Raw genomic sequence first — 61,862 nt, 5'->3', positions numbered from 1 at the left:
ACGTGTCCAAAGAATTTTCTGTTGAAATGCTGTGAAAATAGTTAATAGAGAAAAGAACAAGTGAAGACCCGTGGAAGGCAGTTAGTCCTCAAGTTCTGACTGAGCATGTTATCCACAATCTTTCACTATATGAGCCAGTGAGTTGAGGTGTCTCTAGCTAGGGGTTATCCACAATCTTTCACTATATGAGCCAGTGAGTTGAGGTGTCTCTAGCTAGGTGTTATCCACAATCTTTCACTATATGAGCCAGTGAGTTGAGGTGTCTCTAGCTAGGTGTTATCCACAATCTTTGACTATATGAGCCAGTGAGTTGAGGTGTCTCTAGCTAGGTGTTATCCACAATCTTTCACTATATGAGCCAGTGAGTTGAGGTGTCTCTAGCTAGGTGTTATCCACAATCTTTCACTATATGAGCCAGTGAGTTGAGGTGTCTCTAGCTAGGTGTTATCCACAATCTTTCACTATATGAGCCAGTGAGTTGAGGTGTCTCTAGCCTGGTGTTATCCACAATCTTTCACTATATGAGCCAGTGAGTTGAGGTGTCTTTAGCTAGGTGTTTTTTTTGGCTGCAAGCGTGTAATGGTTACACATGAGTGAGTGTGTATTTGTGCGGTGCACATGTTGTCCTAGCCAGCTAAAGGGTGTTCTTTTGGAAGTATTGACGTCAGTGATAGTATCTTTTTTTTATTGTGCGTACCATCCAGGAGGACGTGACCTCTCTTTGTCGAGTCCTCTCTCAGGTTGTGGCTCGGCCCCCCCCTCCTCCTCTCCTCCTCTCCTCCGCAATGAGGAGGATAGTGTTTTGAAAACACGGCGGATCTATTTCACTCGGTGGCGTTTTTATCGACTGTCGTCTGGAGCCACTGTTTGAATAAGCACACGGCTCGGTCACTCTCCGGTCTTGGGGCAGATTCGGAGGCAGACGCGTGGAGATAGCTACCTGAGAGAGGGCGAGAGAGAGAGAGAAGGAGAAGCAGCACAGTGCTGTAATCCTCCAGGGAAACATGTTTTTGGGCTGAGCAGATTGCATGGTCCTGAGACTGTAATGCAGCATGTTTATCTGAGAATAACTAATGTGTGCAAATGGAATGTAAAGTAGGGGGGTAATTCTATTATGCCTCTAGCCGGATTTTTCCATTCCAGTAATGGCCCTCTTTCTTCCGATCTTTCAGATTTTAAGCACAAACATTTTCGTTTATGGAACATGAAGTAGAGACTCACTGAACAGTAAAATGACTAAAATGGCTACACTTCAGCTCTAAGTGAAGTAACATTTTTTTTCATACTCAACCACCAGCACCAGGAATGTAAGATGTTTAATTCTCAAGATGGCCATCACAGATGTCAGGAACTTAGTAACAGTAACACAAAAATGTAGCTGCCGGTAAAGTTTCAACCTGTCTTTGCCTGAATGCTAGCACTCATTTTCATAAATGTTGTCATTATGGCTTTTTTTTTTAAGGCTGGGTAGGACTCGCATGAGAACAGCCTAATCCCAATAAACCTAGTCTGTTTTGGTCTGTCTTAGATTTCATCTAGAAAATTCCTTAAAGTTAGATGGCATGTTGTACAGTATAGCTTGTTAGGGCCAAACAAGATTCAGCAAGCTTAAATGCTCGAATCACTTCACCTCAGTGCTACTTTTAATTTCCTTGAGAGCTTTTCTAGTGACTGCGTCCTCCCCAAACATCACCAAACACATGCTGATTGCTCCCCAGCCTCAGGTTACTAATTTTGGTATTTAGTGACGTTGCCATAGAAATATGGGAACAATTGCAGAATGCGGCAGCGCTCTCCCAGAGGGGTTCTCTCGGGTTCGTTGGGAAAGAGACGTCTTTGACAGAGCCGTGCCTCAGTTGTGCTTCTGCGCTCTCCGCAGTGAACATCCATTGTGTAGCCAGTGGGTCCCCTGAGCACGTACAGATTTTACAAAAAAAAAAAGTGGGCTTCCTTCGAATGGAGTGTGGCTAAATTTGTACATAAATAAACGCAGAAAAAGGGCCTGACCATTGTAACGACAAATAAAGACTAGTGTTGTCATTTCCCATTATCAGCAGTGGAAATACTATACAGGGGTGGCACCACTTCAGATGGGAGGGAGGGAGAAAGAGAGACCACCATTGATTCGGATCTTGGCCAAATATTTTCTTTTCATAATGGTCTATTTGTTTTACTTGATCATCTATGCCAAGAGTAAATAGAGACATTCATTAAAAAAGAGGGCAGCATGAATATGTGTATATATACTAGACGTTTTACACACGAACACACGAACACACAGACCTTCAAACACACACACACACACACACACACACACACACACACACACACACACAGCCTTATGAACTGTGGAGGAAAAACAACATTCGGCCATTGGGGTTATTTTCCTGTGTTTGCTCAACATATTACTGGCTTCCTATGTTATTGTGCTCCCAACTGTCAGTCAATTAGCCGCGACCCTTGAGAAAATGTGTCAGAATGCGGTGGCATTGTTCTGCCGGCGCACACCCACCGCTGGGAACCGTACGCGGCGCGGAGATGAGCTCAGGGGTCGGCCCAGGGTTCACAAGTTCAGATGGATAGGATAGCACATGTCTCCTGTCATCTCTGCATGTCGTCGTTCTTTCTTTCTTTCTGTCTTTCTTTCTTTCTTTCTTTCTGTATTTCTTTCTTTCTGTATTTCTTTCTTTCTTTCTTTCTTTCTTTCTCTCTTTTTTTCCGTTCTTCTCTAAAGGTCCCCCGGGCTTTTATCTGATGTAGCGTCACATGAAGGATTTGGTGGTCGTGTGGGGGAGCCAGTCTGGGCTCGGGGAGGGGGGTTGATTTGGGGAAGTTAGGGGTCGAGGGGCACAGTATACGTTGTTGTGTTTCAGTGGTGGTAGTTTGGGGGATGGGGGGGGGTTTGTATAACTCATGATCTGTCACCTGTTTCCTCCTCTCCTGGCTCCCTCATCCCCTCTCCTCACTGTCCAGCCTGCTGACGCTCTTTCTTAGGGTCCCATATGGCTATCCCATCATAGCTGCTGCTGCTGCCGCTGCTTTATGACTATCTCAGAGTTTGACTTTTATTGGACCTACAAAGAGTATGTAAAATATTCCTGCAGTATCCTCTGGCCAAAAAGCCCAGCTTAGGCTCCTTAGAGGTAACCCGATCAGACCGGGGATAGTGCTGGAATAATATGATGATGGTTTCATCTCATCAGGAAAGAAATTAGCTTGTTAGACAGGAAGAAATGTGAGCTTTTTGGACATTAGCAGGCCTTCTAGGCTGCACATAGTTCACTGAGTGCAGACGGTTATTGGTGGCCCCTTGAGCTCACCGGAGGTGAAAACGTACAGTCATGGGAAGTTATACGCGAACACCCCATTAGCCCGACTATGGGGCTTTGTAAGACCATGGTGAGTTAGATTAGATTTACTGAAGTGTGCCTGCACCTGCAGTTTTGCTGTCTGTCTTCATGGGAAGGTGTGCCACTTCTACTGTTAGCATTGGATTATACAGCGCTAACCTTATCGATCCATCACCGTTAGGGGCAGGGTCCAGCTCACAAATTACCTCATTGCTGTCCCGCTATGCATTTATATGTCGCTTAATTTATTTGTTATTTTCCTGTTTTGTTTTTCGTGGCTCGAAGATTTGGATAAGATTTAGACTCTGTGAGGCCGACGTTTCGAGGAAATGGCATTACTGGGTAGCTGCCCCTCGATTTTATTACCGCCTTTTCCAAGTAATGATCCCGAGCCCTGCCTCGCACATTTCCTGCGCGGCCACATCTGGTGCGCTGCCGAGCGCCGACCAATATGGCCTCTGGTCCGTCCTTTAACGCTCAAATCTCTTTTAGAGCTGTTTGGGTTGAGGCCTGGCCAGCTGCTTCTGTTTGTGTTTCAGCTTTTTCTGGGGTTCGACAGTCCGGTCCCAACGGTGAATACTTTCTCCTTTTAGTCATAGGGACAAATATAGTGCTTTTTCTGGTTAAGGTTGGGTCTTTCTTTCCTGCGCTCTCTTTCTCTCTCCCTCACACACACACACACACACACACACACACACACACACACACACACACACACACACACACACACGCACACACGCACAAACACGTACGCACACACGCACAAACACGTACGCACACACACACACACACATACACACATCTCAGCCATCTGTTCTAGGCGAAGGCCTGGAGACGGTACCCCCCTGACCATTTAAGGGCAGGATAGCAAACGGGATCTATGAAAAGAAAATGGGCCCCTGAATGAAAAATGAGAAAAACATGGCGAGAACATGGAGTATTATTATTCCTAAACAGACATTTCTGTCTGTGTGTGTGTGTGTATTTCTGGTGAGAGGAAGTAAGAATGTGTGTGTGTGTGTGTGTGTGTGTGTGTGTGTGTGTGTGTGTGTGTGTGTGTGTGTGTGTGTGTGTGTGTGTGTGTGTGTGTGTGTGTGTGTGTGTGTGTGTGTGTGTGTGTCTGTGTGTTTGTGCGGGTAGCAAGTCATCAGCGACTGAGGTGATGTCACCAATTGAAGCTAGCATAAAGAGAGTGTGTGGGGTGGGGGCTGTGATGGACAGGCAGATGGACAGAGAAGAGGGGAGAGGGAGGGAGGAGAGGGGAGGAGGGGACAGAGAAGAGAGGGGAGAGGGAGGGAGAGGGGAGAGGGAGGAGAGGGCTGTGCACCAGTAAGCCACAGATCCTGATGCAGTAATGTGGTAATAATAGCAGCTGTGCCACTGCCCATCTCCTTTTCTCATCACTCTCTCCTATCCTCCCTTCCGGCGTCTCCCTAAACACCCCCCACCACACACACACAAGCACACACACAGGCACACACACACATACAAACTGTTTAGAAGAATGATAGGTGGCTTATCTTAGTGGGGCAAAGGGGACTTTCTTGTGAGATTGTGTCTGCTTTCACACACTTCTGCCTGTGCTCCCAAACCAACCCAAGCACCTACCACCAATAAATGGCATCAAAAGGCAAATTGCGATTTCATATTTTGGGTTTTACCCTTAAATGGCAATTTGCATCACAGCGTGTGTATTTGCGGCTAACAATAGGTTCTCAACCAGCCGGTGTTTTTTCTGCATGTCACCAGACCCGTACAGTTCTTTTGTGTGGACCACTAGTTGCCCATTACACAGCATTTAGTCCATTGCTGTGTGTTCATATTTTAATAATTTATTATTTCACTCGTGCTAATCTGCATTAAGAGGCACAGATTTGTATTTTGATGTTTATCACTGGAATTAAGAATGTGTTTTAGACGAGGTATCACTGATCTGAAACGTGAAAATAAAACCATAAAAGGTAATGTGCTCGTTTCAGATACTCTCCCGACCTCCAATCATGCCCATTCTTGCGGGAGATGTTTTTTTTTGCTTCACTGACATCCCTGTGCATGTGCTAATACTCTTATGGGAACAGTCACAGTGTTGCCCAACTTCATTTTTTTGCTCACACATTTTTGAACGATCATTAGAAGACTAGTCCCTCTCTGCTTACCTTGACAATGCTCACTTTTTTTTTGTGAGTATTAAAGTACCAAATGTCATAGATTGTTGATCATTTTCCCTTCAAAATAAAAATGGATGCCTCTTTACAGTGGTACTGTGGGTAAAAAAAACGTAGCAGGGCTGCTAAGTAACTCGTAGCGCGGCCCTCCCAGGTTGATGGATCATGATGAGGTATTCATCCCCTTGATCCAGGCAAGGGGGTTTTCTCTCCTTTCAAGCCTGTTTTGTGAAGGCTCAGTGTTCACAAAGAATTCCAGTAAATTGATGGATTGGTCTATTCAGCAAAGAGCAGCCCATAATTATTTGTGCATTGTGACAACGCATTGAGAAGAAGGGTGTTCAATTTCAGTGGGTGGCTTTCAAGTGAAAATGTGGCGTTTAGGTTTGTGTGTGATGCTTGTGTGTGTTTGTGTGTAAGGCACTCCATTAACGTTTTTTTTTTTTGTGTTGTGTGTGTGTGTGTGTGTGTGTTTCAGATGGGTCCAGAACAGATAGTGTTGCTTCTGGAGCTGCTGCTGGAGGAGGAGAAGATGAGTGCAGGTGTGCTGCAGACCCTGGAGAGAACCTACAGCCTGAGGATGCAGGACGCTGAGGTAGCCTACGTCTCCTCTATAGACTATATTATATTATAGAATATTATAGATTATATGGATACCATTCAGTTCGGATGTTTATTATATCTATGGCATCTCTATAGGTCCAGTTCAACCCTCTTAGCACATACACCTTATGCCCATACAGTCGGCCTCTTACAGCTATGGGATGATTGTATAGGAATTTGGGTTTGGGTAGAAATTTAAATATCCTCTCCATGCGTTTCTATTTATATAGCTACCCTATATCCCATAATATGCTCACCACACAGACCTCTCCTCTCTCAGGCCTTTTTTGACAGTTTTCTGTAACGGGACGCTGATTATCACAGTGTGGCAGAAAGGTTTCCATAGTTATCAAACAGCAACAAAGTATACAGACAGGCTGTCTGTAATTTAAACTTGTGAGCACATGTCTTCAAAATCACAAAAGCCTGGCAAATGGGCTTATGGCTGAGGCCATTCAGGTTTGAGGCAGACGCTGTGGTGGTTGGGGATTTCCAACTCTCCCAAATCCCAATAGATTTGTATGTGTGCTTTGTATACGCTTACTTGATAGTGCTTGGCCGTTGATGGCAATTATTTGCATTGTTTGGTGTTGTGTTTTTGCCCCTGTGACAACAACAGTCCCTCAGCCGTTCCAGTGGAAGAGAGAGAGAGAGAGAGAGAGAGAGGGACACACACACACACACACACACACACACACACAGGGCTGTTTTGTAGACGATAAAGGATGCTACTGTATCTGATCAGGTCTAGCTTCAGTGAGTGCCCTCTGTGCCTGTGTGGTCCTGGACGTCCCCCTGGGCCTCGGCCAAAGGGAGTGAGGTAGCAGAGAGCCACAGGGGTGCCCAGGCCCCCCACAGAAGAGAAGAGATCCAGTATTCACTTTAAGAGGGTGTATAGGGGAAAACCGAAATTCTAGAGCACATTGTTGTCATGGAGTGGAAGGTCATGATTGTTACTGGAGTCACCAAAGACAGGGAGAGAGAGGAGGAGGAGGAGGAGGAGGAGGAGGAGGAGGAGGAGATCAACCCCCTGGGCCAAATGTAGAGGCTGGTTTTCATAGTGGGCAGTGCCAGAGTAACAGGACTCTGGTGTTTGGGAGTAGTGTGTGGTATTCATACAGGTGGATGCTGTAATACTCTTAAGTCTGAGAGCTAGATGGTATGTTATATGGAACATATGTCCCTCTAATGAAAATCAAGTGTTTTAACCTTGTTAACATGCCCATATGGTGTTTTATATATATGATAACGAAATGATCATTAAGCACCATGGCTGAGTATTTCCACCTTGGAACTGCGGTGTACCAATGACAAACACAAATCACACGGCCTGGGTCTCACCCGACACATACCTAACAAAACGAAATACTTCTAAATATGTCATTTTGAGGAACAGGGATGAGTTTTAGTGGTTTCGTCAATGGCAGGAGAGTAATTGTACAGTATGTCTTCTTTTAATCTTAGTTTTGTACCTGTTGGTGTATGCCGTGCATTACGCAAATGACAGGGAGGTTTCTCTTTATCTTGGCTCTGAACTGGGTTGATGTGGGCAGGTGATGACAGAAAGATTTAGAGAAAGGATTTGCATACATTCCACCCCGAAGCTAAGCAAGCGCGTCGGCATCCCCAGTCCTGGCACGGTCTTCTTCATTTGTTTCAAAGGGAAGAGGAGGTCAGGAAGAGGAGCAAGAAGATTGTGTGGCTGGGAGCCAAAGACGGGGACGCTCCCCGGTGTCTCGATCTAACACGGGGGATAATAAGGAACCGGAGGCGCAGTGATTGAATGTAGAAGGAGAGTGAGGAGTGGTGGAGTCGGTTATCCGCTTGTAATCAGACGGGGGAGATTATTGACTTTGTTCTCAATTGGTCCAGCAATGGTGGAGGTGCACTTCAATTAGATGTTGGATAGATATACTTCCAGTGCGCCCAGTTCAGGGAGCAGAATGGCTAATAAAACTGGGATTCCCTGGATGGGAAACAGCAGAGCCACAGATTCCCACGAGAAGGCTTTCATAGAGGGTATTTCAGATGTTGTCCGGCTCACCGTGTAATGTTCAAAGTTGTTAGTAATACAACTGATAGAATACGTTGATTTGCTGTCGGTCATGTATATAAAGATATACATCGCTCGCATTGAGTTAGAGCTTATGAAGGAACGCTATGGAATTGATTTCACGCTTAGCCCGCATCAAGCAAAGAGCTATGAATAGTGAATGGTTAAATTTTGCTTTTTTTCTCTGCAACTCCTCATGCCAGAGGCTGTGTGAGGTATGCATAAGAGTAATCTATACCATCTCCCCCCCCCCCTCTCCTCATCTTGCCCTGTAGTTTACATGGCTACAGGCCACAGCTTCAGGTTTGCCTCCGTCAGATGTGAATAAAGAGTCTCCGCTCTGGGGGCGCGAAAGTGGCGGTTAGCGTAGCGTGCGAGAGTGGTGGTTAGCATAGCGTGCGAGCTACAAGCCTCTTTCATGTGAGGTCTCGTGTGACCTAGCAGGCAGCCAGGACACCATTTGTTAGTCAAACACACAGGCCACATTGTACCACCGGCGTATTTTTTCTATAGAGAAAAAGAAAAAAGAAGGGAAAAAAAAAACCACCCCCATCGCAAGTTCACGCTACCGATTGGAGCAGAAAAGAGCCCACAGGAAGGAAAGCATGGAGCTATTTGGAAGAGTTCTGGACAGAGGGGACCCTATATGTGTTGCTGAAGGTGGGAAGAAGAGGAGGAGAGATGATGGAATGGAGAAGGAGGGGACTGATTGGGTGGATGTGTTGGCCTTTGTGTCTTCTTCCTTGTGTGTCTATGGGTGTATTAGGGCTGTGCCCAAAGACGTTACTCGGGAAAGCACAAATAAGGTGATGGAGACAGATATTTCTTCTACCCAAAGTTGCGTGTTACTTTTCAGGAAAGACAGTTCATAAAACTTAGTTTAGTTATTATATATATATATATATATATATATAAAAAAGAGAGATGGAAAAACACAGTATGAGGATGTGGAGGAATTGCCCCGATTTGACATGACTTCTGGTACAAACCACACCCACTTCCAGCCACTGTCCCTTTTTCATACAAATGGTGTGGCCCAGTTTAGCCCACTCACTAAACACAGCCTGGATTTGTATTTTCATACATCTGCATCTACTCCCTTGAGGGTGTGTCTTTAAGTGAAGGATAAAGGCTGTCGAGGTGTCTCCACATTCACAAATATTCAACGAACTGGAGGCAAAGAACTGAACTGCACCACGAACAGCCTTTCCTCCATGTACCCCCCAGTTGGCATACATATATAACAGTATGTATGACATTAGCCCACAAAGGAAACATTTGGCTAAAATATACATACATTATAATAATATAAACAGTGGAATTCGTCAAGTTTATACCACTTGTCACGATGATAGGATATGTTTATTTTCTTAATTCAATGTCCACTTATTAAACACACTCACTGTGGTAGAAATGTTTGCTGTTTAATGTCATTGTTATAGATACTATTCAAACTTTCCAGGTTAAACAGATCTGCCTCATACATGTCTTGATATACAGAAATACAGACACAGTATGGCAAGTGCTGGATAAAGACAATCACTAAAGAGATTATCTTCAACGTCAGACCTGCTCAGGAGAGGGTCCCAAATGAGCGTGGCATGGCACAGTCTGGCGTTAGCAACTTGCTAATTGGCTCTGCATGGTCCGGCTCAGTGCAGCTAAAAGTGCCATTGAAAACCGCCAAATGTTGTTGGTTATACAGATACAGATACAGATAATGACGTCTATACACCTGCCTACAGTATGATTCTGTGTGTGTGTGTGTGTGTCTGCATATGAGTGTATGTGTCTGTTTCACTGTGTGTGTGTGTGATGTACAGATGAGTGTGTGTGTGTGTGTGTTCATATCTGTCCATGTAAGTGCCCTTTCAGCTCCCTCTCCCTTTATTGGACCCAGCAGCTGCATTCCTGGGGAGAGCCCCGAGGGTTGACAGCTGCAGGTCCACTCTCCTTCTCTCTTTATCCTTCTCTCGCTCTCCTCTCTCTCTCTTCTCTTTCTCTTGCTCCTCTCTCTCTCCTTCTCTCCTTCTCTCTCTCTTTTCTATCTCTCTCAAAGGGGAGATACCTTAATTATACGGGACATTCCACAATGTATTACACCATATGCCCTCACTTAGATACACGCATATACAGCACATGTTGGCACATGCAACGCCTGGGACGGCAAACTTTACTATGTAATGAATTAATCTTTAATTGGAAAGGATCGACGCTACCTTCGTCTATAACTATAGGTCTAACTCCTGACGAGTATCAAGTGTAATTAAAGTGTGACCCTAGCGGAATTTGTATACTAATTGTTCACAAACAAAAGTATTTAAAAGTATATATGATACTTATAATTACAAATAAATCACCTGAGATGAAGGCTACCCAATTAATATTTATGTCCACTAACACTGCTCTCTCTATCATTGAATGTTGAATCAACGCGATTTGGGGAACTAGATTTTTTTGGTCATCTTCAAATTCATTTTGATGGTATAAGGTCATATGAAGGACAGATAAACACACCTGCCGTTTCCACTTGCCCATGCACAATGCAGTTCTTGGTCGAAGAAAAAATTAACAAACGTGACATTGCCAGCCACCCTATATTGCCAAAAGACACCAGTTAGCATGCGATCAGTGCCAACACGGCTTTCGTTGGTCTTTACAAGGTTTTGCCTTTTAGGTAGTTACCAGCTTTAGGCAAAAACCCCTTAGCGCTGTTTTAATAGAGCTGTGTTTGTTCTGTGAATATTTTAAACCTAGACTGAAATGACAACTTGTTGTGGTGTAATTATAATGTTCAAATCTGGAGAATAGGATACCTAAGTACCCCACCTAGGTGCCTAACTTACTGCTGAGTTGTGCATAAACTGTGTCTGGTACAAACCTGCACTATGCCCATCTTCTCTGTCAACAAGATGAGATTTGCTCCCCCGCAACCTGAGACATTCTCCTCTTTCAAATGCCCCCAATTTATTTCTTTATTCCACTGTCTCATTGAGTAATTATGTGTGTGTGTGTGTGTGTGTATGAGTGTGGTGTGTGTGTGTAAGGGGAAGGCGGGGGTAGTGTGGGATGTCCTTAGTTGCCCCCTTTCATTCTCGGTGCCACCCCGGGTAAAAACAGCAACATGTGTGATTGGTCTCGACGCTGCCTGTGTGTGGCAACCTAACTTGTTTTTGTTTCATCTTGTTCCATCAGTGAGTATTATACACCAGGGTGTCTGCCAAGGGCCCGTGTACCCTGTGTTTCCCCATGAGGCCTGAGGCTTGAGTGGGAAGAATGTAAGTGTGGGTGGGAAGGAGAGGAGGAGAGGAGAGGAGAGGAAGGGTAGTTAGCAAAAACACAACAATCTAGGATGAGGAGGATCAGAAGGAGAGCAGGGGAGGAGAACTTAAGAGACCTCTTCAGACACGTAATCCTGTCAAGGAAGGAAGGAAGGACTGCTCACATATAAATAATAGTTATGTTTTGTTTTTTGTACCCCCCCCCCCCCCCCACTCCTCCTCCTCCTCCTCCTCGTGTTTCTTTTGTGTGGTTAGCACTCGGAAATTTTGGTGCAATTTAAAAGCTGGAGAAAATCCCACAAAACACGAATGATGGTTTGCCCGAACAAGACATGAGAAAACTTTCCTGAACTCAATTCCTTTGAATGTGATTGTGATTGATGGCTAAGCTCTTCCAGTAAACAGTTGGATGTCCTCTGTGGCTACAGTTAGCAAATCTGCTGTTTTTCCCTGTGGAAGAACTGATGTTTTGAGTTACATGTGGTTTGTTACACATGTCCTCAGAATTATGGCTAAAATGGACGGTGTCTGTCTGTCTGTCTGTCTGTCTGTCTGGGTGCAGTGTTTACAAAATTATTTCCTACATTTTGTTCTCTTTTTGCATCATTGCAGCGCTATCAGATAACAAATCTGTTTGAAAAACAAACATCACAGTTAAATGTCCAAATCTCCAGGCTTCATACATACATTTCTTAAACTCAAACTCCACCAACTGCAAGATAGCACCCCTTCGAAGACTACGTCCAAACAGCATTAGCGCACGAGGTGAAGACGCCATCAACACCCTCCCCAAGCAGCAGCGTTTGCCGTATCCCCCACATCCTCGTCCCTGCAGCGAGGACCTCGGCTCACGTCACCTTCAAGCTCTGTTTTCTGGCTCTCTGAAGTCTCCCCCCTTGGGCCAGAGCGCGATTCTTGAAGAGTTCATCCAAGGCCCAGCGCACTAATGTTTATTTATGCGGGAGTAAATAAGCCATGCAGACGGCTTGTATCAGCGGAACATTGCAGAGAAATTGCTCTCGCCATCAGAGAATTAATGGAGAGGAACAAACACGCCCTCTCTCTCTCTTCGTTAGCGCTCCGGTGCTGGACCCTAAAGCCATTAAGAGACAAATATAGAGAGACGCTGATTGCGAAGGAGCAGGAAACCAGCTATGACAAATGTACAGAATACACATACTGCTGACCTGAGGCATTTTGTGTGTAAAAAATGACATTAGTCCTGAGGCTGTGGAAATGTAGAGCTGTGGAAACAATAAAATATTTTTTTGTCTAAAGCGAGTCACAAGTGAAGTGGAAAACAAAACAAGCCAAGGGGTTCGACAAAGGAGTCAACTTTCAAGTAGCATTGGGCCAAGTTTCTTTTTTTTTGGCCGTAAATGTGAGATAGGAGGTTGGAGAACACTCTTGACTTTTGGCTAACTTTTGAGGTGAATTCAGATCAGACATTGAGGCGATTGTGGAAGTTTAGTCTCGTAGCGTTTCTGTCGAGGGGCTATCTAAATCAGTCGAAGTTTGGTAACTCATTTCGCAACTATTGAGACAGTGGCACTCAGTGATGGTTACAAGGTATAATAGATGGGATGGAGCATTCATCTGGGTGAGGGAGTCATTAGGAGTGGAGACGCAGTATCAAGGAGTTGAGCTTGATAGGAATCTACATGGAGCCAGTGGAGATACTGTAGATGAGAGATGTAACACCCCTTCCCCTTCCCCTGTTGTGTTTTATGTGAGACAAAAATGCACCATTGGGTTCAGAATTATCTCCAGAGCCTTGACAAAACATGCTGGCAGACTGGTGGCTGTCACGGAGGGTCACAGAAGCTCCAGCTTCCATGTAACTTGAATGAATGAGTTTAGATGCTAGCAGCAACGAGGCCATAGGGTCAAAATGATTGAAAATGCATTTAGACCGGCATGGTTTTGATTGCGGGCAGACTGGCAAGGTTTTGGTGTAAAAAGAATATAAAAGTCTGACACAGCTTTCCATCCCTCTTTTCTAAATTGCGTTTGGGTTCAGACGGAACTGCGTACAACAAAACACTGTCAGATTTCACTTCATCTGGAATTGGTTTGTGGTAGCGCCCCCCCCCCCCCCCCCCCCCCCCCCCCCCCCCGCCCCCCCAAGCACCCCTGCATTTCTCGGAGGTCAGTTGGAATGTAATGGCTATGCTGACAATGGCCCAGACAATAGAGAAAGAGAGAGCGAGAGAGAGAGAGAGAGAGAGAGAGAGAGAGGGATGGAGGTCTGAGGAGCGTGGGTGGGGTCAGGGCAGAGGCAGTCTCTGATGTTCCCTGGACCACTAGCACTAACAGTGCCCTCATTGATGCCCGCACACAGCCAGCGGCGTCATCTGACCGGTCAGCCCACCAGTGGCCCAGCTCACGGTGCCTTTCTAGGACTCACACACGAACATTGTTTGAACCGCCTTTTTTTTTTTAGTTGCCCTGATGCGTTCTGTCCCGCTTTGCCTGTTCTTAAGTCAAAAGAAGAAGAACGATGGAGTGAAGCGGTTCGTTTTGTGACGCTGTGCGTTTGTTTTGTTTTTTGTTTGCTCGTCAGGTGAAGCATCGCTGGTGTGAGCTGGTGGTCAAGCACAAGCACAGCGCAGCCTACAAGGATGTGGAGGACTTCCTGATTGACAACCAGGTAAACATGCAGACAAACACACACACACACACACACAGTCTCTCTCTCTCTCTCTCGTTCAGACACACACTCGGCTTCAAACATTAATCCAAAATATTTCATCATATGAAAATATAACCAAAGTATAGATGTCAGTCTGAAAACCCTGAATACACAACTCCAAGTATCATATTTGATTTAAAAAATATGAAGCAAACACAAGCACAGGTTTTGTCAGGGTAGTTGTGTGTATTCGCAAACATTTTAATTCCCTTAAGAAAAAGCATACCAGCTTTTTGGACGGGAAACCAGACTATTGAGCAATGTTTTCTCGTTGCTACGTTCAGACTTCAGGAAGCCACCTATGAAGTTGTAGAAGGAATCAAGAACGGTGCCAGTACTTCCCACACACAGCACTCCCTCAATAGATGCCACTGCCTGAATGCGAGCAGTTGGATACCTTAACACACTCCAGAGACTGGAATGTTTCTCTGACACATAAATTAATGTGTTCAATAGAAAAGAGAGGACTGGTCTGTAAGGTAACAGTCGGCTGTTGATAATCTTACAGAAAGGTGGTTTTATTTTAAATAACGAAATACTGGCATGCCCCATGCAAATATGAAAGTATTTTCGAGGGAATTGCTGGGATTTGCTTCAGTGTGGATTTTGCAACCCCTTAATTCTTCAAAACAATAAATGAACTCAAGTAACTGCTTTGGTATAGGCTACGGAGATGTAATGTGTGAATATTAATCCTCTTTAATGGAATAAGGAGGCTAAATGTGTCCTTACGAAATACACGCTAAGTACACGATAAACCCAAACAACACTGGAATTATTTTATAATCTTTTAATCTCTTAAAATTTTAAGACAGTTCTGCATAGTTCACATTAGCCTCTATATGAAATACAACTTCTACTTCATATTCTGCACCTAAGTATTTTTAAGTATGATTTGAAATCATATCTGTGTTTGTCTATTTGATTGTGTAAAAGTATTTCTGAGACATAATTGTAATTATGTGTGAAGATCTCTGTGTGTGGTGTGGGCCACATATGTGTGTATATATACAGTATATTTTTGTATGGTAATATGATTTTCTTGGAGATATATGTGTGTGTATATTATTATATAAATATATCTGTGTGTGTGTGTGTGTGTGTGTGTGTGTGTGTGTGTGTGTGTGTGTGTGTGTGTGTGTGTGTGTGTGTAGGCCATGGGTGTATACCTGTACGGGGAGCTGATGGTGCACGAGGACAGCCGTCAGCAGGCTCTAGCCCGGCGCTGCTTCTCTCTGACCCAGGAGCATATGGACCCAGCCGCCCTCTCGGTGGTGTCGGAGATGATCCTGTGACCTTCGACCTCAGACAGGGCCCCCTCGCCCCTCACACTCCACCACAGGTGCTATTTTTGAATTGGGGAAAAAAATGGCTTGATAGCGGGATACAGGTTGTCTTAGCATGGGGACAAAGAAGAGTGTATTGACAGTAAACAGATGCTGTTCTTAATACCCACAGAGTATCTCTTCATCTTCTCCTCGTTTTAATCCACAGTCAAGTTCAGGCTAAAGTTTACTATTCAGTTTGGTTGAGGGTACATACAGTACACTGGAATTCAGGGGTGCCTTGATCACACATCCATCTCTGTGTTATTCACAATCCACTTTGCCACTTTTTAATGCTTTAAAAGCTGTAAGAGAGAAAAGGGAAGCTGAATAAAAAAAGAAAAAAAAGAAAGAAAAGAAAGCATGAAAGAAAAGAACAGAACAGAAATACAGTGGACGTAGTAGTTTTCCTCCTGAGCCTCGGTGAAATATCCTGTAGATCACTCCACTGTCGCTTCTCCCCGGTCCAACAGATCTCGGCAAGAACGCTGCGCTCCCGTAGCTTTGAGCCGGGCCTCAGCCGGGGCCTTTTGTTGATCTGAGAGGCTGTCCTGTTGTGCCCAGGGCCAAAGGGCTACAGGAATAATCTGCTGTTCTTCCTGCTGTCACTTTATGTAAGAGGAATCGGGATCAACATCAGACCGGTCGAGTTGAGAAAACCTAAAGACAGGGCCGATATGCCACAGCTGAGACTGTGTTTGTGTAGTCTGGAGGCTGGAGTAGTTAGTCAGAGTATTGTGTAAACATGGGCTTAAGATGATGGGGAATTATTCGGGGGTTTTTTCTATTAAAAAATATTCTGAACTGAAATGTTTACATGTATTTTTCATTAAGAAAGAGTTATAGATAGATAGAGAGAGAGAGCGAGAGATAGGATGAGAGAGAGAGGATGAGAGAGAGAGACAGAGCTTTCCTGCCAATGCACCAGAAAAGCTGTCATGATTTGTTTGTAAGAAGAGGATTTCAGGAATGTGCTTTCTCAAACAAAATGATGATTACGTATGTAGCTGTGGTTCTATGAATTTCGGATGACCGCCAGAGACGGTGCTTTTAGCACCTGGACATCCATCACGTGTACGCACATCTCGAGTGTTTGTATCAACAAAGTCACCTGTGCCCTGGGTGGCATACGCCCCATGCCCTGGTAGGAAAGGCATGTTTATCCAGGAAGTGACCTCAGACAAACAGTCAATCTGACTGCCGGAATTCCGCAGTCATTCGAAAAATGCGAGTGCTCGTACTGGGCACAGCAAGTATGCACTTCACCCCTCATTCTCCTGAGTTGGGTTTTTTTTTTCCTTCATAAACAGCCACCTCGATTCCAATCTCTCCAGAGGTTCAAATGGAGGCTGACACAGTGCCTTTATTAGGACAGGCAAGTCCCAAGAGGACACTGTGTTTTTGACGAGGATGACTCAGTCGCTAAGAAAGCGGGACCCAAGAGTATGGGTTCCGACAGTCACACCATCTATCCAATTGTGATGGCAGCTATAATTACTTTAATGGTCCATCAAGGCGAGACAGACAGGAGAACACTGAAGATTACCGGTATGGAACAGCATGTTGGTTCCTGCTTTTGTGCTTGGCACCACTCATAAAGAAAATATTCCATCTGTTAGCATAGAGCGCATTGGTGGAAGGTGCCCGGGAGTTACAGATGATCCACACAACTGCTGGATCACATGACCCTAACAATGGCTCTGGTCCTTCAGAGACCAGATCCAAAGCTGCAGCCGACATGGGTTCAGGTGCCAGATTTGACCCCCCAGCTGTGAGAGGAGGCACCACAGTGAAGCACCAAGGCTCCCTGGCTAGCAATCTGTGTAATATTGGGAACCACAGCCTCCCCGGCCATTTGGGGGCAGAGTGGACAGCAGCCGAGTTCACCACTCATGGGCCAGTGCATCTCGGCCCAAGGGGCTTGTTGTTTCATCCACCTATAACAGCCGCCTCTGCACTACTGTATTTGTGCCAGATCACTTGCACAACTTCGGGATGCAGCTTCCGTTTCCTAGGATGGGGGTGTTCCCGAGGATAGGAAATCTGCAGCCGTGTTTTGGTTTTGCGTGCATTGCCCTCAGACTCAACCGGTGAGCATGGACCCACAACAACTGTTGAGCTAGCCTCAGGGATGGTTTGGAACTGGTGCTCCCCTGGTGGTTAGTATGTCTATTCTTATCAGGACATGTTTTCCTACCAGAACTGGGAGGAAATGTTTGAGGGTGAGCAGAACAGCCTGTAGCTTGGTGACATGGGAGATCACCGATACTGATTCTCTGATGGTATCTACCTTTGACTGGGAAGAGATCAGCCAGTCATTTAGGTAGGGGATAATGTGCATCCCTCTGGCCTGCAGTGAAGACAGAGTCGCTGCCACACACCAAGACCCTTGGTGCCAAGACCCTTGGTGCCAGCGCGATCCTAAATGGTAGCACACAAAACTGTTAAGCCTTTCCCTCGAAAGTGAAATGGAGGAACTGCCTGTGCTGAGGTACGATAGGAACGTGAGTGTGCATCTATCAGATGGATGGTTGTAAACACGTCTTTCTGACGGATGCCTTGCAGCACATCCACTGTACGCAACATGTGGAACTTGAAAACCTTGAGGTAAGAGTTTAGAAGTCTTAAATCCAGTTGCAGTGGCGGTCTGCAATCCTTCTCTGGAATAATGAAAGGGGAATACAATCCACTGTTTTGTGAACAACTGTCTAATGGCTCAATGGCACCTTTCAGAGCATTGAAAATTGGTCATCTTCACCCCATGGAACCTCTGGGTTCAACGTCTGAATTGAATGCTTGAACCCTGTGGCAGGGTTGACATACCCCAGGGGTCTGACATAAGCTTTTCCCAGCACCTGTCCTGCTAGTCGGTGAAGTGCCCGACCGCAGGTGTGGTCCAATCATTGTCAGTACAGCTACCTCGCTTCTTCTGATTCTTGGGTTAGGGTTAGGGTTGGCCTCCCTGTGCCAGTCGAGTGGACTGCGTGCATCAGGCCTAAGTGCTGCATCAGGCGACAGCACCAGGACGGCAACAGCCAGCTCTTTATTTGGCATATGGTCGAGGCCATGGTCGGATGCATCCCGCATGTTAGCCAACGCTACAGTCCCTTGGGAGATGAGAGAAACATCTGGGGTCTGCCCAGCATTTCTGCAGCACCTCAATATATGGAACACAGACTGAGAGGTCTTCTTGACAAGAGCACGCTGAGGAGTCACCTGGACAGGTGCTGCATCCAACCCCAGACCCAGACCCAAAGTCATTTTTACAGCAGGCAAGAACTTAGAAGGAGAGTCTTAATCTCTGCAAACTCAGAGGCCAAAATGTCCACCTAATGTTCACCTAGCTAGGGAATCTACTTGTTTGAGTTTGCCCTAACCAGGTAAATCAGTCCTGTTGCACTTGTGAGAACCATGAGACATGGCGCTGTCCCTCTGCGCAGCGGGCGGTTGAGAGTTTATCTTGCCCTCTAGCTGTGCCATGCAGCTACAATTCACACATGCCAGCTCAGTCAGTCCCTGCCTTAGGTGCTCAACACCAGGGCAAGAGGGGCATCCATCATGGCCATCCTCAGGGTCAAAAGGGGCCCTGCAATCATTGCACATCATAAACATGTCCTATCTGCTGCTTTACTAGGCTGAGAGAGATTAGATAGCAGTGATCGTTACACATGACTCTTAGTGTGTGAACACTTTACCAGGTGATGGCAGTAAAATATGTATTATGTGCAGTATTTTTATATGGTCATATAATACTGAGATAATGTTACTAGGAGGCAATTTATATGGTGCAGTCAAGAGCGTTCAAACTTCCTCGCACCGTAACAAATAATTGAGTAAAGGATGCACAAACTAAATCACGGGGAAGAAATCACCCATCTCAGTCAAGCCAATTGTCAGGGTGCATTGCATTAATTAGCGTACCCTGCAGACAACCCGTCAATTCTACGATATAAACAAAATCTCTTGTATTTTTAAATGAATGAATCCAGGCGAGTATACAATGATCGCAATAAACAGAAAAGCAGGGAGTTTCCACCTAACTATCTAAACAAAGGCTTTTTATGCTAACATAAATCACAAGGGATAAATACTCTTTAGTTTAATTGAATTTAATGCATTAAGGCGAGAATACAACTTGCATCCTGTAACAGAAAGCTACGGGAAGGGATCCCAGCCCGACACTTAAATTAGTTACACTCGAGATCAGTGTTAAGGCGAGTAGCCAATCGCTGAATTAGAGGGAACCCACTCATAACCGGTGTAGCTAGCAAATGAAATTGACTTACCTTTTGCCAAATAATACACCATCCAAAGCTTACTCAAGAAAACACTGACAGTAAATACTTGTTGAAAGGTGAAAAATGGTCTTTTTTTCTCGTCTTTGGAGGACGAGAGTTGGTAGCTCCAACCCGTTTCGGGTTGCAAGACTGCCAGCGATGTCTATACATTCCTGAAACCTGCTTACCGATGCGAGAAGATGGCAAGAGGTCACTTCCTGGGCGAACATGCTTTTACCGCTGGGGCAAATGGCATACATCACCCAGGTCACAGGTGACTTTGTTGATACAAACCCTCAACCTGCACTTACACGTGATGGACATCCAGGTGCTAAAAGCACCGACTCTGCCTGTCAGTAGAAATGAAATAGAACCCATTTAGGAATGTGTTCCTCAAATACTTAAGCCTGCTCCCCCTAAAAGAGGTATTTGAAACCAACAAAACAACCACTCCAACCATGCATTTCTACTAAGGCTCCTTTTGTTTACTCTACCTACTCCAAGGGCCAAAAGCAATCAGAGTTGAGTGATGGCCTTTTTTGGTTCCTGTGGCCACCATGAAGGACTGATATGTTGTATGGTGTGTCGAGGGGAGGAGCGGGGAGGGAAACATGCGGTATCTCTTTCATGCTCACAGACCGCCATCCCTAATTCAGCACCATTCTTTCCACACATAAAATGTGTGTGTGGAGGGAGGAGAGCGGGTGCTTGTGTGTGTGTGTGTGTGTGTGTGTGTGTGTGTGTGTGTGTGTGTGTGTGTGTGGGTGGGGTGGTGGCAAACAGGATTGTATTTGTGGGAAACCTATTAAATGGCTGTCACCGTCAGAGCTGTGCAGGACATATGGCCACCGCTGGGCCAGTGCGATAAATCCATTAAAATGCCGCTGTGACAAAGCTTTGTTGAGGACTGACCGGGCCCCGCTTTTATCCACAGACAAGACAGCTTTATGTGTGCGGCAAGGACAGGAGGGGAGGGGAGGGAGGTGGCAGGCTGATGTTCTTGGCCAGAATGCTTCCTCTGTCTACTCAGGGGCTGATAAATCACTTCACCCCCTCCCCCCCCATCAAACCAACCCCAACCCACACACACACCCACCCACACACCCCACCACCACCACCATCACTGACGGACCATTTGTGCTTTCACGTGGTGCTTTATTTTCCAACGTGTCTGGACACCATCACGGATGTTTGTTCTCGGTGGCACAGGCTTTAAATTGTCACCGTGGCGTGATACTGATTAAAAATAAGAGCAGCCAAGCATGCGCTGCGTCAATATCTCAGCCTGCTAGCACCAACATGGTCCTCCACCTTACAGCCACAAACCCCAGTAGTTTGTCAGAATGCTGTTTAAGTCTTGGCTTTTACTTGTGGCTTCAGTGCTACAAGTATCAGTAAACTATTACCCTATAAGGCATGGGATAGGTTTGTGTCTTTTTTTTTTCTCGTCCATTCTTTCTTTCTTTCTTTCTTTTTTCTTTCCCTTCCTTCCTTCTTTTTCTACACATGCCTCTAGAATCCCTCCTGATCTCCTTAATGAGGGAAATATCCCCGGTGTAGCAGAGCGTGGTGAATCGGAGGAGAGGCCCAGGGAGGGACGGGACGGGGTGGAGGTGGGGGGGGGGGGGGTGGAGGTGGGCGGTGAGAGGATCCGCAGGTTTGCCTTTCATGTCGGAGCTGTGCGGGTTCCTGGCGTGATGATTTGTGACTTAAGATAAAAATCACATTGCCAGGGATTACCACACAACCACGGCCCTGCCGGTTGTCATGGAAACCAGGGGGTACCATCGCAGGGGGGGGGGGGGGGGGGGGCTGTGTGTGTGGGTGGGTGGGTGAAAGATGGGAAGATCTCTGTGGGACTTTTCCACTGGGGGTTTTGTAGAAGGAACAAGAAGAAAATGGATGTATATGGTAGATGCTTTAGTTTGGTGTGAAATGGATGACAGATACACACACACACACACACACACAGATAGAGAGAGAGAGAGAGAGACGGATGGAGAGAAAAATAGAGAGAGGGAAAAAACTCCAAGCAGGTGCAGAGCTTAGCTGATTGGTGAACAGTGATTTAGTTCCTCTTTGTTCACAGTGGCTAAGTTCTGCCTCTGAGGAGGACGATAAACTCATGAGGGCTCATCACACGAGGGAAACAAACTCATTCCTTCCACACGGTCCTGAAAGGTGTTACTTAAGGGGTTCAAGTTAAGTCGTACTTTAGATGCAACACTCTAAAACAAGTCTAGATGACTATTAATAGGGCCTTGCTAAAGTTTAGAAAAACTCTTGAAAACAGAACATATTAAACCACAAATGATTTATTTGGCTGCAGATCCTTTCAAGGGTGAACTTGATCCCCCCACGAATAAAACAGTACGTAGTTTTCTGTGTTCATACGATTTCCCTTAGCCTGTAAGTGTCATAAACCTAAGTTGTCAAGCATACACAAAGACACCATGTCTAACAAAAAAAAAAAAAAACTCCACTTAACTGCACCTCTTCCAGGATTGTCAGGTAGCATTGTGGAGCAGCCAGGTGAGACACAGCAGGCCCTGTGGTATGTGTCAGGGGAGATCTATCTCAAGCCTCCTGACAAGGCCAATTAGTCTGCCTCACATAGCGAAGCATGAGGCCTGTCACTTCCATTCAGGGCGACAATGCTCGCTGCGATTATTATTTAAGGTCTGTGGAGGCCTCCAGAGGTGTAGGTGTGTGCATGTGTGAGGGTATGTGTTTGTGTGTGTGTGTGTGTGAGTGTGCGTTCGTGTGTGAGGGTGTGTGTGTGTGTGTGAGGGTGTGTGTGTGTTTGTGTGAGGGTGTGTGCATGCGTGCGTGAGTGTGTGTGTGTGTGTGAGGGTTTGTGTGCGTGTGAGGGTGTGTGTGTGAGGGTGTTTGTGTGCGTGTGTGTGTGTGTGAGGGTGTTTGTGTGTGTGTGTGAGGGTTTGTGTGTGTGTGAGTGTGAGGGTGTGTGTGAATAGGCTAGGCTGGCTGTTAACACTGCTGCATGACTACCATTCAGTGCATTATTCACTCCCTCTTCATTATCTCCTGTCTTCTCCTAATCCGTTTGTCTCAGCCCGTTTGCCCATGAAACACCTGCTGCACAATTTCACAATGTGTGTCTCATCGTGTCTGACGGTTACCCGACATGCACTTCCACTGGCGGAGGAGGCCTTCCTCTGCATACCAGAGCCCTCATGCATCGAGACACAAACCTCAGACAGCTCCGAGACGGACACTGTGCATTCTCATGGTTTTTCAATAGGGTTCCCTCGCCGCTCGATTACAGTTCATTTCCACAGGACTTTAAGTGTCAACGTAGGGAGTTCAAAGTGCCTCGTAGACATGAGTCAATAACAAATCAAATTGAAGATAATGAATAGAAGTTTAGCTGATGAAATGTAAGAATGCCATTGGGTATGCCTGTGTGTTGTGTTGTGTTGTGCTGTAATGGACTTGTGACTTGCAGAGGGGCGTGGAGAGTGGCGGCGCCGAAGGACTGGGTCTCCTGTGCCTACTGAGCTGATTACAGTTCTGCCCAAACCACTGGCTCAGTTCAGCAGGAACAGGAGCCTCGCCCCCAAACACCGGCCGCCGAGCCATCCATCCCTGCTCACCGCGGACAAGCGAACGAGCTGTCTCTGTCTCACGAGGAGAAAAGCTGCCGCTGTAACCGTACAGTCCTACAACTGTTGGTGTGCTTTGGCAAACTGATGGCTGGATGCAGTGAATTACAGACAAATAAGTACTTGAAGGGTGAAGAATGAGGTCTGGGTAAAGTCAGGTGTGTGTGTGTGTGTGTGTGAGTGTGAGTGTGTGTGTGAGTGTGTGTGTGAGTGTGAGAGTGTAAGTGGGCCAGTGGTTGCTGCCAGCAGGGCAGATTTGTCCGTGCTGGGAAAGCCCTGGTGGAGGAGCCGCTGATGGCAGCCCTGGCACGGGCTCCGGTCTGATTTATGTGTCCCCCTCTCCTCTCTTAACAGATGGGCCTCCAGAGATCCTCGCGGGGCAGGACCACGGAGATGAAGCAACTTCTGTTGAACAACGGAGCTTCATCCGACACACAGAGTCGCATTTGTTCGGCGAGCTCAACAGCGGGGGAAAGAAATCATACTCACTGTGACAAGGACTCAATTTCGAGATTTATTTTTATAGCACTGTGACACAAAAACACTGTCTGAATAAATACATTTTCTACAAAAACAAAAATGGCTTCAATTGGAATTCTTTTTTTTTTTTTTAAACCTCACTCATACCCGGACGCTACACAAAGCCCCTATAGAATACTCCACATTCCACGACCCACTTCACACAACATGCACAGCGTGAAAACACACATCACCTGACGCCGTAACGAGCAGATGGTTCGGCTCCTTAAACCCATCTCGTTTTACTAGCGACGAATATTTCACAACGCCACTCTACCCCCATCAGGAATCTCACGCCGTAATAAATTATTCTCCCTTTCCGGGGGCACGGGCATGTTTACGCCCTGCATGCTCGCTCGCTCGCTCACTCACTCACTCACTCACACACACACACACACAATGCATTCCAGAGAGTGTTCTCGAGTGTCCTCAACCTCGCCTGAACCCTGGCACTCGCCGAAGTGTCGCTATTTTGACTGCGCTCCGCTGCGGCAGCCAGGAGACACTCAGCCTCCCGTCTCAGGCACTCCTCCTCCTCCTTCTCCTCCTCCTTCTCTGACATCTGCAATGGAAAGCAAACAGGCCGCTTCAGAGAAACGGTTGCTTTTGAAAAGGGCCCAACGCCCAGAATAAGAGCTACATGACATCTTCGTACACCCTGTAGTTATAACATGGTAACAACATCGGTAATTATGACTTGTGCACGCCACGTTTGATGCCGTAACTTCCCTTGTGTGTGTGTGTCTGTGTTGTGTGTGTGTGTGTGTGTGTGTGTGTGTGTGTGTGTGTGTTTGTGTTACAAAATTCAGCTCACAGTTGGTGGTAACAGGAAATATTATGGCAACAACAAAGATGCTAAGTAAGAGTTATTGTGAGATACAGGTTTTTGAGTCTTGTCAGGTACACAAGCCAAACTAATATATACAATTTGACCTCTGGCTGAAAAAGATCTGAAATGCAGTTCAGAAAATGACACAGAATAGGTGGATGATCCATAACCACTGACTTCCATTTATTTTAGCTTCCTTTGGTGCATAAAGCAACTTCCAACATAGACAATATTTTCATTGTAGGCATCTGGTGGAACTCATACTGTTGGTACATTCTCCAGGGACGACACTTTCTATGAAGTTAAAGTATTTATAGCTTCAGAATTTGTGGCGTTGTTGTTTTTAAAATGAATTGATGTGGTCAAGGTTTCATTTTTCATGAATTTTTTTCGTATATGTAACTCCCTTCTGAAGTGTATTAACTTTCAAAACACAACACTGTGAACTCTTAAAAGCACACTTCTGTGTTGGCTTTTGTGGTCTGGCGGTCAGTCGAGTTACTTCCTCGAGGTCCGTTCACTGATAAGTCCTATGAAAATGTTTTAAATCCTGGTTTCGCACATTGTTTTACCACTGACTTGAAGGTGCAAGTCAACATGTTTGTCTGTCACTATCGTGAAATACCGATCAGAAAGTTGATCCTTCTCAACCTTTCAACAGTGAGGTGATTTCCTCTTCCTGTTTTTGTGACTGTGGCACAGGATTCTGCTACACAGAACAATTGGACCGTTCAGTCGATTTTCATCAATGGCAGGACATTTCATAGATCAAGAAGAGTCCCATTTCCTCTATTTTCATCCTTTATTTCTATATAACTGATTGACATCCTTATTGAATTACACTTAGATATGTAATAACCACTACTATGTGCATCTAAGTGCATATTATATAATAATAATATATGTTATATTATTATTACATTACTACCCTTGCTGTTATGTCCCTTCTTTACATTTATATACATTTGCTGATTGAGCAGATACTTTTATTCAATGTGACTTACAGTACAACGCAGACATACATGTTCATCAGTACATGTGTTAGCTGGGAACCGAACCCATGACCTTAGTGTTGTGAGCACCTTGCTCTACCAGTTGAGCCACCGGAATATCCGTCAATGAAGGTTTAGAAACAGTGCCAGCGCTCTTACCTTTCCAATGAGCTGTAAGGCAGCGGTGTGACACGGTGCCGGGGAGAAGATGGCGAGGTTGAGGAGGAGACACAGGACCAGCCTGGAGGAGCGGAGAGACTTGGCCACGGCCTGCAGAGGAGGAGGAGGAGGAGGAGGAGGAGGAGGAGGAGGCACTGGACCTAGACACAGACTCCTCAGGTCACCCCAGAACTGCTGCATGTGTTCCTGAAACACACACACACACACACACACACACACACACACACACACACACACACACAGATGACCAGATCAATTATTAATCAATTCAAACAGCAAACAACTGGTTTACATAAGCAGATCTATTCCAAGCTGGGCAAACATATTGTCACAATCCAATGTAAAGTCTGACACCTGAAAAAAAACTATGCAAAAAATGTAAGTCACAAACATAGACAAACCACAATAAAGTAAATAACCTGTTGATAAAAGTTGTTGTGGTTTGTTATGTCTGTGAGATGGACAAACTGTGGTTGATTTAGCTAGGGAGCTGACCAAAGCTGAGCCCAAACGTGCTTTTTATCAGGAACTTGCATTTTAATCAGGACCTGGCATTTGCCATGTTGCCCTCTGAAAGTAAGACGTGCCCCGTGAGCATACCAGAGCCCGTCGCACTTGGCCTGGGGTCAGCGTACACATCCTGCACTCCAGCTCCCAAAAGGACACACACACACACACACACACACAGATACACACACACACACACACACACACACACACACACACACACACACACACACACACACACACACACACACACACACACACACACACACACAGATACACACAGATACACACAGATACACACAGATACACACACACACACTGCGGCTGGAACTGCCCGACAGACACACCTGCTGCTCCTATCAGCCATATCAGATATTTGCTGCAAAGTTAAAAACATCTGAACTTTTGATGACCCTCTTTGTAATGCGCAGCAAATGATTGGTCTTAAGAGGCTTCGCACACACACACACACATTCTCACTGTCTCTCCCAGACCCTACCCACTGCTGTGTCCTCTGGTGCCCTCTGTTGGTGGGGTGGTAGAAGAACGTCAGGAGCCAGAGCAGGGCCTGCGGCTGGGAGGAAGAGGAGGTGGAGGAGGAGGAGGAGGAGGAGGGCTGAGCTGAGGCCAGCAGCTGAGCAGCCACATCCACCCAGCCTCCACCCTGCAGCAGCAGGAACCACACCTCAAACACGGAGCCACTACACCGACAGGAGAGATGGATTAGCCTACACACACACACACACACAAGTGTACTAAATGTACACAACACTGAGACCATGACATGCACACGGTGGAGGCCCATATGAGGTCACAGAGGTGGATGAGGGCATAGAGAAAAGAACGGACGTAGCCCGGTTTGGGATGGACAGAGAGAGAGAGAGAGAGACGGAGAGAGAGAGTGAGAGAGAGAAAACCTCCAAAGTGTCTGGCATCCTGTCAGTAAGGTTTAAGCGGCTGCCCTCAACTAAACACTGACAGCTGGGACCCAGCTCTTGTGACTTCACCCTCCAAAACCCTTCAATTAAGCCGTGTAGATTTAGAAAAGAATGAAAGAAAGAAAGAAAGAAAGAAAGAAAGAAAGGAAAGAAAATCACAAGCCAAGTTAAATGCGCCTTGGGATTCTTCTTCTCTTTTTGTCACTCTTGCCTCTCTCTCTCTCTCTCTCTCTCTCTCTCTCTGCTCATCCCCCTTTCTCTCACTCGCCCATACATCTACTCTTTCCCCCCTCTCTGTAATGAAGGCCTCACACAAACATCTCGGGCCGGTCGGTGAGCAGCTCTGAGGTAATCCTGCTGATTGAGGGCTTCTGGAGGGAAGTAATCCAGCCAGACAAACAGGGAGGACAGGCCCCTGCAGCTGTTTGTTTTGGTGAAGACTTTTGAAGTCAGCCTTTTCACAGAGCCTCCCTGACCCACCGCATTCTGGCTGACCTCAGCAGCCGCACATGGAAGGGAGAGAAGCCACCGTGCGTGTGAGAGTGTGTGTGAGTGTGTGTGTGTGTGTGTGTGTGTGTGAGTGAGTGAGTGCGTGTGTTGTGTGAGACTAAGAGAGTGAGTGAAGGAGAGAGAGGGAGAGGCCTCAGGAGATTTGGCCATGTGGAATCAATGTATGCCATGTAACGTTAGCATTAGCGACAGATAGTGTGAGAAAAACGAAAGGGTGTCACGGGGCGCCCCGGCTCTTGCCTGGTGTCGCCGTCTCTGTCCTCGGCCTCTGCGGTGGCGAGCTGGAGCCTGTGACTGATCCCGGTCAGGTGCTCGAGCCACACGTCCTGGGGAACCTCTGAGGATCAGAGCAGATCAGAGCAGATCAGATGAGATCAGGTCAGACCAGGTGAGGAGACCATGCAACGCCCAGTGAGGCCCCCCGGCTTTCAGTCACAATCAACCAGAAAAACAAGCAGAAATAAGTGAGGCAGGTGGAAATGATCAACGAGATGCACAAGTAGGTGACTCAGTGAGGGATGTGCAAGGCCTGTGGTGATGTCTAGCTTAATCAGTCTATCAACAAAGCAGGGCTTTCATATGTTTATGTTCTTATAAAATTTATAGAATTTATAAAACACGCTGCCTCAGAAAAGCCCACAGTATCCTCAGAGACTCAACACACCCTGGTTACCACCTATTTGAACTGTTGCCCTCAGGGAGACGCTTTAGGACCATCATAGCAAAAACAGACAGGCTGAGAAACAGCTTCTATCCCAGAGCCATCATAGCACTTAACAATGCACAAAACTGACCTGTATTTGTCTCTCTGTTGTGTTATATGTCTTGTGTTTTTATAGTGTAAATATGTATATATATATGTTCAATCTATATTTTTATTGTTTTTGTGTCTGAGAGCTGCTACCTCAATTTCGTTGTACTTGTGCAATGACAAATAAATATATTCTATTCTATTAGTGAGTGCATCTAAACTATTTATTCTCTAACCATCCGTTTCAAATCCTGTGGACAAAGAAGGTACAGGGGCGGGTTTGAGATTCTGCACTTTCCTTTTGCATCCACATGAATTTGACCGACACTTTTATCCAAAGCAACATACGAGCGAGGTAGTTTATAATCCACGAAAGATAGAATACCAACCCACCTGAAGGTAAAGTGAGCAGGGGCATTAGGAGGCTCGAAGGTACCAGAGGAAAGAAGCTCTTCAGAGACAGTCTCTCCTGAAACACACATACATTCACCATTACCGTTGCACAGCACTCAGAGCGGGTCCCCAGATACCTCAACATAACGCTAAAACCATCGCAAAATAACACGAACCAACTCCCATAATCTATCGAGCGCGAGTGAGAAGGGATGTTTCCTTTTAAAGGACTATCCAGGAGCTGCAGCGCTCAAAAGCCAATTCAGTGGGTGACGTGACAGTGACGTGGTAATAGCCATCTCTGTCAATCAGGGGTTTAGGGGCCAGTTGTGTCAACTCGTGTCTCGTGTGTCTATTTGGAGTTTACGATGTGTCCTCGACTTAGTCTTCAGACACACTCACTTCCTGAACGAAGAGTAAATGTCTCCGGACAGTAAGTGCCATTTGAGGAGTGTGTTTCCTGTCCCTCAGTAGCGTGGTGCACTCCCAGAGAATGACACACCAACATGGCCTTTAACATGAGTCTGTCTTTCATGGTTCATGAAATACTAGCCAGCTGAGTTGAGTGTGTTATTGAAGCACCTGTCAAGGTATCCCTTATACAAGGTGAAATATACTATTGGGTACTTTTACCTGTTGTATTTGATGTCTTATGGTTTATTACTGTCCGTTAAAATCAGTCATACTGTCACAAACATAACTTTCTAAACTTGTGTGTGACTGTGCAGAAGTTTTAGGCACTTAAGTTGTTTCACAAAACATTTGTCTTAGACAGTCATTTCTATCCGTACAAGCATTAGTGTGCCAATAGGAAATATCATATTTTATATTTTTAAACTCTTTTAGAAAATATGCTGTTAAAGTAAGTAAGTAACAAAGTATGCATGAAGAGACAGAAAGAATCAAGCCTAAATCCACTGGAGTACAGTGGCAAGCTCTCTGAAATACTTGAAACATCCTACCTGCCTTTTTTCATGCTGTTTTAAGTGAGGTCGCACCAGATATTGATTTGCATCATGTCATTGTTTTTGAAAGCATCCTCACACAAGTGCCTAAAACCTTTGCACAGTCAGTCCTGTATGTCACTGAAATGTTCAGGATATCATTTGAAGACTTGGAATACACAGCCGAGCTTTCTGTTTGGTTTATACTCTCCCTATTTTAATCAGAAATATACAGAATTACTCCTTGTCCCGTTAACATTTTGGTCTGATTCTTGTCCCTTGTTGTGCCACTGCTGTCTTTGAGGAACATCGACCTAGTTGGATTCATCAGCAAGGCGAGACTGAAATCTGGCCATATGACATCTGTGCTGTCGGGAGTGACCCAACTTTGACCTCTCTTGTGGTCGTTGCTAACCGCACAAAAAAAAAGAAAAAAAAAAAGACTTTGCCATAAATGATCCCTAGTAAATCTTGTTGTGATAGTCTTTATTTGTTGATGAACATGAAGCCGAATGATCATGAGCACCCCAGCACCTACCCTCTCACAGCGGACGTCTAGAGGTACGGACGTGTAGCCCATGACCACCCTCTCACAGCGGACGTCTAGAGGTACGGACGTGTAGCCCATGTAGCCCGTGTAGCCCATGACTACCCTCTCACAGTGGACGTCCAGCAAGAAACCTCGGGGTCATTATTGATGACCAACTGACCTTCACGGCCCACATCGCCTCTGTCTCCAGGTCGTGCCGCTTTGCGCTATACAACATCCGCAAAATCAGGCCGTACCTAACCCAGTATGCCACCCAGCTGCTGGTGCAAACCTTGGTGAGCTCCCGCCTTGACTACTGCAACGCCCTCCTAACGGGCCTGCCGGCTTGCGTGGTGAAACCACTACAGATGATCCAGAACGCGGCGGCGCGTCTGGTGTTCAACCAACCGAAAAGGGCACACGTCACCCCGCTACTCATCGAGCTCCACTGGCTGCCAGTAGCTGCTCGCATTAAGTTCAAGTCACTCATGCTTGCCTACAGAGTGCTTACTGGTTCTGCTCCCACCTACCTAAATGCTCTTGTAAGGGCAAATGTTACACCCAGGACGCTGCGCTCGTCTAGTGAGCGTCGTTTGGCACTGCCGTCCGTGCAAGCACGGCAATCCAGACTATTTTCATTTATAGTTCCACGTTGGTGGAACGAACTGCCTAGTACTACCAGAGCAGGGGCGTCCCTCTCTACCTTCAAGAAGCTTTTGAAGACCCAACTCTTCAGAGAGCACCTCCCCTCCTAACTGGCACCTGACTAGCGCTTAACTTGCACTTCAGCAGTTACATTCCTGCACTTCTTTTTCCTCTTTTCTAGGTTGTTGTTTTTCTAATTCTCATGTAAAGTAGTATTTATTGTTACACCATGCTTTTTTATTGCTCTTAGCTTGACTGTTCTCTCCCTTGTACGTCGCTTTGGACAAAAGCGTCTGCTAAATGACTAAATGTAAATGTAAATGTAAATGTCTAAAGATACGGACGTGTAGCCCATGACTACCCTCTCACAGCGGACGTCTAGAGATACGGACGTGTAGCCCATGACTACCCTCTCACAGTGGACGTCTAGAGATACGGACGTGTAGCCCATGACTACCCTCTCACAGTGGACGTCTAGAGATACGGCTGTGTAGCCCATGACAGGACTGTGACGTACCTCTGGGTCCTGGGCTGCCAGTGCTTTGAGGAAGCGGCGTGTGAAAGACTGGAATAGCATTCTGAGCACCGAGTTCTCCTCCATCTCTAGCAATGTGGATCTGCAGTGAAACAAAATGGGATCATTTTCTCTGGTTAAAATAATGCTGTATGACATAGACCAAAGTATGCTAGATGTAGCATTAAACAATCAACAAACAAACCAATCAACAAAGCACAAAGGTACATCCTTTCTCTGCTTGCAGTCATGTGGTGCTGTTGACATTCTATGTCACCCATGTTTGGTGAAAAGAGCGTGTTTGCTTATGACATGCAGTCAAGAGTATCTAGGGTCTGTTGGCAGTGCACCCAACAGCTTCTTCCCAACTGATTATGTAATAGCTCCTTGAAAACAGCTGAGGGGGAAACCATTGGGTAACCTATTCCCAAACTCACCTGAAGATGTCGTTCACTACGAGAAACACAGGACAATGCTGCGCACAGGCTTGAGGCTGCGAAAGACAAAAGCACCCATATGAGAACACAGGTCAAGGGGTGTGTTTTCCCCTCTGCCCACCACTAGAGGTCACTGTTGCCTCAATCATCAGCGCACCAAATGGTTGCAATTTGGCCCCCGTTTACCTCAGCTGCATGCCCACAAAAGGTTCATCAGTTGGAGCTCCTATCAAAACAATGCACCAGGGCTCCGTTATAAAAACGATATCATCTGTTTCACATTTGGCACGTTTGAGAAAAGGTGCCGGGAAAAAAGGGAGCGCAGCTGTACTGTACTAGTTGGCACGTCGGCATTCCCACCCCCAAGACTGACGGGAAGAACGCGACGCTCCGAGAGAGTGAGAGAGGGGGGAAAAAAGAAAAGAAAAAGAAGGTATTTACTCCCTCTTTCCACCAGTCAAATGAGATAAGAATGCAATTAAAGCCTTCCCACACCCACAAAGTGCCCAAATAAAAGTCCCACATGTGCTGGCGTGCCTTGCATTGTGTGAGAGAGAAAGAATGAGAGAGGGGGGGGGGGGGATACACACACACACACACACACACACAGAGAGAGACACGCATATAGTGAGAAGTGAAAACAGAGAGGGAGTGTACGCGAAAGAGTGTGTGCGAGGGAGGGAACAAAAAAAGAGAGAGGAAGGGAGAAGTAGAAAGATGGGCAGAGATAATAAGGGATGGAGAGTGAAAAAGGAGGTAAAGAGACTCATAGAGACAAGACGCACAGAAGAAAGAAAGAAAGAAAGAAAGAAAGAATGAATGAAACAATGAAAGAAAGAAAGAAAGGCAAAAAGAAAGAGAAAAAAAGCAAGTAAAAGAAAGAGAGAGACAGACACGGAAACAAAAGAAAAACAAAACAACGGAAAAAGGCGCAGCAGTAACTGTGCCGCCTGCTCGACTGGCGGGCAGGGTGGGTGGAAGGGGGCCCCTGTGATCACCACATCCTCGGAGCGGAGCAGTTAAGTGGGCAGCGGGCTCCACCCTGAGGCCCAGCGCAGCGCAGCGAGGCCCCGGCCCCGGCCCCGGCCCCCGGCCCGCTACAAACACAGCATCAAGCATCGCAAATATTCCCCCCTCACCCTCATGGCATCCTAGTTATTTACCACTCGCCTAAAGATGCCAGCGAAAAAAGACCAGGGGGGAAAGGGAAATGTAAATGTAGGGATTAATGTAAAGGCGTCCAAACACAAGTCCGTCCTCAGAGGGGACATAAATGTCTAGGCAGCAATGGAGCATGGAGAGAGAGAGAGAGAGAGAGAGAGAGAGAGAGAGGGGGGGGGGGGGGGGGGTGCTGGGGTATGAGGGGTCCTCCAGAGAGACCACAGTGGAAGGCTATGGAGTAAAAGCTGTTATATAATGACAAAATACTGGAGCGTATGATGACATCTTATTGACCTGTTTGATTTACTGAGAAAAACAATAGGGAGTCTGATGAATTGTACAAATGGGGCGTAGTGCCACCTGGTGGCAGCCATGATGCACTGCGGGAATCGAACACGTCCCCCTCCCTGGGCCACCACCCTGTGTAAAACACTAGGAAATATGACAGCCGTCTTTTAAATGTGTCTATTGTTTCTAGTGCTAAGCCAGATAATCAGATGCAATAAACCCGAAAGCCACGAGGCATATTTTGTATTGTTTGAAGGCTTTTGTCTGTGTGCCTGTGTGTCTGTGTGTGTGTGTGTGTGTGTCTGTGTGTGTGTGTCTCTTGCCCCTAATGAAAACAGATGGTCTCACAGCATAATCCTCCCATACCTTACTCTCTCATCCACTTCAGGGAGGGTCAATTACTCTATCCCCAAAACATCCTGTTTTTTTCCTCTCCTCTCCTCTCCTCTCCTCTCTCCCTTTCTTTCTTTGGCAGAGAGGCCCCTTGGAAGTTGCTGTTTATTATTATTGGATCAGACCCGTCAGTGAAGGGAGGTTTGAAGTGAAAACAAGAATGTGAAACTAATTACTTGCTTCCCTGTTTTTTGAACGCCGCGTAAAAAGCACTGTTTTGTGAATCAAAGGTTCCTCGGCGCCATAAAAAGAGTAAGTGGGCCGAGAGTCCCCAAGTGTCGGTCAGATGGGTCTGTGGGAAAGCTACTAAATAACCGAAATAAATACATACACAAACAAATACTTGTCTTGTCTATATACAGTATATTATTAGGCTACAGTTATTTTCAATTGCGGTATGTGACAGCTTGGTATAGGAATCCCAAGACCCCACCAACACAAAGACACACACGCAACATTATAAGCTGGAACTGTCTTGTAGTGCTGTGTGCAGAACTTACCAGGAGAGAGGCGTTCACCTGCTCGTCCAGCCTCTGTAGGTCTACTCTTGGGCCTGAGAGTGCACAGCGCAACAAACTCAACACTGCCCTCTCCAGGCTGGTCAGGCTATGACACCAGAGGGCCACAGCCGACTGCACATCAAGGTGCAGCTTCTTACTGCAAGAAGATGGGAGAAAAAAAAGCTCCACATCAAAGCTAATGTAGTGATGAGAAAGGATAGTAAATATTAATGCAACAGTCAATGCATACACTTATAGCAACATCTTGACATGTTAAACCTTTTCAAATAATCGTTGGATAAGGAGAAGCAAATGTTTATCACATAATGGGGGATATACATGAAGATGTGACCTGAACCATGACCTCTACTCCAGTGTTGCAACCTTATAAGATTTCACTGATTTCAGCACCGGTGATTAAACTTACTCGAGAAAGCTGGTGCAAACTGCCTCCACAAACTCCTCGCTTAGCTGGGCGCGGTCACATGTCACGGGCCTCCTCAGGAGCGCACCAATCAGAGGGGCCGCTTCAGGCCGTGTGACCACAGACACACACGTCAGCGACAGACTGTGCATGCCATCACAGCGGCACCTTCACAGACAGTATTGGTTTAGTGTCAGGAGCTAACTAGCTAATATAGAAAATATCATTTATGAGCAGTAATGTTCATAAAATGTGTATTATTTGTACAATTTGTAACACACATACACCCCCCAAAACACACAAACACACGTTCTTCCATCTTGTACAAACATGTCTATGATAATAGATGCATTTGTGATTGAGTATTATACAAGATAACTAAAATAATCTACACTTCTTAACAGGTGCATTCAGTATGATCGGCTGTCAACGCAAGGCTGGTTCCAGAGCATGGCGATGAGACAGCACCTCTCTGATGGATTCTTGAGACCGCTGCAGCCTCTGTCCACAGCCTCAGTCAGAAGGGACACCATCTACACACACAAAAAAAAGCATCAAGCATCTTATGATCAGCGAGGTATCATGTGACAATAATGAAAAACAGCAAAACCCAGAGCTCTCTCCACTCTCTGCCATTAAAAACATACAGGCAGGTGTACGCAGACATCACTGCAGATTGTTAACAATTTACAGGATTAGAGGATAATTAACACCATTAATAGTGGCATATGGAGAAATGACTTAACTAAATGTATTATTCTAATTGAAAATGCCATCTCTGGGCAAGGAAACTAATGAAATGATAGCTTCTTCTGTAACTGAGCATTAACAAGGCACACAGTATTTTTTTTTTTTCAAACAATAAATTATGTACCTTTTTGAGAGAGTTGACGTTGTACTCTTTTGAGGGCAGTCCTACATGTTTCATTATAGAACACCCATCTTCGTCGTCCGTTACTAAATGACACATTGTTTTCTGCAGAAGAAAAAGAACACTTCACTTTCCAGCAGCAGTCAACAGTCAATTCGGGGGTAAATTTGTACTTGCATGCTGAAGCAATTAAATGCCAGTGATGGTGTGGAGGAATCGGGCTTGTGCGTGGAAATTAATCTGCTTTCACTAAAACAGACCAGCGAACAGGACTCCAAACAACCAGAAAATGGCCTTATGAGACGCAGAATGCTTAATCCCGAGGTCTTGGAAAAAATCAATTCCAACTGAAATTGAGTCTGATATCCTAAAACGGTCCAGAGAAATTAGGGTTGCATCTGGAACGGTATGGAAATTAGTCTGTTTCCACTCAAATGCCACAGTTCTGCACATTAACAGCACTTTTGACACTTAATCCACAATCTTGAACTCGTTAACTCGTACGTTCAGAATGCCGTCTTCGCACAATGAGCTCTGTGCAACAATTTGAGTTAATTACACCTCGAAGTATAACGCATGTAAATTACCTAAGGAAATCAACAGGCCACTTTATTTCTCTGTACCTCATTGGTTGAGACACTGCCTACTCTGTTGATGCTGTTGCTTGCCCACTTCACTATTGGATACACGGAACTAAAACAACCAAAATCTCCTGGCAGCTTTTTTATTCAGTGAGTTCACCTGAGTATGGTTGTATGTTTTTTTTTTTTTTTTTAAACTCCCTCAACAACATTTGACCTTGAACATTGACCTTTGTACACCGTAGATCAAGGCAAACTTCTCATCGCTCGAAATGTAACAAGTTACACCGAATTATTTAATTATCAGAAGCTAAAAGCACATCAGTTATCCTGCTCTGAAAATGGTCCTCTGTGGCATGGCACCAGTCTGATGATCGCCTAGTCGAAAGTAACGACCAACGAGACCATTGTACCACGTGGGCATCACTCCTGAGCACCTCTCTATGGAGTGTATTGGAGTTGCGCTTATCTGCACAATAGGATGAATGTTGCTTTCTTTGAGTTGTGAATGAAGAGCACTGAATAAAACATAATGGATGAACGTTGCTAGGCTAATAACTTGGTCAGAAAAACACAAAGTAACTTTACATCAACATAATCAGTAGTATTAATTAGTGTTTTTTGGTTGTGTCCTCCAAAATAATCGTTGTCTTAATTTTCACGAGTATCTTGAAATCGGATGAGCTCTGATTGCCCTGATTAAGATCTGACTCTCAGAGATTGTGGGACGCATCCACAAATTCAAACAATTTTCCTTTAACCACGATCGTGTATGTATGTGATGGCACACGTTTCTCTCTGATAATCAGGCCAAATCTGGATGCACTCAGCTTTAAACTGTATGGTGACAAAGCCTGTGTAAGGGCTATAAGTATCCCTCATTGGCAAAGCAAGATTAAAGCCATTAAAAAGACACAGAGTGCAGAGGCCCTATGGGTTGAGCAAATTCTGAAACCCAACCTCAACTTTAAAAGCCTTTTGCCCTCAAGATTCTTGGAAAGACTTGCTTGATCCCCGAAAATCAATAATCATGGAGCTGACTGTGTGTGTGGTAAAAGCACCAAACCCCCTACAAATAATTTCATAAGCGAAAACAGATGGTTTTATTAGAATGTCATCTTGATCTGTGTAATCGCATGATAACGTGATTAGTGTGACGGGTCTCTCCGGGTTGCCTTTGAACTGCGGTGCTAGACCCGGGCTGAAAACAAGGAGACGTTGCTCCATCAGATACTGGAAAACAAAGCAAATGCGGGGTGGCTGTTACTCGTTGACCTTAAACGGAGTTAAGGCCGTAGGTTATAAGTCTGGAGCGTGACAAATTCCGTAACCAGTCACATCAAAACAAACCAAAAAAAAAACCCCGAGCAGAACTGTACATTTAAATTCCTAATTGAAAGCTTGTCTTTTTACAGACTTTAAAAAAAAAAGGGAAAAGAGAACACCCAATTGTGCTTACGGTGCAGAGAGAATGGGCACGCTTCCTCGAAGAATTAGGGTTGAAAAGCAGAGAGGAGGAGAGGAAAGGAGAGGAGCCTGATGGAAAACACTGCTCCCTGTGGTCGGGCCGTGCGGTGTGGGTTGGGTTAGAGCATGTTAGGATGTCCTCCACAGAACCAACCCAGGCTCAATTACTACCATCTGAGCAGCAAAAACACAGTAACTCACACTTAAAGCCCTTTTCTAAGTGTGTGTGTGCGTGCGTAAGTGTGTGTGTGTGTGTGTGTGTGTGTGTGTGTGTGTGTGTGTGTGTGTGTGTGTGTGTGTGTGTGTGTGTGTGTGTGTGTGTGTGTGTGTGTGTGTGTGTGCGTGCGTGCGTGTGTGTGAGTAGAATGGAATGATGGGGTTGGGGGTGGGATGGGGATTGGTGGTGGTGGTGGGGTGGTGGGGCTATACCACATTGCCTTAAACATGGCAATTAGGCGAGCTCGAAGACATATGGATGCGGTGCTTGAATCAAAAAATATCCCCCTTGGCGAATGCAGAAAGTGCATACGACAAAAAAAAAAGAGAGAGAGAGTTCAGAGAGTTTGGAGATCGGACTAGTTTGCGTTAAGCACTCTGTTACCAGCTGCAAGTGGGCATGGTTGGGAGAGGAAGGCCTCGGCTTGGAAAACAAACTGGAAACTAAAACGAGACTATGGAAGTAATTGTGTTTGTGTGTGTACGTACATGTTCGTATGTTTTTATATGAAACTGAGAGACACACAAACACACACAGAGAGAGAAGAGAGAGAGAGAGAGAGAGAGAGAGAGAGAGAGAGACTGTGAGGAAGAGAGCACAAGAACACTGCCAGATACAGAAACTGTGTGTCCAAGAGCGAACGAGAGGGAAGAAAAATATGCCCACTTCGCCAGTAATACCTCATCTTTCAAAAAAAAAAAAAAAAAAAAAAGAGAAAAAAAAACACAGAGTCTGACAGAGAGCGAGCTGGGGGTGGAACGTCAGGAGTGGTGAAAGATGTAGAGCACACATAGTCATTACGGATCGTCTCGGAACACTCTTCATCTGCTGGGAATTCACGGACAGGGACCACACAGGCTGGGAAGTGGAACGCTTCCAGCGCCGCTGAGCAACATGTGTTAGCAGAGCGAGAGAGAGAGACAGAGAAAGAGACAGAGAGAGAGAGAGAGAGAGAAAGAGAGAGAGGAGCCATCAAGCACTGGGCTGCAAGACAACAGAGAGTGAAAAACAGGCTCAAAGAGAGAGAGAGAGGAGAGAAAGAGCGAGAGAGGGGAAAAAAAGGGGGAAACATATGCCTGTTTTGCTTCTGATGGCTAAACTTGAGGGAGTTCCATGTGTTCTGCGAAACCTATGAATTCACACTGCCGATATAATACTGTGGTACAAACTAAGTAGGTCGATTAGCCGAGCAACCAGGATCGCACAAACACCAGTATGACAAGTGTCAATTACACATCCAGTTCTGTTAAAGATTGTATGAAAAATGAAAAAGATTCAATCCTTTAATCCGAAACCAAAGCAATACACTTTAAGATAGTGCTCCCTCTTGACTATTTTGAGTTCTACGAAATACCTTCAGCCTTTCTTCCTATCGACGTCTCAACTGTTCCGTATGAACGTGAAAAAAAAGTGTGAGTTTGTGGCTACGCTAACACGCATATGGTGATAAAACAGCGTGAGGCTTTCTCGTGGCTTCTTGAATGGCACACTGGAAAATAAATTATTAACGTTCTAAACAAATGGAAAGCATAACACACATGTGCTATTTACATTCTGGGGAAAGCCACAGTGAAGCGTTTCGAAAAACACAGTGTGAGTTTTTTTTTTTTTTGTGAGAAAAACTACATTACAGCTCTTCTCGTGAGAGACAAGGGTACAGCTCAAAAGTGAAAACATCAGAATTTACCAGATCCGTTTCAGGTCAGGTCGTTGTACATTATTTAGGCCACTTCATTATCCATTATAACACGTACTCATAGGCCACAGTTCATTTCCATCCATAGCTCCCACACATTATAATGCAATGGGCAGAATGTACTTACTCGGTCAAACCACTACATCAGAAAGTGTATAGAAGGCCATGTCTATCTTCATTCATATTAATGCAAGAAACATGTTTAGAGGTAGGGTAGATTTGAGTATGGAGCTATGAGCATCGGAAATGGTCTCTTCTCAGTCATTGAAACGGCTTGTTTCATACCCAATTAACAACAAAAATCAGCAGCATCGCAAACAACGCCACAACTGCAACACTGGGCAAACACACACCCGTGCCCTTGCCAGGGTAGGGAGCACAGGGCACGAGGTCTGCCAGGCCTGTAAAATTCCACCGAGTAGTAGCGCCAAATCTAACGCCTTGAGAGAGACACGCAGGGAAATAAAGAGAGGGAGTCTGCGTATAGCATCTAATTTCCCCACACATTCATTCTTCTAATCACTGCACCCCCAGCCACACACCACCCACCCAACTCCCCTGAGGATATTGATACAGTATGCAACGATGAAAAAAATAAAAACATCACCAGAATCTGGTCCTTTATAGTGATCCAACACCTCCCGCCAAGCCATGCTTCCTCTCTTCTATAGGTCACCACACATCTGGCAAATTAAGTTTACTTTAAAGTTTACTTTAAAGCCTGGCTTTAATTATGCAAGTCTTTCATAATATGAAAGTGGGGGAGAAAAAACTAATAAAAATACACACACATTTAATCTTGCAAATATGTGCGGGGGTTACTGTTTGTTTATGGTAAACCACCTATGTGAAGGCCATTAAAAAAGCTCAAGGTTGTGTGAGAACTGCTCGACATTAAAAAAACATGAAGATGTTAATTTTTTTTTTTATGTTGGTCATCATTAGTCTGATTACTGTACTACTGAATGCTTTGTCATGTCCGTTTTAATGGTCCACTCAAGGGGCCGTCAAAATATAGACCAAGGACAAACACATCGCAAGGACATGCACAAGGCTTTCTAAACATTCTGCACATAAGTAAGGGATAATGTATAGAACGCCGGTCATTATCGGGAAAATAAGCCCCGACAGGGCGAACAGCACCCCGACGCGAAGCGGAGGGGTGTTGCTTCGCCCTGAAGGGGCTTATTTTCCCGATAATGACCGGCGTTCTATACATTATCCCGCTTATTACACGGCTACTTGCCAAAACGAAAAAATAACTTAACACAGTGTGTCTTTTTATAATATTATTTTAATTACAATTTATTTGTTACCATTCGTGGTGTTAAAAAGCAGAGAAATAGTTCGCCAAAGACGTTGAACTTCAAAGACGTTGAACATTCTTTAGAACACAGCTGCTCAACTGTCAGCTGAGACTCCATTGAGCTGGTGTCACCCTAAGATTTTATTTGTTCATGTTGAACTGTACATTGCCATTAATTGTAAAATGAGATAAGGAGAATGGGGCTTCTTTCGGAATATTGAAAGAGATATTCCTGTCTTCATTCCGGATTTCTTGGGGGGGGGAGCTGCCATGGACACACAGAAAAACGATAGCATGTTAGCCAGAACATGTTTGACATTTCAAATCGTTTATGTTAGGCTATGTAGCTATAACTCACCAGATCTGCTGATGCCGGGATGAGAGGACATGACTCTGCTCCACTTTTCCCTGTCTGTCAGGGATGGAGCAGCAACAACTCAGCCTTTAACCAAGTCTCAAAATTTCCCAAAAATAATAAAGTGAATCGGAAACTCATCCATAGTTGCCTGGTATGTAGGCTACGTTTTTTTCCGGTAGGCTTCAGATCAGCTGACGTCGCTAAGCAACGGAATACGCTGAGGTTGATAAATTACCGGACTACTTGCGGAGTGCTACGAAAGACGTGAATCCGAGGCAAAAAGGCCACTTCCCTTGACAGCGGTCAATTATGCATAGCAATGGTCAAATATGGAAAAATAGTTGACCACAGAACGTTGGGAAGCCCCATTCAAGTGAATGGAGCATTCTACAGCATTAAGAAGAGCCGTGTAATAAGGGTAAATAATGCAGTTATCAATGCAGTGTTCTGACACTTCATGTGTACTAAGATACTAACTCATCACTACTAATGTACTGCCCTTGAACACTTCATGTGTACTAAGATACTAACTCATCACTACTAATGTACTGCCCTTGAACACTTCATGTGTACTAAGATACTAACTCGTACCATCACTACTAATGTACTGCCCTTGAACACTTCATGTGTACTAAGATACTAACTCATCACTACTAATGTACTGCCCTTGAACACTTCATGTGTACTAAGATACTAACTCATAGCATCACTACTAATGTACTGCCCTTGAACACTTCATGTGTACTAAGATACTAACTCATACCATCACTACTAATGTACTGCCCTTGAACACTTCATGTGTACTAAGATACTAACTCATCACTACTAATGTACTGCCCTTGAACACTTCATGTGTACTAAGATACTAACTCGTACCATCACTACTAATGTACTGCCCTTGAACACTTCATGTGTACTAAGATACTAACTCATCACTACTAATGTACTGCCCTTGAACACTTCATGTGTACTAAGATACTAACTCATCACTACTAATGTACTGCCCTTGAACACTTCATGTGTACTAAGATACTAACTCATCACTACTAATGTACTACCCTTGAACACTTCATGTGTACTAAGATACTAACTCATAGCATCACTACTAATTTACTGCCCTTGAACACTTCATGTGTACTAAGATACTAACTCATACCATCACTACTAATGTACTGCCCTTGAACACTTCATGTGTACTAAGATACTAACTCATACCATCACTACTAATGTACTGCCCTTGAACACTTCATGTGTACTAAGATACTAACTCATACCATCACTACTAATGTACTGCCCTTGAACACTTCATGTGTACTAAGATACTAACTCGTACCATCACTACTAATGTACTGCCCTTGAACACTTCATGTGTACTAAGATACTAACTCATACCATCACTACTAATGTACTGCCCTTGAACACTTCATGTGTACTAAGATACTAACTCGTACCATCACTACTAATGTACTGCCCTTGAACACTTCATGTGTACTAAGATACTAACTCGTACCATCACTACTAATTTACTGCCCTTGAACACTTCATGTGTACTAAGATACTACATTACATTTACATTTAGTCATTTAGCAGACGCTTTTGTCCAAAGCGACGTACAAGGGAGAGAATAGTCAAGCTACGAGCAATAACTAGTCAAGCTACGAGCAATAACTAGCTAACTCGTACCATCACTACTAATTTACTGCCCTTGAACTATGATTACTGGTAGAATAACAACCTCACAGGACGAGGCAAGGTTTAGGTTTTCCGCTCTATGTGTTTAGCGTGGATGGTGTGTGGACCATGTGTTTCACTCCGATGTCACATACTTGGTGCGGGGCCCGCGATTCTGGCAAAATCCGCTACTCATGACAAACATGTGTACCTCCGTTTCCCCAGGAGAAATGGCATGCCATGCTTTTAAGAAGGCCTCCCTACCTGGATCCATTCGTTAGCCTTCAGCTCAATGGCAGTCTGTGGGGATGGGCTGAACAAACTCCACAGGCACTGCAAGAGAAGGGCCACGCTCTCCTCTAAGGAAACACAACAAAAAGACACTCAGAGCACAGAGAGGAACTGAGGAACACTAAAATGGTGCCGACTCCAAGCACTTTTCAAATCCAAACTCTGGAAGGATACACAGAAAAATGAATGATCAAAAATGTGTCTGTGTGCGACGGTGTTAGTATCATTGATCAAGGGGGCTATCATATAAGACAGTGTAAGTAGACTCTCATTGAGGCAAACTGAAATATTAGTATACAATGAAATTACTCTTACAGTACTGTTTATTGTGCAGGTGCAGAGGTGTAAAAACATATGGAAAGGAAAATAAATGGGGAGGGAGGGGGAAAGAGGGAGAGAAAGAGAGAGAAAGAGAGAGCGAGAGAGAGAGAGAGAGAGAGAGAGAGAGAGAGGAAGGCGTGGGGGGAAACAATCGATGCCTTGAGGCTCATCAGAGCTCTTTGGGGGTTTATAGGTAGAGCAGTGTCCAAAAGCACCGCATCCCCTGCAGAAAGGGTTCCTCTCCTCTGCCAAATGGGGAAACACACCCTTCACGTGGAGCCGTCGGTAAACTCACCATCCGCCGTAACACACCGGATCCAGCAGAGCCTCCCCAGCAACTGGCCGACAAAGGGAAGCCTCGCCAGCGCCTCCGCCGCGGATCTCTGCAACACATCATCGCACCTGGAGTTCATGAACGGCCAGCTCCATCCAAAACAGCATCAACTCAATGAGAAGGGCATTTAATCTCATCACACAATTTAGGCGAACGCACTGTGAGGCAGAGCGGCTTTAATAGGGCTTATTCACAAAATGTCCTCCTCTGTGATTTAAGGTCTGGAGTCCTGACTTCAAACGTATGTGCACGGCACTGAAGTAGCAGACATGCAGAATGACTACACGCTAAAATATGGTATTAATCAATTGATAAACATTATGAAAGTTGGGTTTTAGTACCAGTCTTCATGTGCAAAACACTTGCAGATGGCAAGCGGGTGGCAAACGCGCTACAGGAAAAAAAGATTCAACTTCAAACTCAAAACTGCACTTATTTGCTTCCATGGAGCAAGACTACAATTTGAGGGCGAACACAGCTGGTTTGTAATTTATTTTTGCTATTTTTTTTCTTCTTTTTTTCCTTTTTGTGCTTGTGGTGAGTGGACTCATTTGACCTCTTCTTCTCTGTCAAGAGTGCCACCCACCGTTACTTTTGGTCACCTCTCGGTGGTGCAGTCTTTGTGACGGGGTGCGTGCAGAAACGTTAGGCCCGAGCTTTTTACACTGAGAATGGAGGTAAACGGCCAGCAAAGAGCGCCGTAAAAAAAAAACGAGAGCAGGAGAGAGAGAGTGAGAAAGAGAGAGAGAGAGAGGAAGAGTACGGAAGAGAATCGAGCCCCATTCCGTGTGACAGACCACGAATAAAGACCTTCTTTCAAGGTGAACGCTGTTGGTGGGAAGCCTGATGTTTTCTTTTTTTTCCCTCCCCCTCCTTTTTACACTGAAGCTTCAGAGAAAGCCCTCCGTCCAGCCCCCCCCCCTTCAGACTTGTCCAAATTCGCAACACTTGGGGCATGGATACATTAGGTTAGCGCTGCCTGTCCCTGGGCGGCTATTAGCCCTGGTAACTCAACACTGTTGCCAATGTGTCCTGCTTTTTCCACTGCACAGAACGGCTACTGTTAAGCGGACGGCAGGCTTGGAGCATTTTATCCCGAGGAGATTCAGGCTACAGAATTCTCACCAAATCGTGTGTGCGCATGCACGCACACACACGCACACACACGCAACAACCTAGTGCAAACAGTTCCCAGAGAAAATGTGGGAATGTGATTTCTAAGGAAACCTCTGAGTAATTATTCTTTTTCAGAGATGCAAGGGCCACACTCCAGACCAACTGTGTATGAACAGCAATGAATAAGCAAGACAGAAAATCTACCATACCCATGTAGTTGGAAAAATAAGGCAGGAAGATGTCATTCTTTAGTCAGAATACTAACATTCATTTAACATTTCATTTTCGGACGACAGATGATATGGGGAGACAACTCCCCCTGCTTTGGTTATTGTGGTCCATCCATGTCTCAAACAACTCAGAGACATTTCGTATTATATGAGCAAACTTAAAGCAAAGCATAGCCTACTATGCTCTATGATCCTGGCCTACATGCACTGGAGGTCATAGGATTCCTTAGCCACATTCACAATGCATTCTGTGCAAGCTGTCAAAGTCCTGAAGATGATGAAAAAGTACTAGAACATTCAACACCTCCACCAGGAAATGAGTTGCACAAACTAAAAAAAATAAGTAAATCAATTAACCAATCAACCAACCAATTAACTAATCAATCACTCAACCATGCAGGATAAAGCGTTGTATTCAAAGGGGTTTTCTTTATGGTAGAAATGGCTGCCTGGTAGCATATTTTCAGTCATGGTGTTGTGGTAATGTCTTGACATTGCTGTTTATGGTAGTTTGCAACATATGCGGCAGGTAGATCCTACCTTGAACAAATTAGGAATTCCCCTTTAACTGTTACTCCCCTTTAACTGTTACTCACCAAAAGTAGCCCATTATGAGAGTTTCTGTTTAAAAATACATTGTCAGCTGAAACATAATGCAGCATCTAGGTCTGGCTGGTTGAAAAGTTTTTTCTGCCCATGCTGTTATGAGATATAATAGAGTGCACAGTTAGAACTCCAGGGGCAGTGTCATACAGCGGCTTCACTTGCTGTTTTACCGTGGCCCAGCACATCTGATAACGCCAAGCTGCATGTCAGGTGTGCAAGCTCTCGTGACGAACCTTGGGCACACTGAGATCCACTCTCAATACTCACACACTGAAAGTGATCTGACTCACAGTTTAGTTGTGGACATATATCTGGCCTCAAACTGATATTGCAAGAAATATTATTCATTCATCAACTCTCATTGACTTGTATCCAATTGCATTTCCAGAGGCTATTTCTCTTGTTATGACCACCACTGTTCCACTGCTGTTTGTCAAAGGTTTTTTCCCCCCTCCAGTCCCCCCCCCCCCCCCCCCACACACACACACTTAACTGATTTTTGGCCGACGATATCATATACTTAGACTTCACCAATCCACATGAAACTTTGCATGATTGTAGCCTCACATGGTTGACATGAAAACTAAGGTTTTTGTTCCTGGGTGGGCGTGTCCCTTCGTGCTAACGCCCCCTGAATTGGGGTAGGCTCAAAGCACTTTTTGGGCAATAGCGCGTCAACCGTTTCTTCAAAAAATACAGAATTGTTATGGCAGGCTGGCCTCTAGGAGGTGCGTGACCCTAGCTCTTAATGACTCATTTGTGGAGTAGCGCGACCTAGCGAATAATGTTCAATGCAAAAATATAGCCAAGGTCATGTAGAAGTGCAAAGTCCACACAATTTGATACACTTTGATTCACATTCTTTGGATTATTTGGGCCAGTTTGCACATTGTGCTTGATGCCCGATTATTGCTGCAGTAACTGCAGAGTACTTTCCAACTAGTATTCACGGGGACTTCAGGGAATGAAGAGATTTGGCTTAACCATTACATCTGAAGGTTGGAGTATTTTTCAATTCTTGGGATTTTGCCAATACAGCGGACTGACCCTTAGCAGTTCATATTGGGGTCAGCCTGTATGGCATGTTTGTTTGACTTAACCCTATAATGCCTGTTGTATCATATTTGCTACATGTATTATTGAAACGTCATCATGATCAATACTCTCCTAAAAAACCTGCTGATACAATTTCTGGATTATCCATGCACTGTAGGTAGACTGTAGGCAGTAGTGGGCCTTTGAATGCTGTATCCAAAATGGCTGCCATCATGTAGTAACATGAAGTAAAGTTTTGGGCAGGAAAGTCTTTGGCAATTTTGAAAAAGTGACTAAGAATAAAATGTTTATTGTTATTGTATTTCAATATAGAAATGTACTGTATTGAAGCAACCTGTACCTATACTTTACAACCTATACCAAATATTTCAAACTATTTTACAGTAAAATCTTGTTGAAATGTATGTATAAAATAGGATACAGCAAGTATTTAAGGTAAATATATCAAGTATGAAATATGATACAGCAAGTATAAGTTGTGGTAATTTATCTTTAAATCCTTCCATTCTCTTTGTATTGCAATTCATCATAACTCAGAAAAACAGAATCCCTTCCTGAGGTTTTCCTACAGAAATCATCATACTCATCACATGACCACTGGGGGGCACTGTAATAAGGGGAAAAAAATGTACAAAAGCACAAAAAAAAAGAACCAACCCATAAGAAATACTCCAAAATGTTCCAAATGCAATTAACTATATTTTTGTTTGTCTCTGAAATAAATTAAAAAAGTGAATTGCCATAAAGGCCTGATGTATCAAATATGATACAAAAAACTCATATATGTAAATTATTACATTTTCTGTTTAGTTTTTTTTTGTCAAAAGGCTCAATAAACACTTCAACTTAAAGTGCAGGTGTATATAGCAATCTGTCTTTTTATATATTTTTCAACACAGTTTTTATTCCCTAGTTACACTTCAATTCTTGCTTATTCTCTCACTTAATGTGGCGGTCATATTACACACCACTATGCAGTACGTTCAGTTTAAAGGTGTGTTCGGCAGCCATATTTTGTGTTTCCTTGCCTTGGTAGCCGTCCCTTCATTCACTGTGCATGCCTTCTTTGCTCTTTTTCCTCTTCTGTTGTCTTTGAACTCTGTGCTACTCTTTTCCTTTCTTGAGAAGGTCTAAGCTATGTTGTGCTCTCCCCAGGGACAGCCACCTGTTCCACTGTGATCTGCAGGTCTAGCTGTGAGTTTCACTGCTAAAGAGATACAAGAATAGAGGCCTTCACTTGCGATCTGTGCAGTTCTTCTCTAATCAATCGTAAAATTACAAAATACCATTTTTGTCTGCTTTGTCCCATTTGTTTGGACCTACAGTGCCAGTGTCAACAGATATATGATCATGAGATACGATTTGACTTTTCCAATAACTGAAGTGAAACTAAAAAGACAGGTGTAATGAAAACCTTCTTTTTTTGACACAGATGTAATGGGAAAAAAAAGCTCTATTTTTTTTTCAGCTGCTAATGATCATTGAGCACAATGGAGAAAGAGAGAGAGGAGACAAGGGGCAATGAAACAGCACATGAAAGAAAAGAGAACAATAAGGGTTCAAGGTGATCAGGACACAACAGAGGAGGATAGAAGGATGTAATGGCCGCTGAGGGAACAGACAGAAACTAAAAATGAACCTAACATATAATTCATGGTAGGAAATAATGATGGGGAGATGCAGGTATGAGTTGACTTAGATTGATGAGGACTCAGATGAGGACAGCCAGAGAGAAAGATGGATGAACTCTGCCCCAGGATAAAGAGTAAGGAACATGTTAAAAAGTGGGCAACACCTTTTACCTGACTAGGAAAATGTACTGTTGTCCTTAAGTCCATTCAACCACAATTAACTGCAATCCAACTATGGGACAGATGACTAAAGACGTCAGCAGACATTTATTAGAAGCAAGAAGATTAATGTCCAGATGTAAATCCTCCCTCGTTAAATCCCCATGTACATAAACGCTGTATGACACCAGTTGCCAGTCTTACTGCCTTACTGCATCTTGCGTGCTAAATGCTTACCAAATGGAAAGGATTGGCAGGGAGAGACAGAAAGTGAACCCAGAGGAAGATGTAATGGGGAGCTGAAAGAAAAGAGAGAAAACGTGGATGATGTTCAAGACAACAAGGACAAGATGGAGGAGGAGATGAAGGACGCAACAGCTGCGGAGTAGAAAGATTGGTAAGACGTCAGGGAGAGAGCAAAACTGAACGATGGGGTGGGGAAAGAGAGGGTGGAAAAATGGAGGGAGGTAAGCATGCGATGGCTGCGAGTTCTGAAGACAATGATGAAGAAGAGGAGGAGCGAGGAATGGAAGCTAGGTGAGTGAGGTCACATAAGATATCTTCACATAAGATAGGCAGCACTTTCCTTCGCTGCAGACAGCAATGACTGCAGATTTGCATGGATTTATCTCAAGAAATAATAATTGTATGTCCATTCGAAAATTCAAAAAACACAAGAGAAATATCAGGAAATAACACCAGAAAGACCATAAGGAGGGGAAAAGGGACTAAAGAAAGTCAGGGATGATGTGAGGGATGCCTAGGAAAAAGTCGCTAAATTTAAAAATATAGATATAGATAAAAACATTTATAACAGAGATGTTTTTCCTTCCAAGCACCTGCAACCCACTGATGTGTGTTCCGTTCAAAAGGACTGTGGACTGTGCTACAAAAAAGAATGGTAATCTAATGATCACTGACCACGGATTTACAGCCTGTGTGTGCAGTGCACATATTATTAATCAGGACACAACAGCCTGGGCAGAAAGGAGTTTCAGCCTGTGTGTATACATATTACTAATCAGGACAAACCATCCTGGGCAGAAAGGAGTTTCAGCCTGGAAAGAGAACTGCTGTTTGTGTGAAGTGACAGGGAGGAGAAGCAAGAGTGCAGGTCACTAGGATGAGACACTGAAGCAATGAAGACGTTCTGGAGAAATCTGCAGACATTTTCTGCAGCCATGTTGAGACAGGGTTCCTAATAGTGATAATAACTCATTCTGTTTAGGATCATGTTCTTCATCTCTAACTGTATGAGGCCATACAGACATACATGTAACTTTAAATTGCTAAATACCCGTCCTTTACCTTTAAATTATGCGATCCACAAGTTAATGTTTAATGAATGCCATTGAAAGCACAGTTAGGGTAATCAAATTCTGTTTAGGCAGATTACCCAACATGTTTTCCTATCCTACAAATGTTTTAGGCCACCCAAGGAATCAGTGTTTCACTTTGATTTATCAAAGCATAAAGTGTTTATTCGAGCATACAAAAACATTACACAACATTAAAACAAGCACAAATAAAGACTAATACAATAAAAAACGAGCAAGAACGTCTTTTTAAAACAAGCCAACGGGTTGTGTGGCCTCCCTCTGAATGCAAAACTAAAGCTGTTCCTGTTGGTCTAGCGTGGAGTAATTCTTTCAAGTAGACATGTGGTAAATTCTTCCACATCCATTTTTCTCTCACTCTCTCCCTCTCTCTCTCTCTTTCTACTTGGCTGATTTTTGTTCCTCTCCCCATCCAAGTGATCCCACACAGCTTCAATTATGTTGAGGTCGGCGCTCTGAGGTGGCCAGTCTAATACTGTAAATGCCCCATGCCTCTGAGGTCTTCTGCTCCGAGTAGGTTGTGAATGCATTTGTGGAGTGTTTGAGGTTGCTGTGCTTGCCGTTACTGCCAATCCGTTTTTCTAAATGATAATCTGTGTACATTACAAAATCTGTATTTTTCAATACTGGTCACTATGGCACACGTAAGGACTAAAACCCTCTACCCTACCAAAATGGTTGAAACGTCACCCCAGACTATAACAGCAATCTTCTACCTATCTCACAAGGCAGTAGTACTTTGAAGCATGTGAAGAATATCTTGTTACCTTTTGTTGTTGTATAGCATTTTAGAATCAAATACAACATTTCTACATAGTTTGCATATAGTATGACTGAGGGATGGGCGCCACAGTAACTTGTCTACTTAGCACCCACACAGCCTCCCCCAAGGCCTAGAGGGCAAACACTACACCTGATGGTGCACAGTAAGACACACATGTGTCAGCCAGGCATACAGAAGACTTGTTAAAGACGACGCCATGGTTTGTTCACATCGGGGGTTGTTCTTCTCTCTAAAGCTTGAAACAAACCTATACGACCCTGATCTTACTATGAGCCTCCTTCTTTCTTCATACTTTCTACTCTTTATCTGGGCCTGTGTTCACCTGATAACAACCCTTCTGTACAGGTAGCTCTTCCTGCCTAGCTTCAGTACAGTGCGAGACATGTTCAGAGCCTTCTTCACTGTAGCTTCACTGTAGCTACCATGGGAAGATGCTAATGTCTTGAGCTGCTGACACTCCAAATTGAACACACGAGTAGCCTTTGAAATCAGATGATTCCTTCTCAACCAACAATCCCTCCACCTTCATCCTTTTATTGCTTTGTCTGCATCATTCATAGGATTGTTTACTGATTCGAATTCCTGATTCGAATTCCAGTGGTATGTATTCCATGCAATACAAGCAAATAAACTGTGCAATAGAAGGAAAGGAAATCCTTCTAACAGAAGAAACCTTGATCAGAACCTGGCACAGATTTCACGGTTTCAATAAAAGAACACTTACCTGCCTTTTTTGGTACACAACAAAAAGTTTGTTTGAATACCATATGGTATGAACTGATATGGTATGAACATGAGTATTCTGTGTTTCAGGACTTCACTTTTTAATTCAGCCTCTAAAATGATCTTGGAGCATGACATCACCCCGTCAACCTTAACTTTAAGATTTAGAGAGTATTGAAGTATGTGTCACTTATGCAAAGAGTTTCTTTGCTCTTCAATTATAAACAATCCACTAGCACTGCTTTAAAGTGAACTTAATTTACCTCAGATATGACCATGTTTGTAAAACAAATGCCAATGGGGCCCGGCACCCTACAAAATGAACTGTTGGAAGATGGAAACAGTCCAATCAAAGACTGAGCTTGATCAAAAATCATTTGGTCATTTCTCAACCCCACTCCACCCCACATATACATGTCATGATTTGAATAACAATCAACTGTAATGACTAAATTCAGATTGCTCTGTTCAACAGGTCTTTTTACATTAAAGGTCAGTGTGAGGCTCTTCAACAGGTCTCTGTACATTAAAGGTCAGTGTGAGACTCTTCAACAGGTCTCTTTACATTAAAGGTCAGTGTGAGGCTAAGTGTTCAACAGGTCTCTTTACATTAAAGGTAAGTGTGAGACTCTTCAACAGGTCTCTGTACATTAAAGGTCAGTGTGAGGCTCTTCAACAGGTCTCTGTACATTAAAGGTCAGTGTGAGACTCTTCAACAGGTCTCTGTACATTAAAGGTCAGTGTGAGGCTCTTCAACAGGTCTCTGTACATTAAAGGTCAGTGTGAGACTCTTCAACAGGTCTCTTTACATTAAAGGTCAGTGTGAGGCTAAGTGTTCAACAGGTCTCTGTACATTAAAGGTCAGTGTGAGGCTCTTCAACAGGTCTCTGTACATTAAAGGTCAGTGTGAGGCTCTTCAACAGGTCTCTGTACATTAAAGGTCAGTGTGAGGCTAAGTGTTCAACAGGTCTCTGTACATTAAAGGTCAGTGTGAGGCTAAGTGTTCAACAGGTCTCTGTACATTAAAGGTCAGTGTGAGGCTAAGTGTTCAACAGGTCTCTGTACATTAAAGGTCAGTGTGAGGCTCTTCAACAGGTCTCTGTACATTAAAGGTCAGTGTGAGGCTCTTCAACAGGTCTCTTTACATTAAAGGTCAGTGTGAGGCTAAGTGAAAGTACCGCTAGCTGCAGCGCTCCAAGGACCTCCTGCAGAAAGTCCCTCAGCTTCTCCAGGTGTCTACAGGCATCTAGCTGGGCTGAGGGGGTGGTGGCCTCGCCCCATTCAGACACTTTGCCCATCCAGAACTGGACTCGGGGCTTCGAGAGGGGCTCCAGCCTGTCACATGATGCCATCCGTTCAACCTATAGCAAAGGACACAGGACAGAGGAACATGCAGTTAGGCTAACGCGTGAGAAAGACCCACCGAACTACGAACACTAGCTCATGTTACCAATACGTTCCCATCTCGTCTAATTATCATAAAGATGCAGAGTTCTCAACACTGTTTCCCATGAAGCCCCTTCGTGTGCAGCGACTAATAACAACAACGGATATTGATGTAAAAGGGAAAGAAATGCTGGGATGTCGTCATAAGTCATCTCGCAGCGAACCCTCTCGCAAGGAGTCCATCTCCCGAAACTAAACAGCGAGTCCGGCAAGAAGAGCCCAACAATGAATTGTGCGGAGACTCCAAAGTGACAGGGGCCATAATCAAAGAAATTGCTCTTGGCCCAAGCAGGCCTCTAAATTTGTCATCGCCCCGCATTTTTATTAGAGGCACTGTAAAACAGAAGCAGGCCATTTGTGTAGAGCGATGCAGGCAGGCACTGCAGCAACGCCGGCCTGGACCTCACGCTGAACTGCTGGCAACCCTGGTGACGTACAGCCCCAAAGTATTCCCGACAATTTAACAGCCCTGGAGAGGGTGATGATGGCATTGAACAACAAACTACCCCCCACATCTGATTTTGGGGGGTTGGGGGGGGGTGGTTATCCTACCGGGAAGCAAATGGTTTTCTTCCATCTCCACCTAATGAATGACAGTCAGTCAGGGCCCCCCCACCAAAACCCAGCTGAGGACAGACATGAGGGCTCAGGAGTGGGAGTCGAGGGCTAATTGCTCTTCTGCCTCTAATGACATGTCTGTGAGCAACACAACAGGCCTGTGTTTTTTATAATCACCTCGTAATGCGCCAAGTTGTTTAATGTCTTGCCATGTCCCCTACTGGAACAACGCTGTGGGTCATGCGGTGTAAATCTATAATTACCGTAAGCTTGTCTGTCTTTCTTTATTTATCTTTAACCAAGCTAAATGATTACCAAATGCACATTATTAGCCATTAAAAGGTGGAAGTTAGGTTAAGGTTGCTTGTGTACAGAACTCGGCAGACGAGGTTCAAGGACTGGGCTTGGACGATTAAAACAATTCAGTCTCTTATGGCTACTATTTGGGATTCTTAAAGACAGCCATAAAGAAATAGTTTAAGCATAACAGTAGCATAAGCAAACGCAGGCTATATTAAACATAACAGAATGATGAATAACCTAGCGACGTAACCCTAGAAAACTTCTTCTCTTCTTTCAGACAATCTTTGAAATACACAACTACAGGCTTCGGGTTTCAGGAACATAGCTCGAACAGGATTTTTAAAGCCGTCTGTTGTGAGTCCATTATTGTTCTGTCACAAAGTCATTCTGAATAGAATGGATCCGTTTCACAGTTTGACAGTTTTCACAGTGGCCAGTTTCACAATTTAGCCTTATTTGGCAAAGATGGTCTAAAAGCAATGCAAACAACTGACACAAGATTTAAAAAAAGATAACTATATGTTAAATATGGAATAATACATATCTAAGAATGCCTGGCAGGTATTGCCTGTGCATATAAGCCTACTCTAAATAATTGTATGTGTAAATTGATGAAAGGCATAATTCCATCACTGCCTTTCTTAATGCAATTCATCACCCACAGCAGTAACAGCATTAGGCCTACATTATAGGTATAGATAGGACGTTATGGCGAACTCATACATTTTAGACACTGCCCAAATCATTTTCATGGTCACGGTGAATGTCTAAATCTAAATGGCATATTTTGTCAATTGGGTTATCATTTGTTGTACCACAAGAGACCACATACATCGACCAGTAGGTGTCGACACTGAATTTTGTGATGATCACTTAGTTTCTTGCCTAATCTTAGGCTGTGGCAAATGAATAATGACTGCTAGAATTTAACAGGAAGGATTCCGACAGCCACCGTAAACTGTTCGAAAAGGGCTAAAGATGTTATGTTTCAGGTCATTAAGTTTCTTCATTTAGCTAGGGGCAGACAGTCCCGTTGTGTTTCTCTGTCAGTCCAGCACAGGTTAGCATTCTGTAGCTAACGGCCAGCTAACTGAGTTGGTAGCACAGCCAGGCAACACAGTGCAACTTTAGCTGTTGAGCTAAGTTTAGTCTACTTTAGCTGGCAGGCTAGGCATGTTTTCAAAGTTGTATGATCCCGAAAAAAAACGTACCATTGTAAGCAATATGACATCGAAATATTTTCTACCTAATCGTGAACACAACTCACACTGTACCATTACTTCAGTTCAGACTCTTTCATAACACAATGAAACACTAACTGCTATGGGCGATTTCAACAGTGAAATTTTCCCTCACCACACGGAAGACGGATGTTGTTTTACTCTCTCAGCTCTCTGTTGGTTGTGATCACAGTGGGAGGAGCAGGAGTAGGTTGCGTGCCTCTTTCCATTACTGTCTTTGGGGCTCAGCCTACATTCAACTAGTTTAGAGCAAATAAAAAAAATCCACAGGTTTGTTACATTAAGTTACAAAAATATAGACTCTTGATCTGATATATAGACACTGATTGTTGATGTGGCCTAGTCTACGTCAAAGAAATTGTATAAGCCTGAAAAATATTATCTTAAAAGAGAGGAAAATGCCTCGATATAGTTATGTCCATCAGTCACACAAGTGGTGGAGAATCACTTGAAATCTCTCTCTCTCTGAACATGGCATTGCCTTTTATCATATAGTCTACCCATAAGCAACAAGAGTATACCTGCATCTGACACCAACCAAGATAAACAAATCTGGTTAATTTACAGAGGGTCTGTATGTATTTGTTTGTTACTTGTTTCCTCAGGTTTCCCCCTGTTGTTATAAAGTCTCTTTTCAGTCATTGTAGAAGTGATCATATAACTGAATTAATTGATAAGGGTGTGAGACCATGCTTCATATTGCGATGTTCCATACTGCAATAGCAAGCATTATAAAATAACAAAGACAATCATTGTTAAGCGGGAATTAGTAAGTAAAGTCTGGGATGATTGCAGAGGTGTTTTATGCAAGTCATTTATTGTAGAATTCTTTTGAAGATCATATGGCATCCTTAACCCACAGCTAGGTGTGTGTGGAGCATGTAAATTATGTCCAATGCTGAATGCTGTCCAATGCTGTCCGATGATTCTAATGGTCAACATTTAGGCCCTAAAACAAAAGATCACAGCTTACTCCAATTGTTGCTGCTACTGCTGTTCTTGTCAGTGGCTGTCTCAGGAACGTCTGCATGTGTTTCAGTGTTCCCGTGTTTCATTGCACTTTTCTGTGGAGTTTGCGTTTGCCAAAAGCACTACTCATCCCCTGGTTAATTTATTGTTTATTTCATGTAAATTCTAAAATGTCGAAAGTTAAAAATCATCTACAAACCAAAACTGGACCACACAGGGTTTCCATGTTTTTCAGTAATCTAAACGAAATATTTCCAGTGGTACACAAGACTGAGAGTTTAGTTATTTTGTGCATTGATAATAAGCTGTCAGTCAGTGGCCTCCGAATGACCTCGCTGGAAAACTACTATTCATCTGGCACAAGAGCTTACCACAGACCTTTCATTGCATGTGCATGGGTCCATGAGTCACACACAAGCTTGCATGAAATTTTCTTCACAAGCACTTAGAGTTCACTCTAGTGAGGAGCTGTGCGATAAAAACTGAAGATCCCTAATTATTATCTCTTGAGATAATCTGATAACTGTTAGAACTCCTCTTATTCATAAAGATCTAGAGCTATAACCCATTTTTAAATGTCAGTAGAATTGTAGTCTGATTTTTAATATTTTTTTGTGAAAGGACCAGGGGGCATTATATTACAAAAGAAATTATATTCCCAAAGACCAAAGGGGAAATGTTTTCCTATGATGGATTGCATTACTGTACATAAAGATTGAGTTTGGTTGACACCGTGGTCACTATTTATTTAGTGTAGCATTAGGTTATTTCACACACAGTGGCAAAAACACATGCACAGCTTGACCAAAAAGCTTGTTAATATTGAAAAAGTCTATGGCATGGATTGATATGCTCTCCACTTTATTTGCATTACTTCCTTAAAGTGTTTAAGCATTTTTTTTATGGACTGGTAGACACAGCCGGACTAGTTGTCAACATATCCAAGATAACTGTACTCGTGCCATCGCTTTCAAGTGTATGAACTTGGCAAGAGAAGAGGATTATACTTTCAAAAGACATGACATAATATAGGGCACTGGGTATCCACAACACTGTCACAACATTACGGATGGAGAGACTATCCAGCAGGAGAGGAAACAGGATGGCTGCTGCTGTTCATACAGAACTATGACACCAATGTGATTTGTGACAGTTACCTTGGCAATCGAATGTGGCTAATTTCACACCCCAGGTGCTGTGAAAACTCCGGCTACAGTGTATGGCTGTTTTGGTTAGCATGGCTCGAACAGAGACCCCTTGTGTGTAAATCGAACAGAGAGCCCTTCCAGTGGCTCTTGGGTAGCTGGACAGTGTACTATTTGATGTGATCCACACTGGTGAAAAAATCTGTTTCGGTCGGTCTCGGAGACACGGTTTTGAGCCTTTACTCTGGGCCTTGTGAAGATGCTAAGTGTTGCCTTGAGTTAAAAAGCCCAGTAGCATGTTATTTTCCCTGCCAGCTGACGGGCAGCTCCAAAGTTCAGAGAAGACGGCATGCAGAGTAGCTGTGCTATCCTAGTGTTTGTTTTGTGAGTCCTGAGAGGATCTAGTGGGGAGAGTTTAATTGTAGGGAAAGCAGTACAGTGCCAATGCTAGAGTTACGGACTCTACTCTAAGTGCATAGGGGTGATATTTATCATTAAAGCAGTGGTCCTCTTTTGGCTGACTTCCACTGAGGAGCCCAACAGCCATTAAGAACTAAAAGCTTTGTCTGATGAGAAATCTACACCAGTCTGCTGCCTGCACCCCCACATTTATGTCCCTTTTTTAAGGATGCCAGTAGTGTACACTGTGACTGGCGAGAGCTGTGTGCGTCTCTGTCTAATTAGCAGCACACAGAATAAGGGGTATTGCATGAATTCATATGGAAAACTCTTGTTGTGGTGTGGAGAATCTACTCCTGTGAGAGTATAAAGGCTAAGCATCAAGCTAGGTTTATGAAATCCTTTCTGTTACACACGCTTGGCTTGCAGACATGACATGATATGGCAACATGAAGGGGAGGCCACATGCATGTTGCATTTCATACATACATTTATTAAAGAATTAATAAAGAATATGAAGAACTACAGTATAATGGAAGAAAACAAAAACGTAGCACCAGTCAGTGTCTAGGGGTGTCAGCAAACCAGAAAACCAAAAGCCAAATGCCGTCAGAGTGGAGTGCAGACTTCTTATCCCCCTGCCAATCAGGACCAAATCCACCACACCTCTGCACCAATTCACCTACTGTAGAGAGAGGGAGAGAGAGCACAGGCACACAAGGTGGGCTTGCCACAGGAGGCCGAATAGAGGCCCATTACATGTCATACAAATAAAACTGAGAAACCAAATGTCCTTTAACTCTCAGATGAAAGTTTAATTTTAGGTGATTTGAACTGAAACTAGCATGTCATTTTTTATGCTATTGTTTGGCTGTGAAAGATAAGACCTATATGTGAACCTTCGATACCTTAACATACAAGGAAGAACATTCTCCCTTGAACAGCATGCCAACAAATAATTTCCAATCCTTTATCAGGGACAAATGCGAGCACATTTGAAATATTTCTGTATGTGACATTCATATCACGAAGAACTCATATAAGCACATATATAACTTAAATATATTAAACATAGTCTTTTTTATTGCACATACAGAGGAGCACATAGAGATTTTCTTATGGAACTAATGGTGGTGAATACTGTAAAGACATGGCGCAATAAATCAGGCAATTACGCTGCATGTTCAACCAAAAGAGCATGCATATTTAATTTGCTTGGCACTTTCAGTAAGAGCCGTAACTATAAAACCACTTTATAGAAATCCAAAGCTGAACACCCCTGAGGCGCAGTGAAAATGCCACAAAGCACCATCTGAGGGCAGATGCAATGAGCGCGTGTTTGAGCCTGACACAACTGTACCCCTGGGGACCCCAAAGTAAGGCCTCGCCCCTGGACCTGGTCCTCATTACGCTCTCTCTCCTCCTCCTCTCTCTCTCTCCTCTCTCTCTCTCCAGTGCCAGAGTCAATAAGAGGCAGAGATGCTGGAAAAACTCACCCTCCATTTGTGAATGGGTAGAACATTAACAAATTCCAATGTGTTTTACAAACACGGGGCCTCCTCGTCACTCTCTTCCTGAGTTCTGCATTTCTTGAGCTCGCTCAGAGAGAACCCCGTCTTTGGGCCCCAAACACAGGGGGGGAAATGGAGCCTGCCCTCTGTACAACAAACACAGAAACCACTCGTGTGAAATCAGATGCTGTAATTTTGTTTGGATTAGCAGAATATTGTGTTCACGCAACACTCCCAAATACACATGAAAGCATTAACTTTTTTTTTTTAAACTCCCTCTCTTCTCTCCTTTTTCTCTCTCTCTCTCTCCGTCTTGTTGCTATTGCTCCCGCTTTAGATGACGTATATGTTTCCATACGTCTCACTTGTTTGCTGGCGAAGGCAAACAGTCCTACATTAAACAAAAGAAGGGGTCCTGCTCAGCGAAGGAGGACTAACGGTGATCCTCGAGAAGAAAAAATTCCACTCCATTCTGAACGCAGGTTTGTCATCTTCACAATAAACATGTGTACATCACCCTAATGGAAACATGTGTCAACTATCCAAATCAATCTGGCATGTGGTTTGACTTGGAGCCACTGGAGGGAAGAGGAAAAACAGGCCCTAATGCAGTTCTGTGTAGGCATCACAGGAGACCATCGGCCTTGGCCTAGTCTCCTCACAATCACTGGAGCTGAAATGTAAATAACGGTCTCGTTTACACTCCCCGGCAAAATAAATGATGCGAGAGGAAATGGGGGTAAACAACATCAGTCAAAATAATCACTCTCATGCCGCATCACATTTGGTGGATTTTTCACTGTGTACTTCAACAGGCCAAAAATGTTGTCCTTAATTATAACAAAATGGATGATGAATGACATTTATTGTAAGCCATGCAGGTGTCTTTCAAGACCTTTCTGCATTGCAAAGGTTGGAGCAGGGCAAGATGTAAGACACATTTGTAAGATGTGTGAATCTTTACAAGGAAGAGCCTGAGAAACTGTATGGGCACTCAAATGCCCAACATATGGACGCAGTCTATTTTTAGGTCATACTGGCTTTAAAAAGACTGAGTGTTGCTACAGAGGCCTATTAGAGCAAGGCACTGCACGCAACCACAATTATAAAAGTCTTATCACAACATGAAAGGAAGGGCCAAAGGCAAGCGCTATTTGTTTCATACTGTAATGTCATGGGCACAAGAGAGGAGGTGGGAAAGAATATGAATGGGAAAGGCCATGGGTGTGAGATTCAAATCCAGCTTTTCTTCACAAATTACGTTACTTGGTTAGTGGTAATAAGACATTCCAGCCTGTGTCGAGAAGTGAAAAAAAATAAAAAATAGGAAAATTGTAACCCTGAGCGAGATGTGGCGCAGTGAACATCAGTACATTATTGGCATTAGAAGTATAGTATATATACACATATATACATATATATAACTATAAAGATACAGGTGAACTAACTAAAACCAGAGCGCCCAAACCACAATGAGGTTATGAGGTGTGTGAATTTAAGGCAGAAAATGAAGACTGCATAACTTCATAATTTCAATAGTGAATCGATCCACGTCTGGGCCTGGGTTAAAATCTTGTGCTTAATTTTCACTGAAAAGATTTTAAATTGGCCTTATGTTAGGATAACGTCATTTACATAAAACCGCCAAGGATCTCACACATACTATGACGACTCCACCCTTGGCTCTGGTGTGTGGCATTCTAAACATGCTGCGCTTTTATAAAATAACGTGATTCTCGAAAACAAAACTTGACGTTATAGAGAAACATTCTGTACTCTGTGTTCTGTGTACACTGTAAAGATAGAAAGCTACACAGCATGAGGTCAGTCTTACTTAAGTGCTTAACACTCATGTTTATAAGCTTATAAGCTTATAATTTATAAGCTTATTATGAGGTGCCACCTTATATGATAAAAAATGTAGTTTAATTGGCAGTGGTGTTACCAGGATGTCATCTGTGGTGGGGCATTTGGGTATGTAGGGAGGGCAACTAAACAGCAATAGATAATCTCCAAAACCCTCCCATCTGCCATAGCATAGGCCGGGGCAATTGCAACTTTGCAACACAATCACTAAAATATACTTGATTCAGTCCAACTGGACCCATAGCCGTGGACCCAAAGACGTGAAAATAAGTTTAGCTTCCTTTTTTTATCAATATCGCGGGGTGTGACGGGCCGAGCCTCGGTTTACCGTCAAAATGTGGGTTTGGCTCAAAAAGCTCAGGGACAGAGGGTTAAAAAATATACGTCTTAATATCTCTTCAAAATATCCAGGAGACCTACTAAGCCTATAAATCAGCAGAGGACAAAAATCAGCAGTCTCCGGATCCGGCTATGCCTCTAAATATGCAGAGGACAACATTCAGCAGTCACAATTTCCATAAAAATACCTGCTAAGCCTCATATTAAACAGAGGACAACAATCGGCAGTCTAAAGGTCTACATAACTGCACATACCTGACAAGACAAAACTGAACTCTACCCTCGACAGAACAATCAACATCTATAAGAGGTGGCCAGCACCATTTTAAAAAAAAGGGGGTAGACACTAGCCTGGATACCAGACCGAACTTAGCCCCGCCCACACATCTTTTGGTTGGGAAGTTCGGTCTGGCATTACTCCATTGAGGAGAAATTATCTGCGGCTCGATATCGGCCGTACCAATCAAATTGTTAAGGCGGGCTTTATACGATGATGGACAGATGATC

At 44.2% G+C, this 61,862-nt stretch overlaps 2 protein-coding genes and 1 long non-coding RNA gene across 3 annotated transcripts in view; 2 read left to right on the top strand and 1 right to left on the bottom strand.

Annotated features, from left to right (window-relative positions):
* The first annotated feature begins 5,997 nt into the window (after nt 1–5,997).
* LOC116224653 (aminopeptidase O-like) lies at nt 5,998–23,949 on the top strand. The gene is made up of 4 exons (XM_031585099.1): nt 5,998–6,110; nt 14,016–14,102; nt 15,299–15,486; nt 23,724–23,949. The coding sequence occupies exons 1-3, from the start codon at nt 6,048–6,050 to the stop codon at nt 15,437–15,439; spliced, it is 291 nt and encodes a 96-aa protein (XP_031440959.1). The 5' UTR covers nt 5,998–6,047; the 3' UTR covers nt 15,440–15,486; nt 23,724–23,949.
* A 74-nt stretch (nt 23,950–24,023) lies between these two features.
* Nucleotides 24,024–55,233, bottom strand: fancc (FA complementation group C). The gene is made up of 15 exons (XM_031585506.2): nt 55,204–55,233; nt 52,757–52,939; nt 43,898–43,985; nt 43,255–43,349; nt 35,698–35,799; nt 35,292–35,356; nt 34,827–34,991; nt 34,400–34,556; nt 32,058–32,113; nt 31,624–31,723; nt 28,989–29,064; nt 28,085–28,181; nt 26,896–27,097; nt 25,869–26,075; nt 24,024–24,450 (listed from the first exon to the last, which is right to left on the bottom strand). The coding sequence occupies exons 2-15, from the start codon at nt 52,928–52,930 to the stop codon at nt 24,265–24,267; spliced, it is 1,770 nt and encodes a 589-aa protein (XP_031441366.1). The 5' UTR covers nt 52,931–52,939; nt 55,204–55,233; the 3' UTR covers nt 24,024–24,264.
* Nucleotides 55,234–61,337: 6,104 nt separating this feature from the next.
* The window catches only part of LOC122133756, a 1,037-nt gene continuing 512 nt past the window's right edge, over nt 61,338–61,862 (top strand). The window contains exon 1 of the long non-coding RNA XR_006152971.1: nt 61,338–61,694. This is a non-coding gene — a long non-coding RNA (uncharacterized LOC122133756). The remainder of the gene's footprint in view (nt 61,695–61,862) is intronic.

The sequence above is a fragment of the Clupea harengus genome, chromosome 18 (genome assembly GCF_900700415.2).
Source record: "Clupea harengus chromosome 18, Ch_v2.0.2, whole genome shotgun sequence".
In the NCBI taxonomy this organism is placed as follows: domain Eukaryota; kingdom Metazoa; phylum Chordata; class Actinopteri; order Clupeiformes; family Clupeidae; genus Clupea; species Clupea harengus.
This window is presented reverse-complemented; position numbering and strand designations above follow the sequence as displayed.

Bases quoted from the DNA above. Each gene is read 5' to 3' on its own strand.
- LOC116224653 (XM_031585099.1), top strand. From the start codon at position 6,048: ATGAGTGCAGGTGTGCTGCAGACCCTGGAGAGAACCTACAGCCTGAGG. The intron at 6,111-14,015 runs GTAGCCTACGTC...TTTGCTCGTCAG, and splicing joins TGAGGATGCAGGACGCTGAG to GTGAAGCATCGCTGGTGTGA. The intron at 14,103-15,298 runs GTAAACATGCAG...GTGTGTGTGTAG, and splicing joins ACTTCCTGATTGACAACCAG to GCCATGGGTGTATACCTGTA.
- fancc (XM_031585506.2), bottom strand. From the start codon at position 52,930: ATGGCATCATGTGACAGGCTGGAGCCCCTCTCGAAGCCCCGAGTCCAG. The intron at 34,557-34,826 runs GTAAGTTTAATC...ATCTTCTTGCAG, and splicing joins GTTTGCACCAGCTTTCTCGA to TAAGAAGCTGCACCTTGATG. The intron at 32,114-34,399 runs GTAAGTTCTGCA...TGTCTTTCGCAG, and splicing joins AGGTGAACGCCTCTCTCCTG to CCTCAAGCCTGTGCGCAGCA.